This window comes from Choloepus didactylus, chromosome 22 (genome assembly GCF_015220235.1).
Source record: "Choloepus didactylus isolate mChoDid1 chromosome 22, mChoDid1.pri, whole genome shotgun sequence".
Lineage (NCBI taxonomy): Eukaryota > Metazoa > Chordata > Mammalia > Pilosa > Megalonychidae > Choloepus > Choloepus didactylus.
In genome coordinates this window covers 3,889,490-3,961,578 of record NC_051328.1, presented here as the reverse complement: position 1 = coordinate 3,961,578, position 72,089 = coordinate 3,889,490, and the positions used below count along the sequence as shown (strand labels likewise).

At 41.0% G+C, this 72,089-nt stretch overlaps 1 long non-coding RNA gene and 1 pseudogene across 1 annotated transcript; one reads left to right on the top strand and one right to left on the bottom strand.

The window, feature by feature from the left end:
• Positions 1 to 2,700: 2,700 nt before the first annotated feature.
• LOC119519056 lies at positions 2,701 to 3,744 on the bottom strand (annotated as a pseudogene).
• A 17,598-nt stretch (positions 3,745 to 21,342) lies between these two features.
• Positions 21,343 to 62,022, top strand: LOC119518701. The gene is made up of 4 exons (XR_005213819.1): positions 21,343 to 21,644; positions 22,801 to 22,968; positions 61,279 to 61,381; positions 61,978 to 62,022. It is a non-coding gene; the product is annotated as an uncharacterized LOC119518701 (long non-coding RNA).
• Positions 62,023 to 72,089: the final 10,067 nt, after the last annotated feature.

The following is a 72,089-nucleotide window of genomic DNA, read 5'->3' as shown; positions in this document are numbered from 1 at the left end:
ATAGCCAACAGTATCCAGAAAACCTCTGTTAGCTGGGAAGGCACGTGGCTGGCATCTGCTCCAAAGTTCTGGTTTCAAAATGGCTTTCTCCCAAGACGTTCCTCTCTAGGCTGCAGTTCCTCAAAAATGTCACTCTTAGTTGCTCTTGGGGTGTTTGTCCTCTCTTAGTTCCTCTGGAGCAAGAGTCTGCTTTCAACGGCCGTCTTCAAAATATCTCTCATCTGCAGCTCGTGTGCTTTCTTCAAAGTGTCCCTCTTGGCTATAGCAAGCTCGCTCCTTCTGTCTGATCTTATATAGTGCTCCAGTAATTTAATTCAGACCCACCCAATGGGCGGGCCAACTCCTCCATGGAAATTATCCAGAGTCATCACCCACAGTTGGGTGGGGTGCATCTCCATGGAAACACTCAAAGAATTATAATCTAATTAACACTGATAGATCTGCCCACACAAGATTACATCAAAGATAATGGCATTTGGGGGGACATAATAAATTCAAACTGGCACAGTACATCATAGAAAAACTGCTGAAAATCAAAGACAAAGAAAACTCTTAAAAGCAGTCAGAGCAAAACAAGACACATTCTCTTTAAAAGAAGAACAATAAGAGTGACAGTTTTTCAACAGAAATTGTGAAAGCCTAGAGGACAATCCAGTAGAATCTTTATGGAGCTTAAAAGAAAATAACTTCCAAACTGCAATTCTATTCTCAATGAAAATATCTTTCAAAAATGAATGTAAAATAAAAATATGTTCCATCAAACAAAAATTGAGGGAATGCATTTCTAGCAGATGGGAGCAAAAGACATCCTGAAAGGGGTTCTTCAACAGAAGAAAAATTTTATTAAATATGGAGGTAAAATAATGCAAAAGGAATGAATAATGTTTACACAGGTAAACATATAGCGAAATCTAAATGAAAACTGCATACAATAATAATATATTTAAAATATACATAGAATTAAAATACAGGATAGAGAGAAGCATTTCCAGAATAGTGGAGTAAGGACCTTTTTAAAAATCCACTCCTCCATAAAAGCAATGAGGACACTGGCAAAAATTGGAAAAATCAACTTCTACAGAACTCTGGAAATTAACCAAAAACCTGTGACAATCCAAGGAGCTCTTACTTAAGAACAATGGCTGAATCTCAGAAAGAAGAGCATTTTAACTTGTCCTATTTCCATACCATCTCCCTAAGGTAGGCCTGAAAACAAGGTTTGCAATCAGGGTAACCATTTCAATCAAGAGACTGGCAATCATTGGAGGGATCAGAATGGATTTGGAGCTCACAAAAAGAGCCCATCCCCAGAGATTTGTCACTCTTTGACCTGTCTGACAACTCCCTGAAAGAGTCCCATTCTCAGGGCTGGTCTTTATATATTTGACCTGACTCAGAGCTCACTCAGTGAGAAAAAACCTATCCCCAAGGCATTTGTGGAAAGCGATCAGCATCATTTAAAAAAAAAACATTTGCATATGTATAATTACAATTTATATTACTCCAACAGAGCAGTCCCATTGCTCTATTCTAATTCTTAGCCCTTGAGTCCTACAGAAATAAACCCAAGCTTTTACAGCAACTCAATCAATATATAGCTAAAACCTTTATAGCTATTTCAAACCAGGTGCTAATATTCAACAAAATACCCTATCAGAGGAATGCATGCTTATACTAAATGTCTAATCCATTTATTCATGCAACAAATTTATATTCCCCATCTTCCCTCCACCCCCACCTTTAAAACAAAAACAGAAGAACTATTTACAATTGAGAGAAAATATGCTCTCCGTCAATTGACCTTGCAAAAAAAGACTGGCTCATTTTCAAAGGAGATAAGAACACACAAGAATCTTCTGCCAAGGCCCAACACTGAACTGACTGACCCAAGTCAGAGGCTGGCAGGGACAGGGCAGGTGGGCCAGGGGAATGCCAAAGGGGGGCTTGTCTTGGGCTTTCCCCCTAACCTCCTATGGATGCAGGGCTGTGTGAGTGCCAGCTAAGAAGCTAGTGTTCAAGGCCCCTTCCTGTCCCAGGAGCCCCCCATTCCTCCCCCTACCCTTTACCAGCCCCCAACCTTGACAACTCCATTCTAGATGTCAGGGTACTCTGGTTCATGTACACCATGTAATCCATGCGATGCCCCACTTCCCCTGCCCTAGGCTCACCCACCCCCTCACTCCCACCCTTTGCAGGCCCTGGCTCCTGAGACACCACCCTTGGCAGTGGAGGTGCCAGACCAGGAGCACCAAGGGCCAGAAAAGTTACGGAGATGGACTTGGCTGCTACGTTTGCCAAATGAGATTTGGCTCCTCTCTAAAGTCAAAGCTGTCATAAAAAAAAAAAAAAAAAAGAAAAGTGATGAAGTGAGGGTCAAGCTTTCACTACAGAAACCTTTCCTCAAAATATTAAAACCTTAGAATTAAGCTGTGTGCAATAAAAAGGAAAAATAGACAAAGACACCTCAAAGAGGTAGTTACCCATGAATACTTCCCCAAAATACAAGTGGTCCTAAGTAAGACCACGTCCAACTTCAGTTAAGTCCAAAACATAAATAATATGGGAATTTTCCAAACTAAGTAAACAGTGACCCATTTCTCCCCACGATAAGTGCAGCTTTTCCATGTGTCCTTATATACACAGTTTCGGGTCTATGCAGCTGCAGTAGGAGCCTTCGGTTACCCCAACACCCCGCCAATCCTAGCTCTGTGGACACTGGGTTCTGACCGGCTGTACCCTCTCGAAATCCACCCTGGAAACTATGGCATGAAGAAACCTTCCTGACACCACAAAGATCTCCATATTGAGCTTCCCCTCTTCAGCCCACATGGTGTACCTGCATTGATCTTGAGTTCAGAAGAGATGTTGCCAAAGATGACTTGGATTTATCATAGTAGCAGTTGGAACTCAGAAGGTCTCCCTTGGCAGGGGTCTCATCATTCTGGGTCTCTACCCCTGGGGCTTTCTTTTCCTCTTTCTCAGCTTTGTAATCTTTAAAATTCAATTTCTTCTGAAATTCTTCATCAAGTTCCTCTTGATTGAACTGCACATTTGCACTCACAAAATCAAAGTCACCTTCAAACTTGATGGTGTTTTCCTTAAGCTTAGTCAGGTGGTTTTGCTCAGTGGAGCATTCCTAGTTTACCTGTTCCTTTATCTCCTCCTTTGAGATCTTCTGTTCTCATCATTCACCTGCCCTTGACTTTGCACAGCTGCGGGCTGAACCATATCACTGGCAGTCTTGCTGCTCTGCCGGAACTGCAGTACCCTTGCCAGGAAACAGCTTTTTGGTGTTCAGGTGATCAATAGGACCAGTCTGGGCAGCCTGCTCCACCGTAGGGGTCTTGCTGACTGTGATGAATAGAAGACCAGCTCCATGGAAGTGAACTGATGTGGCTCTGAAGACATGTTGAGCTCTGAAATGAGTTGTGGAAATGGAGTAAATCTAGGGCTGGAAGGAGCAGCTAAATCTGGACGGCTTCCCAGCTTCTCCAGACCTAAGGAAATGGCCTACTGCTGGCTAAGCAGAGAGTTGGCTGCCAGTTGGCTGTAGGGTGGCATCCCTCTGAAAGGGTTATAACACACATGTGGCTGCAAGGATGATGCAAAGGGACAGCCCAGGGAAGATTGAATAGTAGCAAGATCCTGAAAGAGTGAGTGTTGAGCCTTTGGAGATTCATACACAGTAGTATCTTTGATATCACTTCCCTGGAAAATGATGTACTCATAAGACACCCCTCTCATGGGGGTCCAAAGGGCCTCACTTTGGTGCGCTGTCTGTGGAGCTGTCTGTGTCAAATCAGCATCAATTTTAACCTCATAGTTGCCTGAGGTGGTGATATCAGTTGGGACAAACAAGAGGCTGGCCAAAAAACTTAAAGATACATCTGGGGAATGAGATGTTAATAGGATGCTGTTCCAGTTTGCTAATGCTGCCATTATGCAAAATACCAGAAATAGATTGGCTTTTATAAAGGGAGTTTATTTGATTACAAAGTTACAGTCTGAAGGTCATGAAAATGTCCAAATGAAGGCACCAACACAAGTATACCTTCACCAAAGGAAGGCCAATGGCATCTGTAAAACCTCTGTTGTCTGGGAAGTCATGTGGCTGGTGTGTTCTTCCTTTGCTCCCAGGTTGTGTTTCAAAATGGCTTTCTCCCAGAATGTTTCTCTCTAGGTGTCTGGGGGTATTCTCTTAGTTTCTCCCAGGCAAACTCTGTAGTAGCAAAAATCTACTTTCAATGGCCGTCTTCAAAATGTCTCTCTCGGCTGCTTGCCATTCACAGTTGCCTTGAGTTCCTTCTATCTGTTTACTCTTTATAAGACTCTTTATAAGACTCTTTATAAGGCTTCAGTAATTTAATGAGGCTCACCCTGAATGGGTGGGGTGGCACCTCCATGGAAATTAGCCAATCAAAGTTCTCGCCCACAGTTGATTGAGTCACATCTCCATGGAAACAATCATTAGGTTCCAACCTAATCAACACTAGTACATCTGCCCCCACAAGATTGCATCAAAGAACATGATGTTTTGGGGGCCATAATACATCCAAACTGGCACAGGTGACTTGAAAATTCCTAACATATTTCTGGGGATCTAGAAGGCCACACATATGGGCAGGGATCTTCAAATTACCAAGAATAACCTCAAAAGGACCTAATCTCTCATCTCTAGTTGACCTTGAAGCTCTGGCTGAGTGTAGAACGTGTACTCCCTACACATACAAAGAATCTCTCTGCAAAGACTGGGAGATTTTTTGGTTCCAAGCATTTAAGGAAATCTCTGTCCAATCATTAACTGACCACTAAGCTAATGAAACAGAGACTTCAATAGCCAAACATAAAAAGAATACAGGTTATACAGAATTACCTCAGAAGTCACTAAACAATCAAACATTAGAAAGATATTAGAAGAATATTATGGACAATGATATGGCAATGAATTTGAAAATTTAGAAAAAATGGAAAAATTCTTAGACAAACACAACTTGCCAAAATTGACACAAGAAAAATAGAAGATACAAATACTCCTATATTTACTAAAGAAATTGAATCTGTAGTTAAAGAGAGCTTCCCAAAATGAAAATTCCAGGGCCAGTTGGCTTCACTGGTGAATCTCTCAAACATTTAAAGAAGAAATAGCACCAATACAACATAAACTCTTCCAGAAAATAGATGAAGGAACATTTTCCAGCTTGCTTTATGAGATCATGTAACCTTGATTCAAAAATCTGACAAGAACATTACAAGAAAGAAAAATTACTCCCCTATCTCTCTCAGGAACCTAGATGAAAAAATACTGAGAAAGAAAATAGCAAATAAAATCCAGCAACATATAAAATGGATAACATATCAAGACCAAGTTGGGTATTCTGGGAATGAAAAGTTAGGTAACAGTTAAAAATAAATCACTAAAGGAAAAACATCACATGATAATTTCAATAGCTATAGGAAAAGCATTTGCTAAAATTCAATCCCATTCACAGTAAAACATTGCAAACTAGGGATAGTTTAACATAAAGAAAAGTTGCAAAAATAGTGAGGAGTGTTTCTGTATACTCTTCACCCAACTTCCTGTAATATTACCATTTCAAAACCATTGTTCAATTATTGAAACTGGAAAACTAACATTGATACAATATTATTAAGTAATCTATAGACCTTATTCAATTTTCACTGGTTTTCCCACTAATATCTTTTCTGACCCAGGATCCAATTCAGGATCCCACCTTGGATTTAGTTGTCATGTCTCCTTGCTTTACTCCAATCTGGGAGAGTGCCTCAGTCTTCCTTTGTCTTTCATGACCTTGACACTTTTGAAGAGTACTTCATTTTGTAAAATGTTCCTCAGTGTGGTTTTGTCTGATATTTTCCCATCATTAAATTGGGTTTTTGCTGTTTTGTCAAGAATATTACAAAGTGATATTGTGCCAGAAGGGAACTTTCTTAATCTGATAAAGAGTATGTTCAAAATATGTCCAACAAACATCATACTTATGGTGATATATTGACAGCTTTCCAACAGAGTGAAAGAAGTTCATTAGCACCACTTCTATTAAACATTGTGGGTGGAGATTTTAGCCAGTCAACAGTTAAAAAAAAAAAAGAATAAATAAAATATATAAGGATCTGAAAGGAAGAAAAAAACTGTCATAATTCACAAGTGATACAACTGTATGCCTAGAAAATCTAAAAACATTGCAAATAAACCATACTAAAATTGATAAATGAAATTTAACAGGCTCATTAAATACAAAGACAAAATGTTTAAAAGTCCATTGAATTCTATCCAGCTACAAAACATAATTAGAAATTGAAAGTTTTTAAATATTATATACAGTACTATCAAAACCATAAATATATATCAATAAATTTAATAAAACTGTTCAGAACCTCTACACAGAAAATTACAAGGTTTTATTGAGGAATATGAAAAAGCACCTTCATAAATGAAAGGATATACTGTGTTCATGGATTGAATACTAAATATTATTAAGATGTTAGTTCTCCCTATTTGATCTACAGGTTTAATGCAACACAATTAAAATCCAAGAAGTGGAGAGAAGGGTTGAAATTGGTAAGACAATTCTATATTTATATCAAAATACAAAAGGTCAAGAATTGCAAAGAGATCCTTGAAGAATAAGAGCAAAATCAAAGGACTTAGACTACATACTAATAGGTCAATATCTTAGTTGGCTAGGGCTGTCAAAACATAGTACCAGAAACTGAGTGACTTCAAACAACAGATATTTATTGTCTCACAGTTCTGGAGGCTGGAAATCTGAAATCAAAGTGTAAGTAGGGGCATGCTTTCTCTGAAATCTGTAGGAGTTTCCATGTTTGTCTGTTCTAGCTTTTGGTGGCTCGCTGGCAATCCATGGCATGCTCTGCCTCTATCATCTCATGTCATTCTCCCCTTGTCTGTCTGTCTATGTCTAATTCTCTCCTCCTTATAAGAACACCACTCATATCAGATTAGAGTTCATCCTAATCCAGTTTGGCCTCATCTTTCAATCTTCAGAGAACCTATTTCCAAAGAAAGCCTCATTCACAGGACCAGAGGTTATGACTTGGTCATGTCTTTTCTGGGGACACAATTCAACCCATAGCAAATGGAGATCCCAGAAACAGACTCATATGAAAACAATTACAACAAAAGGTGACACTGCAGTACAGCAGGAAAAGATGAGTCTCTTCAATAAATGGTGCTGGGTCAACTAAAAGATCTTGGCTCCCACCTCACTCCATTTGGAAAACCAAACACAGATAGATTGTAGATCTAAGTATGAAATGGAAAACAATAAGGATTTTATAACTAGCATAGGAAAATATATTCATGTCCTTGAATCAAGGAAAATTTCTTAAACAGGACACAAAAAAAAGCCATAGAAGAAAAATAGATAAAACAGCCATTATTTAATTTAAGAACTTCTGTTTATCAAATGACACCATTAAGAGAGCAAAATGGCAAGCAACAGTGGGAGATTTTTGCAATACATATAACTGACTAAGGTCTAATACCCAAAAAACATACTGAACTGCTAATTCATAAGAAAAAGATGGACAAATGGAAAAAAGGGCAAAAGACTAGGATACTAAAGAGGATATCCAAATGACCAGTAAATTTATAAAAAAGTGCCCATCCTCATTAGCCATGAAGGAAACACAAATTAAACCACAATGAAGTACTGCTAACATATCTACCAGAATACCTAGAATTGACAAGACTTGCATTACCACTTGTTTGGTAATATGTGGTGGAACTGAGACTCTCAAACACTGTTGTTAGGGGTGAAAATTGGTACAACCACTTTGGAAAATAGTTTGGCATTCTCTATTAAAGCTAAACACAGGTATACCCTACATAACCAGTGTTTCAGTTTGCTAAAGCTGCTGAAATGCAATATACCAGAAATGGGTTGGCTTTTAACAATGGGGATTTATTAAATTACAAGTTACAATTCTAGGGCCACGAAAATGTCCAAATTAAGGCATCAACAAGAGGATACCTTCTCTGAAGAAAGGCTACTGGCATCAGAGAGCAAAGCACATGGCTGATGTCTGCTTGTCCCTCACTCCCAAGGTTTCATTGCTTTTAGCTGCTGATTCCAGAGGCTTTCTTTTTGAGCATCTGTGGGTTCTCTTGTAGCATCTCCAGGACATTTCTCTCTCTCCAAGCTCTCTCAGCTTTTCTGTCTTTTATCTTCCCATAAAGGACTCCAGTAATGGATTAAGACGCACCTTGAATTGGATGGGCCACATCTTAACTGAAGCAAACAAACCAAAAGGTCCCACCCATAATAGGTCTGCACCCACAAAAATAGGTCTGCACATGGCCTCTTCTGGGGTACATAACAGCTCCAAACTACCACAACCAGCTAAATAAATACCAATTAAATGGGCACATATGCGCATCAAAACTCATCTGAGAGCATATTCATAGCAGCATGAACTGAAAACAATACAAATATTCATAAACAGGAGAATGGCTAAACAATTGCTATATATTCACACAAAGGAATACTATTCAGCAATAAAAATGAATGAGCTGGGAACTTCTAGGGAAGATGACAGGGTAGGGAGCACTAGGACTCAGTCCTTCCACCAAAGCAACTATTAAACAGTCAGGAACTGTCTCAAACAACTACTTGGAAACTCCAGAGACCAGAAGAACACTGTCCAGCATCAGGGAAGAAGGAGAGGAAGGGACTAAGAACTGTAAATTGCTCTCTCCACGGGGCAGCAACCAGTGCCCATCCCCCGCTCTCCCAGCAGGCCACCTGTCCCTGCTGAGCTCACTGGTGACAGAAAGGGAAATAAAATCCTCATCCCCAAGACCAGGGGTGGCCATGACTGATCACTAGTCATAGCTTTTGATTACTGAATTCAGATCTCCAGGGACCTGCCTCTGAGGGCAGTTATTGTTTCAAATCTCCCCCAGACAGTGGGGGAGGCAGTGGAGATTTAAAGATGCACCAATTCCTCAGGGCTGTGGGGGAGAGTTAGCTGAAGGACTGCATTCGCTGGGCAGGCCAGGAAAGCTCAGCTGTGGTGATCTGTTGGAGAAGTTTTGGCACCCTTCCTGATCTCCTCCCTAGGGGACTTTGGAGCTGGTCTGTGCCCATTTCATGGGTTCCTGGCCCTGTTTTGGTTGGGAAAGACTGACTTGGGAAAGTCCTCTCCAGGGGCACCTAGAAACAATGAAAGGAGGGTTAAAACTAAAGCTGTACAACCAGATGCATCCCCCTTCACCATAATGTTGACACCCCTTCAATATGAACAAGTTAGAGAGGTCACTGCCCAGATATCCCTGAAGAATGAGACAGTGATAAGACAAGAGGGAGGTGTAGCAACAGACAAATATTATGAATACTGAATCTTTACATAAATATATATTTTTAGTCTCTGGGTATTAGAACAGCTAGAAAAAAAATAGCTGAAATGGTGAACTGTAACCAATAACATTCTTTGAAATCTGCTTTATAACTACTTGTTAAATCGTAACTTGAAATTATCACTTTTCTATATATATATTATATTTCACAATAAAAACTGTTTAAAACAAGCTGTAGATACAGACGGCATGGGACAAAGTCCTGTTCGCTTCAAACACCTGGGAGAGGGAGGCCGGTCTCCTGGGAAACAGAGGGGACAACCAAACTCTGTAAACAGGGGAACTCCAAAACAGCTAATGAGCGAAAGTCAGGACAAGACACAGGTCCAGAAAGACAGAGCAAACCCTGCACACTGCATTTGCCTTGGGCAGACTTCCTGACACGAAGGCTGAAGCTCGAGAAAATCTCTGCCTTATCACAAACTGGTTGCAAAACCAAGAAACAGATATACCAGGAAGTAAATCCCAGAGTTAACATTTTTAAATATTAAAATGTCCAGTGTGCAACAAAAAAGTACAAAACAAGCAAAGAAACAGGAAATGATGGTACATCCAAAGTAAGGGTAGGGAACTCAAGGGCTCAGTCCTTCCACCAAGTGAAGAAGACAAGAATGTGGACACACTGAACAAAGTCTTTTAAAAAAATCTTAAAAATGCTCAAGGAGATGAAGAAAATTTCAGAGAAAGGACTAAAGGATATCAGGAAAACAAAGAATGAGCAATATGAAAGTCTAAGTGAAGAGACAGAAATTTTAAAAAGGAAATAAACAGAACTACTGTAGTTGAAGAGCACAAAAACTGAAGCAAAAAATGCCCAGAAGGTTTCAAGAGCAGACTGGAACTGGAGGAAGACAGAATCAGTGAACTTGAAGACAAGACACTTGAAATAAGTCAGGCTAAGGAGCAGAAAGGAAAAAAGAAATATAAAAGCAAAAATAGCCTAAGAAAGCTGTGGGATACATTCAAGCACACCAGTATTTGCATTATGGGAGTCTGAAAAGAAGAAAGGGGCAGAAGAAAGAGTTAAAGAAATAATGAAAAAAAAAAAAAAAAAAAAAAGACATAGAACTTCCCAAACTTAGAAAAAGAAGTAAATATGCAAATCCAAGAAGCTCAGAGAACACAAAACAGGATAGATGTGTAGAAAAATATACCACGTCATATATTGATTACACTATGGAATGCAAAGGACAAGGAGAGAGTTCTGAAAGCTGCAAGAGAAAAGCAATGTGTTACATACAAGGAGCCCCACATAGATTGAGTGCTGATTTCTCATTAGAAACCATGGAGGCAAGAAGACAGTGGGTTGAAATACTTAAAGTGCTGAAATAAAACAACGTCCGGCCAATAATTCTATATCCAGCGAGACTCTCTTTCAAAAATACAGGAGAAAGTAAGACATTCTCAGATAAATAAAACTAAGAAATGCTAAAGAGAGTTCTTCAGGATGAAGGGGAAGGACACTAGACAGTCGCTCAAGGCAGCATAAAAAAATAAAGACCTCTGGTAAAGGTAACCATTTGGGTAATTATAAATGCCAGTATTATTGTATTGTATTGTATTATTTGATATATAACTCCACTTCTTACTTCCTACAGGTGTTAAAATGCAAACATAAAAATTAATGATAAATCTCTGTTTTTGGACACGTAATGTATAAAGACATAAGTGGTAAAAAGTACAAAAAATGGTGAGGGGGGCAGGGGTATAGGAAAAGTACATGTGCACGCTATTGAAGTTAAATTGATATCAAACCATTTATGGTTGTTACATATTTAGGATGGTAAATTTTAACCTCAGGGTAACAAGGAAAATAGATTTAAAAATATATATCAATAGAAATGAGAGGCACTCACTATGGTACAACACAAAAAAGCAAATAAATATTAAAATAGGCATTAACATAATTGAGGGAGGAAGAAAAGGCATAAGACTTATAAAGGTTAAATGCCAAAATGGCAGAAGAAAGTCCTGTATTATCAGTACTGACTTTAAATGTAAATGGATTAAATTCTCCAGTCAAAAGGTTGAGATAGGCAGAGTGGATGAAAACATGATCCAACTAAATGCTGTCTGTAAGAGTCTCATCTTAAACTCAAAGATACAAGTGGACTGAGGGTAAACAGATGGAAAAAAAATACCATGCAAGTAGTAACAAAAGAGAGCTGGGGTGGCTATACTAATAGTAGATAAAATAGACTTTGTCAAAAACAGTTATATGGGACAAAGATGGTCATTATGTGCTCATAAAGGGACAATTCAACAGGAAGATGAAACAATTATAAATACATATGCACTTAACAGCAGAGCCCCAAAATATGTGAAGCAAATACTGACAGATTTAAAGGGAGAAACTGACCATTCTACATCAATAGTAGGAGACTAATAGTAGGAGACCATCTCAATAATGCATAGAACATCTAGTCAGAAGATCAATAAGAAAGTACAGGACTTGAATTATACACCAAGCCAAACAGAACTAACAGACATATATAGAACACTGCACCCAACAAAAACAGAGTACACATTCTTCTCAAGTGTACATGGATCATTCTCCAACATAAACCATCTGCTTGGTCACAAAACAGGTCTCAGTCAATTCAAAACTATTGAAATCATACAATGTATATTCTCTAAGCACAATGGAATGAAGCTAGAAATTAATAACAGTGAGAGAAATGGAAAATTCACAAATATGTGGAAATTAAACAACATACGCTTAAACAACCAATGGATTAAAAAGGAAATCACAAGCAAAATTAGGATATATCTTGAGGTGAATGAAAATGAACATAAAACAAACTAAAACTTATGAGATCACAAAAAAGGCAGTGCTGAGAGGGAAAAGTGTAGCTATATATGCTTATATTAAAAAATAAGAAAGACTTCAAATCAGAGATGTAACTCAAATTGGAAGAATTAGAAAAAGAAGAGCAACCTAAACCCAAAGCAAGCACAAAGAAAGAAATAACAAAGATTAGAGTGAATCTAAATGAAATAGAAAACAAAAAAAATCAAGAGAGAGAATCAACAAAACCAAAGTTGAGTCTTTGAAGAGATCAATAAAATTGACAAACCTTTACCTAAACTGATGAAGAAAAAGAGAGAGGATACAAATAAAAAAAATCAAAAATGAAAAGTGGGACATTACTACCAACACTGCTGAAATAAAATGGACTATAAGAGGATACTATGAACAATAAATTAGATAATCCTAGATGAAATGGGCATATTCTTAGAAACACAAAAACTACTTGCATTGACTCCAGAAGAAATCAAAGATCTCAAAAAACCAATTACTAGTAAAGAGATTGAATCAGTCATCAAAAACCTACCAACAAAGAAAAGCCCAGGACCAGATGGCTTCATAGGGGAGTTCTACCAAACATTCCATGAAGACTTAACCCCAATTCTGCTCAAACTCCTCCAAAAAAATTGAAGAGGAGGAAACACTCCAGAACTCATTCTACAAGGTCCACATCACCCTCAAACGAAAGCCAGATAATACTACCACCAGAAAAGAAAACTATAGAACAATGTATTTTATGAATATAGATGCAAAAATCCTCAGCAAAATACTAGCAAATCAAATCCAACAGCACATTAAAAGAATTGTATACCATGATCAAGTGGGATTTATCCCTGGTATGCATGGTTGGTTCAACATAAGAAAATCAATTAATGTAATACATCACGTTAACAGAATGAAGGGGAAAATGATCATCTCAATTGCTGCAGAAAAGGCATTTCACAAAATACCTCACCCTTTCTTGATTAAAAAAACACTTAGAACACTAGGAAAGAAGGAAACTTCATCAATATGATAAGGGGCATATATGAAAAGCCCACACTGAACATCCTACTTAATGGTGAAAGTCTGAAGGCTTTCCCTCTAAGATCGGGAACAAGACAGGATGCCCACTGTCACCACTGGTATTCAGCATTATACAGGAAGTTCTTGCCAGAGCAATTAGGCAAGAAAAAGAAATAAAATGCATCCAAATTAGAAAGGAAGAAGTAAAAACTTTTCCTGTTTGCAGATGTATGGCCCAATATACAGAAAATCCTGAAAAATCCACAACAAAGCTCCTAGAGCAAATAAATGAATTCAGCAAAGTAGCAGGATACAAGATCAACACCTAAAAATCAGAAGCATTTCTAGCCACAAGCAATGAATAATCAGAAGAAGAAACCAATAAAAAAATTACATTCATAATAGCAACTAAAAGAATCTAAAATCTTGGAATAAATCTAACCAAAGATGCAAAGGATTTGTACATAGACAACTGCTAAGCATTCCTAAAAGAAATTAAAGAAGACCCAAATAAATAGAAGAGACTTGCATGTTCATAGACTGGAAGACAAAATATCATCAAGATGTCAATACTACCCAAAACAATTTATAGATTCAATGCAATCCCAATCAAAATTCCAAAAACCTTTTTTGCTGAAATGGAAAAACCAATCATCAAATTGATGTGGAAGGGTAAGGAACCCCAAACAGCTAAAGCTATCTTGAAAAAGAATGAAGTGGAAGTTTCATATTTCCCAATCTTAAAAATTATTACAAAGCCACAGTAACCAAAATAGCATGGTATTGGCAAAAGGGCGGACATATAGACCAATGGAATAGAATTGAAAGTTCATAAATTAACTCTCATATTTATGGTATACTAATTTTTAACAAGGCAGCAAAGACCACTCAATTGGGAAAGAATTGACTCTTCAACAAATGGTGCTGGGAAAACTGGATCTCCATTTGCAAAAGAAAGAGAAGGAGGAGCCCTATCTCACACCATATATAAAAATCAACTCAAAATGGATCAAAGACCTTAATAGAAGAAATAGAACTATCAAACTCCTAGAAGAAAATGTAGGGAAGCATCTTCAGGTCCTTGTGGTAGGTAATGGTTTATTAGACTTTATACCCAAAATGGAAGCAACAAAAGGAAAAATAGATAAATGGGACCTTATCAAAATTAAAAACTTTTGTTCCTCACAGGTCTTTATCATAAAAGTTAAATGACAACTTACACAATGGGAGAAAATATTTGGAAATCACATATTCAATAAAAGACTTTATATATCCAGAATATATAAAGAAATCCTTCAACTTAACAACAAAGACAACCCCGTTTAAAAATGAGCAAGAGACTTGAACAGACATCTCTCCAAAGAGGATATACAAATGGCCAGAAAGCTCATGAAAAGATGCTCAACATCATCAGCCATCAGGGAAATTCAAATCCAAACCACAATGAGATAATGTCTCATACCCATTAAATGGCTGCTAGTAAAAAATGGAAATTAAGAAGTGTTGGAGAGGATGCAGAGAAATAGGAACATTCATTCATTGCTGATGGCAATGTCAAATGGTACAGCCACTGTGAAAGACAGTTTGGTGGTTCCTCAGAAAGTTAAGTACAGAACCCAGCAAATCCCACTACTAGGTATATATCCAAAAGAATTGAAAGCAGAGACTTGAACAGGTATTTGGACACCGATGTTCATGGCAGCATTATTCACAATTGCCAAAAATGGAAGCAACCCAAGTGCCCATCAACCTATGAATGGATAAACAAAATGTGGAATATATATATATATATATATATATATATATATATATACAATGGAATATTATTCAGCCTTAAGAAGGAATGAAGTCCTGATACATGTGACAACGTGGATGAACCTGGAAGATGTCATATTGAGTGAAATAAGCCAGACACAAAATGGACAAATATTTTATGATCTCACTGATTTGAAACAATTAGAATAAGTAAACTCATAGGTTCAGAATCTAGAATACAGGTTACCAGGGGATGGGGTGAGATAGAAAGTTAAGGCTTAAAGTGTACAGGGTTCCTATTTGAGTGATGGAAGTGTTTTGGTAATATATAGTGGTGATGGTAGCACCACATTGTGACTGGAATTAATAGCACTGAAATATATATCTGAATATGATTAAAAGGCAAAATATTAGATTGTATATATGGTAACAGAATAAAAATTTTTTTAAAAAATATATGGAACTACACTATGCAAACAGTGACTCCATGTGCTATCATCAATTGTAACAAAAGTTCCACACCAATGCAAGTTGTAGTTGGTGAGTGGTACATGGGAATCCTGTATTTCATGCATGACTGTTCAGTAAACTCCCAACTTCTCTAATACAGAAAAAAAATGAATGTACTGCTAGTGCACCCAACAGCCTGGATGGATTTTACAAATTTGGGTGAAAGAAGCCAAACATAATAGAGTACACATCTTAGGATTTCATTTACATAAAGTTAAACACAGACCAAACTTATCTCTGACGTTAGAAGCCATAAGAGTGGTCCTCTGAAGAGAGGAAAGTGACTGGGAGAGGACATGAGGGAAGTTTCGGGGTTCTGGTAATTTATTTAACTGATGGCAATTACATGAGTATGCTCAGTTCGTGAAAATTCATCAAGTTGTACATCTTCTATGTTTATGTTATATACGTCAATAAATAAGTTTAGTTTAAAAAATAAATGTAGCTTATAGTACCAGTTTTTACTTAGCATATATATATATATGCATAAATAAACCAAAAATCTGTTCTGTTCCTTAACTTGCACAGGCTGAGTGCCACTTTGAATATATTGTGTCCCCCAGAAAAGGCCATGTTCTTTGATGCCATCTTGTGGGGGCAGACATATTAGTGTTGATTGGATTGGAATCCCTTGAGTGTTTCCATGGAGATGTGACCCACCCAACTGTAGGTGATAATTCTGATTGGATAATTTCCATGGAGGCGTGGCCCTGCCCATTCAGGGTGGGCGTTGATTAGTTTACTAGAGCACTATATAAGCTCAGACAGAAGGAGTGAGCTTGCTACAGCCAAGAGGGACACTTTGAAGAACGCACAGGAGCTGAGAGAGGAGCTGCAGATGAGAGATAGTCTGAAGACTGCCGTTGGAAGCTGATGCAGACATTTTGGAGAACACCATTTTGAAACACAACCTGGGAGCAAGCAGACACCAGCCACATGCCTTCCCAGCTAACAGAGGTTTTCCAGACACCATTGGCCATCCTCCAGTGAAGGTACCCAAGTGTCGATGCGTTACGGTGGGCACTTTATGGCCTTAAGACTGTAACTGTGTAACCAAATAAACCCCCTTTTATAAAAGCCAATCCATTTCTATTGTTTTGTATTCCAGCAGCATTAGCAAACTGGAACAGGCTGTGACTCTACCATCTTCCAAACTCTTTCTTGGAGTCTTCAAAGGAAAGCCTCATATATATTCACAAAATAGTCTATCAAACATTTCAACTTACGCAAATACCAGAAAACCATTTCTATAAAGATTCAAAATCAGAATCCAAGTTAGGACTTATCCAGGAGACCTTGTTACTCAAAAATCATATATTGCAACTTTGTTTTTGAAGGAATATGGACTTTTATCCTTTTCAGCTTATATAAATCATTCCTTTTAACACCTGTATAGTAACTGATTCAATAGCTTTACATTATTTTACATGACTCATCCCCTTGTAAGGCCCATTTATGTTGTTTCCAACTTTTCCCTTTTATGAGAAATATTCCAGTTAATATCCTAGCACATATATCTTTCTCATTTGACTATTCTTTCATTAGAATAAATTATTTGAAGTTAAAACATTAGGCAAGCATTGAGGGATTGAGGATGCCTTTTTGACCAAAAGGGGGAAAAGAAAGGTAACAAATTAAGTTTCAGTGGCTGAGATTTCAAATAGAGTTGAGAGGCTTTCCTGGAGGTTACTCTTATGCAAGCTCCAGCTTGGCCCACAGTATACCAAGCCATAAACAACAGTAGTCCCCAAAATACTAAAGAATACTGTGATGGTTAGGTTCATGTGTCAAGTGATGGTACCCAGGTGTCTGGTCAAGCAAGCAGTGGCCTAACCGTTGCTGTGAGGATGTTTGTGGCTGTTTAATAAACCAACAGGCTGGTTTATTAAATCATCAGTCAATTGGCTGCAGCTGTGACTGATGACGTCAAGGAAGGGTGTGTCTTCCACAATGAGTGAATGCAATTGGCTGGATTTAATCCAGTCAGCGAGACAGATAGAGGACCTTCACTTCTTCAGCTGACCAGCGAAGCATTTGCTGAGGAGTTCGCTGAAGTTGCCAGTTCATTTCCTGAGGAGTTCATTGAACATCTTCACTGGAGTTGCCAGTTTCCTGCCTGCCCTACGGAATTTGGACTCGTGCATACCCACAGTTACATGAGATGCTTTTATAAATCTTATATTTACAGATATCTCTCATTGTTTCTGTTTCCTTAGAGAACCCTAAGTAATACAAATACCTAGGTCCCTATCTGAGACTCTATAAAAGTTTCACGCACTAAGTTTAATTTTCAGAAACGTAAAGCCCCAGAGGGTTCCTACACCAGATAAGTCCCAAAACTGAGAGGCAACAGCCTCTCCAAGAACATCAACCAGGTACATCCCTTTTCCCCATAATGTCAACACCCCTTTTCAATATGAACAATTTTGGTTGGTCACCGCCCAGATATCCTAAAGATTGACGTGGTAATTAAATGAGAGAGAGGGGTAGCAGCTGACAATATAGGATTTAACAAAGGAAGGAAATAACAGACATGGTGGAACTGTTAACATATAACATGCTTTGAAATTTGCTTTATAGCTACTTGTTAAATCATACTTGGAAAGTTATCACCTTTCTGTATGTATGTTATACTTCACAATAAGGAAATAACTGAAACAGTGGAACTGTTATCCATAACATTCTTTGAAATTTGCTAACTACTTGTTAAATCATACTCTGAAAGTTAACACTTTTCTGAATATGTTATATTTCATAATTTTTTAAAAATGTAAAAAAATATATATATATTAGGTCAAGAGGGTTGCATGTGGATAAGGCTTGTGGATACATGTTACCAACTTGTTCCCCAGAAAGTCTGTAACCATTTACAAGCCCACCAACAGTAGAGGAAAAAGTCTTTGACCCCCACACCTCTGCCACAATGGTTAGCAGTCTCTTTAATCTTTGCCAAATTGGATGTAAGAAAATGACACCTTGTTAGTTTTAGGTTTACAGAGAAATTGCACAGGAAGTACAGAGAGTTCCTATATCCACCCCCTCCCAACCCCAAACACACACACACAGTCCCCTGATTTCAATGTGTTCTTTAAAAATGGTAGAGTTTAACTCTATCACATAGGAAGCAACAAGTTTTTTTTTTCTGTTTTCCATTTGACTTTGCATTTTATTTTTGCTTTATTATGTCACACAAGCTCTTAATTGTCATGTTACATCTGTCCATTTTTCCCTTTGTTTTCTTTCTTTGGTATCAATTCTAAGAAAGACCTTCCCTAGCTCAAGACTATAAAAATATTTTCATCTGCTTTCTAGGCCAAGGTCACAGTGCCCCTAAACAGTGAAAATGAAATTTGAACACACTTTAGAGCTTGTGTGTGTCACTCCTCACTATCCTGTTAGCAGTAGCAGTGGTTCTCTCTGGATGTTAGAAGTATAGCTTATCTTTAACTGGTTATTTTTACTTACCTGTATTTCCAAACATATTTTTCTTAAGGCAATACAGTATGGTGATTAAGAGTGGGGAATCAAGTCAGACTGCCTGGGCTTATAACCCAACTCTGTTACTTCTTTGCTGTGTGACCTCAGGCAAATTATTTAACCTCTCTGTGCCTCAGTTTACTTATCTATAAACTGGGGAAAATAAATTATAAAATTATTGTGGGATTTAATGAGTTAAGATATGTGTTAGAACAGTAGCTGGTATCTAATAAGTTTAATACAAGCTTTTGTTTTCACAAACATACATTAATTCCATATTAAAAAAACAAACTTTTTTTTTTTTAATGAGAATATACTGTTAATAGAAGGGACAAGAATTGAAAAGCCAATTAAGCCTAGTCCTCCCAGGAGAGGTCTAGGGTGAACCGTTCATTGCCCAGGCCTCACTCCCAGCTGAGGCAGATCCAACCCCAGGAAGACACAACAGCTGCAACATTCCCAGGCCCTACTGCTTGTTTCCAAGCATCAGATGATCCCAACCAGCTTTCTAGGTAAAGAACAAATATTTAGAAGGCAAAAAACTGAGCACCAGTTATGTGTGATCCCCCCGGGCCGGGCAACTACTGCTAGTTATGAGGAACTATTGTGCCCTGATCACTTAATTAGACATCATCTCTTGAAAACCTCACCATCACCCTATGAGGCAGACACAACTGTATCCCCATTTCACAGAAGAGGAGACCGAAGTTCAGAGAGTTAAGTGACTTGACCCAAATCCCCAAAGCTGGAGAGTAGCAGGGCTGGACTTGTCCAGAGGTGGTTTGATCCCTGCCACTTTCTGTTGACTTGACTGAGCAGCACTATCTCCCAAAAGTTAGCTGAGCCTCAGAGCCTGCTGGGTTGGAAGGCAGTCATTTGAAGGATTTTCTTCAAAGGAGGGAGGTGGGTGTGCTCCTACTCTCTAGCACACACACCCTCCCACTTCCTGACCTCCTCGGCAAAGTAATGTTCTTTGGGAAGAAACTGGGGCCTTGGAGAAAGCCCCTCCCGCCGCCAGCTTCTCTTCAGCGCCGGGCAGAGCACCCACACGTACCTGCGGGGAAGGAAAGGGCTTCTGAGCCGCCGCTTGCCTGGGCCGGATTCCCCACCCCATCCGGTCCCGCAGGGGGCATTGCACTTGCAGCGTCCTCTGCCGCTCTCGGATCTCACACCTCTGGGCACCACGTGGCGCTGTTTGCCGCGCTGGGCTTTTGCTTGTGGCAACTGTGGAGACTCGGAAAGGTCTTCAAAGTTCCCAGACAGAGCCCCTCCCGCCCTCATTCCTCCTCCGGGAAGCCCGCCCACTCCCCCGGCCCACAGGCAGCCCCGGGGCACTAGCAGCTGGCCTCGCCTGCGCCCCCGCACGGTCCGCACCGTGGGTCTCTCTCTGCTCAGAGCTGTCTTATTCTGACGCAGGAACTAGGCTTTCTTCACCTCTGGATCCTCACAGCCTTCAGCCAAGAGCTGGGCTGGTAGAGAGTACTTCAGAAATGTTGGTGATGAATGAATTTTAGAAAGAGCCCACAGGAACTGGCTGGGAGTGGGCAGTTTTGGATCATGATGGAAAGCGCAAAGGTTTCAAAACTGGGACATGCGCTTTGAAGACAGAGCCCTGCCCTGCCCAGCTTTGGCCCACGGCTTTGCACAGTCGTGGGTATCCTTTCCGAGCCTGGGTTTCCTCGGCTCTAAAATATGGGCCTGGCAGAACAGTCCTTCCTCCTCACGGGCACAGCGGAAAGCAAGGAGGGGAGGCCGGGGAGGGCGGGGTAAGTGGGATGAGCCGCCCTGATTTCCGTCTCATACACGGTGAGGTTCAGTGACAGACGCGGGGGAGAGCCAGCGGCCTCCTTTTCCTCCACTGGCCCAGGAGGAAAGCGGTGTGTTCAGGCGACAGACGAGAGACCTTCCTGCTGGTGGCAAGCGCCTGCCGAGAGGCCTTTCAGTGCGGCAGTGGCCTGCCAGCCGCCTCCAAAGCGCTGAGGTCACTTCCCCGTATACCGGGAACCTGGTGCCCCAGATCTGACGCCTCGCGCCCTGGCGCCTGGCAGGAGGCCTGGGAGGGACAGACGGCCCTCTGCAGCCCAGAGCCCCCTCCCTGTCCCAGGGGCAGGGACCCCCAGCCGGGGAGAGGAGGCGGGCGCAGCCCCTGCCCTGCAGCCTGCAGGGCTGACCTCGGGGCTCTGGGCACCCCATCCGCCAGGGGAGTAGCGGACCCCTACTCAAGGATCTGAAACCGGATCCAGCCTCCCTCGCGCAGCCCGTGATTGCTGACGCCACCAACAGTTGCTAAGAAATGAAGCCGGCATTGCCGGCGCGGGCAGGGAAGCGCCCCCGTGCGCTGCGCTGAGCCGGGCCCCCGCGGCCGCCGGCCCGCAGCCTAGACCCCGGCGGCTTCGCGGGGATCACCCGCCGGCAGCGGGCTGGCGGCGCCCGGACGGACGCGCGGGTCGGGGGAGCGGCGAGAACGCGCGGTTCAGGCTTCCAGCTGGGTGCGATCTCGGCCGTCTGCGAGCTGGGCAAGTCGGTCACCTCTCTGAACTTGAGTTCCCTCCTCTGTAAAATGCGGATAATTAGATAACATCGACCTCCCGGAGTGGTTGTAAGGAACTGGGCTCCCGGCTCCGGGACAGGAAAAGACACGGCCACCCTCCACTTGGGGAAAACCAGGTTTACTCAGCAGCATCTAAAGTAGGTTCTTGTCCCATTGCGTTATGAATATATAAATGTATATATTAAGAAAGATGCTACTGAAATTTAAAAGAATATTTTAAGATGTTCTGCATTTTATAGGACATGCTCTCTGTAAATATATAAAAAAAATTTAAATTTATTGTCCCTTATACGGTCTGGAAGGTTATTTACAATCTGTTAATAATTATCTCTGGATGGTGGGATTATGGGTGGTTTTAATTCTTTTTTGCTGATCTGAATTTTTTATCTTTTGTGCGCTGAGTGGACTGCTTGAGTGATTTTCATAAACAAACAGTGGATTCCGGCCTGGGGCTCTACAGAGGGGCCTGCTTCAACGAGGGGGGGGGGGGGGCTTACCTGGGGGCAGGAAGATCCATCTAGTCCAAACTTCCCCAACCCAGTGGCTCCAGGCCTTGCCTAGGTGGCCTCCCCGGGCTGCTGTTTTACAGCAGAACACTTTTTTTCTAGAAATCTCACAGGGAAGCAGGGGACCTGGAGGCAGCCTAGCGCAGTAGAAAAACTCAAAAGGCCTGGGGCCGTGCCGCCTTAGAGAACACCTTAGACTCGGTGAAGCGGGGCTCAAGATACTTGTCCCATAGCGCTGTTGTGAGAATTCAGTGTGATCCCTCTATAAACAGCGCCTTGGTACACAGCAAATGTCCCCAAACTGTTAGCAATATTAAATTTTTTAAACAAAACCAAAGCAAAGCTGCTCTGGTTAAAAGATCATGGAGCTTCCCTGACCCTCTGCACTAGCCCTGAAGGGGTGTCCAGGGAGCCTGGAGCTGCAAAGAGCAGAGTCTGAAAGCCTCTGGTAGAGGTGGGAGCTTGGATTTAGGAGGAAGTGTATGGGGTCAGTCTGGGCGGCTGACAGGCTGTGTGGCCTTGGTGGTGGGGTGGGGGGAGAGGGGATGTCAATCTGCCTCTGTTCCCCGGCTTCATCTGCAGACCATAGATGATTGTTCTCCATGGGAGGTTGGGAAAACTTTTGCTGGGGGGAGGCAGATTTTGATTTCTCACAATGATTGTTGAATGGTCCCTCCTCTGGCCATACTTTCAACTGTGCCTCCAAGCATCCTTGTGGATGAAACAGCTGTTAATAATTCTCTGCATAATGATCCATTTTGCACATAAATACCAAATGCTTTTGCAGTTTTAATAGATGCTGTATTTTCGAGGAACGCGACTTCTATGTAAACCAAGGAAAGATGCATTGTTTTGTTCAGTACTTTCCAGAGATTTCAGAAAATCAAACAACAGGCAGGTGACACAGCTCCAGGCATTTGAGTCACCAAAGCATCACATCCATCAGCCTGCACTGGTAAGCTGTTATATTTATAATGATTGCAAACCTAAATTCAAGCATCTATTTAATTAATGCTACTAGGGTAGATGGGCCAGGGCATATACATGTTTTTAACATGTATTATTTTATTTTAAATTACATTATTATAAATTACATTTATATATAATGGATGAAGGTCAGTTATGTTATCTATACCTTTTATTTCAGAACAGTAAAGAAAGGTTTTACAAAATATTTGTTGTAAAAAGAGATGTTGACAGTTAACATCAAATTGTAGGGGCTAAAAAAGGAGGGTGCTTTGAGACTTTGACTTGAGAACCTCAGAAAATAGCAACCTAACAGAACTCAGACAATAATTCCTGCCCCGTCTGCCAGCCCTGGATGTTGAGCAGAGTTCAAGAGACCTCCTGCAAGACAGAGCTTGTGTTGGGGCTGAAGAAGAAGACTTAGATCCAGCAGGCTCTGCCCTGGAGCCACTCATGGTCTGAGTCTCCAAATCCAAATGGGATTTACCAGTTATGAAAATTCCTTGTTAAACTTAAGTCAACACACCAGGCTGGGAGTCTTATGATGATACTATCAGCATCGATGGCTTCTGGTCTACCTCATCAACTCACACTGAAGCAAGAAGGGAAGGGGCTTCAGGCAGCATCTGAAGTGCATCCTTGGGGTTCTGGTTGCCATGGAAACTGCAGCAGCTGGGCTGTGAGCTCACAGGCTGCCAGGCATCCCCACTAGAGCGCAAGTTCTGGTAAAAAAGGTCTCAAAATTGGCCCCCATCCAGTGGCCTAAGGACAAATGAGAACCAGAAAGCCAACACATGTGTTTATAAATGTAGACGTTGCCAAGACTCCTTTCCATGAAGGACCATCCTTAATTCAGAGGTCATGACTTTATTATTATTATTATTTTTTGTACTAACATGTCCTTGCTTTTATGAAATAATGGAGATGGTAGAAGAGCTGGGGTTTGATTCATTTTTTTTTTTTTCATAAATACCCTTTCACATGGCAAAATAGTAAAGGTCTTTGATGACCTCTCCTCCATTTCTCCCCCTACCCCCCTCTCTTAGCCTTAACCAATCCTGAAACCCAAAAGTCTTGGAATGGAAAGAAAAAGACAAGAAAGCTGATGTGTTCACTGAAGGGTACAGGAGTCATGGTAGCCATCAGTGCCTGGTCCGGTGAAGTCACAGAGGGGGTGTGATTAGCTTTCCCTGGGAAAGCTTCACAAAGAGGTGACTGATGTTTGAGCAAGTCTTGACCTAGCAGGTGCTGCTTGCCATGTGGATAGATGGATGGTGGAGGATGGAGAGCTGAGGGGTGGAGCTAGAGATGGGAGGGGAGAACATGCCAGCAAGTCATTTGGGATATTGTCATCAGAGAGTCTCCTCTGAGAGGCGCCAGGTCAGATGATGAAGATGGAGCTGTCGCAGAGACCAAGTCACGGGGGATCTCAGGTGGCCAGCTAAGACGTGAGGACCCCAATGGATAAACAATTGTCCTCAGCGTTGAATGTTTAAATTTAGGATTTGACATTCCAGATAGAACAGAGGGAGGAGGATGGGTCTGGGGATAACTTGCCCATTGGGCAGATACCTCTCTTGGGTGGCTCATTTGTGATGGATGTGGGAGGCCTTCTCCAGACTACAGGGGAATTCTGAGTCACTCGGTTTCCCCAAAGAGAGGAGAGGCTTGTTGTGTACAATGCTCCCCACAGACCTTCATGAAGATACAAAGCCAGAAAGTTTTGCTGAGAATGATGGTGTCTGCACCCTGTAGGAACAAAATGCAGTCTATGCATATTGCAGCAGACATGCTCTCAGTCTGCAAACTTGGTGCCAGAAAAGGGGATGACTTTGATTTTTTTAAAACCCAATTTCATTTTATTCTAAGCCCCTGTTTTGCTAGGTGGCAGAAATGTGTCTCAGGTAATTTGGAAAGCTTGCCCTTCTCCCTGGTCCACCTCTAATTTCTGGGGGACTTATGGGGACCTTGTACCACAGTCCCCTCTGTCCCCAGACTCACTGCAGAAACCCCACTGTCCTCAGTGATGGGGTGCCGAGCATCATTTTGCTGCTCCCCCTTGCAGGGGCACAGGAAACTCTTAGAAGCTGCCTGTGGCTCCTGCAGAGACATACCAGACAGCCCTTTCTTTTCTGTCTTGCTGCCCCCCAAGAGCCCTTCCCAGGAAACAGCACAGGGCACCTGATCCTTGGATCCACAATCTGGCTGGGAGCTTTGCCTCCAACCTGAAGCTTGGACAGGACTCAAGGTCCAAGACCCTTTTAATGGGGCCCATTGATGTTCTGCCTGGCTTCCGCTGACTCCCTCCCCTTCCCCCAACCCATAGAGTCCTACTGGGAGGGAGGGGTGAGAAGGGGAGTTGGTCTTACTCATTATGTCCATCACCTCCATCTTTATGTGATCAGTCCTTTCTACCCTTCACGATAGGCTTTTGAAACTCAAAACATCAGGACGAGAATATTTCCCCCTCCACTTTCATCACATCCTTTCCCTGAGGAATTCAACATTTCCATCCAAGTTCTGGCAACAGGAGCTGCCAAGAGTTTATAAGAGATTAGCTTCTGGTTTTGCCACTTAGGACCTGATAACTTTGGAGAGGTTATTTACGTGTGCTGTGCCTGGTTTTCTCATCTGTAAAGTGTGGGTAACATCAACAGCATTAGAGATATGCAAACCAAAACCACAATGACATCACTTCACTGCACTGAGTGGCTAGTATTTTTAAAAAATGAAAAATAACAAATGTCAGCAAGGATGCAGAGAAATAGGAACCCTCATATATTATTGGTGGGAATGTAAATTGGTAAAGCCACTGTGGCAAACAGATGGGTGGTTCTTCAGAAAGTCAAGTATAAAGTTACTATATGACCTGGAAATCCCACTTCTAGGTATACATCCAAAATAATTGACAGCAAGGACTTGAACAGATCTTTGCACACTGATGTTCATGGTGTCATTATTCACCATTGCCAAAAGGTAGAAGCAACACAAGTGTCCATCAATGAATGGGTAAACAAAATGTGGTCTATAGTATTATTCAGCCATAAAAAGGAATGAGGTTCTGATCTACACTACATCAGTGAACCTTGAAGACATCATGATGAACAAAATAAGCCAGACATGAAAGGACAGATATCGTACGATTCCACTTATATGAAATACCTAGAATATGCAAATTCAGAGAAACAAAATTATATTACAGGTTACCAGGAATGGGGCAGGTGCAGAATGGTGAGTTATCGGGCACAGAGTTTTTGTTTAGGTTGATGGAAAAGTTTTGGTAATGGATGGTGGTGATGGTAACATGACATTGGGAATGCAGTTAAACCCACTGAACTGTAAACTTGGAAGTGATTAAAGAGGGAAATTTTGTGTTATGTATGTTACCACAATAAAAAAATTTTTTAAGAAATGAAATAAAGTGAGGATAACAATTCCTACCTCAAACGGTTATTGTAAAGATTAGATGAGTTAATACATGTAAAGTGCTTAGATTTGTGACTATCACATAGTCAGCCCTCAATAAAGCTGGTTTGATCATGTGGCTGAATTGTTACTTCCCTATGGCCCTTGGGAATTTATGAGGAAACTATGGCATCAAGAAAGTCAAGATTTTGAACCAAAGGAAGACTACCCACAGGGAAGGGGTGGTAAAGGGAAATACTATAGATTTCAGGCCATGAGAATCAGGCAAAATGATAACATTTCAACTATAAATAGCAGCAGAGCTGGAGATTCCTCCATCATCCTGCAAAACTATGAGCGTCTTTCTTTATGTCACTTGAAAGATAGAGTTCCCATCCCCTTCTCCAACACACACGTAGAGCCACGTCCATCAACAGAGAGAGCTAGGAGGCCCCAGGGGTGGCTCTGGTCCAGCTGGAGTTGCTTTGCCTGCACAGTATAACCCAGAGACTGGCGGTTCCCCACAGCAAGTGCCAGGATGATCTCCAGTGGATAGACTTCCAGGCTGGGGCTCCCACCAGCTGTTGGGTCCCCTGCATTGCTCTGACAAGGAAGAAGTATAGAAATTCCTTCATCCACAGTTTTCAGAAGCACCCCTTAGGATTTCAGAGCTGGAAACATCTTCTGGAGCTCATTGGCTCCAGTGTCTGCCTTCAGGCTGCCAAGTTCCTTAGTCACTCATGTCTAATCTCCATCATCATCATCATCATCATCATCATCATCATCATCATCATCATCATCATCACAAATGTTTCTTTTGAGCATTTATTACACACCTGGCATTCTTCTGCACGCTAGTGCTTCCTCAAGCCAGTGCACTAAGGCCCTTTAGTCTTCCCTATCACTCTGCCTCAAAGTTCCCTCCTTCAGGAAACCTTCATTGCTCTGTGGAGAAGCTGGCAGAGGAAACCCAACACCAGTCACAGATATTTATTGGGCATCTACTATGCGCCTGCCCCTGTTCTAGACCTAGGGAAACAACAGTGAGCAAAACACACTGTGGCTAACATTGAACAACTGATTGCAAGTGTGGTGAGGGTGAGCAAAGGAGAAATACAGTGTGCCCTGTGGTGTGGGCAGCAAGTAGACTCAGCCTCCCCAGATGTCCCAAGAGCCAGAGCCAGGCTGTCGTGGAGCACCTTGCTGGTTGTCTGCCCCCTTTGCTTTCCCAGCCCTTCTTTTATGTTGATGTGTGTGCCTCTCAACCTCTCTGGCAGATGGATGGACGAGTGAATTCATGGTGACAGTGTTGGGAAGGGATTCTGGGTGTGTTCTACCTCCCATCTGCATCCTTAGTGGCCAATCCCAGACATTCAGAAATTAATGTGGAGTGAATTAATGCAGGAAGGGACAATTGAATAAATAAAGCCTTCATTGCCTCCTATAAGGCAAAATTATAGGGGACTGTGCCAGTTTGAATGTATTGTGTCCCCCAAACGCCATTATCTTTGATGTAGTCTTGTGGGGCAGACATTTTGGTGCTGATTAGATTTGCTTGGAATGTGCCCCACCCAGATGTGGGTGATGACTCTGATGAGATATTCCCATGGAGGCATGGCCCCACCCATTCAGGGTGGGCCTTGATCAGTGGAGCCATGTAAATGAGCTGGCTCAAAGAGAAGGAACTCAGTGCAGCTGTGAGTGATGTTTTGAAGAGGAGCAAGTTTGCTAGAGAGGAAGGTCCTGGGAGAAAGTCATTTTGAAACCAGAACTTTGGAGCAGATGCCAGCCACATGCCTTCCCAGCTAACAGAGGTTTTCCGGATGCCATTGGCCATCCTCCAGTGAAGGTACTTGATTACTGATGTGTTACCTTGGACACTTTATGGCCTTAAGACTGTAACTGTGTAGCCAAATAAACCCCTTTTTATAAAAGCCAGTCCATCTCTGGTGTTTTGCATTCTGCAACATTAGCAAACTAGAAAAGGGACCTTTAACTATTTCTCATTATTCCCTGTCCAGTGCCTCATTTAGTGCTTGGCTCAAAGTAGGAGTACGATAATATTCAACTAATATTATTCAACAAATACAGGTGAATAAGTATAACCCTGGTACCTATGATAGTACAGGCAGTGTAGTCCATTGTAGGTGCTCTGTAAATGTTTGATGAATTAATTAATGCAATTATTAAATGCATTCCTCTTAGAAAATGACCAAGATTTAAAAACTAAATTTTCCCAGTGCTCTACATTAATATTTACTTGCAGCAGATTTCTACAACTACATCATTTGTTTACTCCCTCTTCCTGAATTTCTTAGTTAGCAAATTAAAACACCAAAAACCCAAGAGGGGGAAAGAAAAACCAAGGGGTGGGGGAAGTAATTTGAGTCTAAATCTAAAAACAAACTATACCTGTGAGCATTCAAGTAGACCACTAGGCCACGAGGAATCTGGGGGTTGGCTCCTGCCAAAGCTGGGGCTGCTGCAGAGAGAGAGGCCAGCAGGGCTGCTCTGGGAGAATACAGCTATCTCAGCCATACTCTCTGGGGATTCACTCATTTTCCATTTTCAACATCGTTATCCAACTTCCATATACTTTTACAAGATGCAAAATAAATATTAGTACAGGTACTTCTTTGAGAAAAGAAGCCCATTTAATCTGATGAAATATGGCCCCTGATGATGGATGATGTTTGGACAAGCCAGCTTAATACAAAGTCAACATTTCACAAGACTCTCAGAGCAGGCTGCTTCATGAGCTTTATGTTGGCATCTTAGCCCCGGCTCAGCTTGATCTCCATCAAAGAGAGTCAAAGACTGTCATACATTGCCAGGGCTGCTATGACAGAATACCACACACTGTTTACTTAGGCAATGGGCATTTATTGACTCAGTTTTGCAGGCTAGAAGTCCAAAATCAAGGTGTTGGCAAAGCCATGCTTTCTGCAAAGTCTGTAGCATTCTGGTACTGGCTTTCTGGCAATCCCCTGTCACATGGTGAGCTGTCTCCTCCTCTGGTTTCTACTTCTGTGTCCAATTTCCTTTGCTTATACTAACTTCAGATATATTGGAGTAAGGCCTGCCCTAGTTCAGTTTGACCTCACCTTAGCTAATAACATTTTAAAGTGTTCTATTTACAAATGAGCTCACACTCACAGGACTGGATGTTAGGACTTGAGCATGTCTTCTATTGGGGACATAATTCAGTCCCCAACAAAGACATTGACAGGGGAGACAAAGAAAGACCCATCTTTAAAAACTTGGAGGCGGCAGTAAGAAGGAACGATCTGGTGAAACATATGACAACATGGATGAACCTTGAAGACATAATGCTGAGCGAAATAAGCCAGGCACAAAAAGAGAAATATTATATGCTACCACTAATGTGAACTTTGAAAAATGTAAAACAAATGGTTTATAATGTAGAATGTAGGGGAACTAGCAGTAGAGAGCAATTAAGGAAGGGGGAACAATAATCCAAGAAGAACAGATAAGCTATTTAACGTTCTGGGGATGCCCAGAAATGACTATGGTCTGTTAATTTCTGATGGATGTAGTAGGAACAAGTTCACTGAAATGTTGCTATATTATGTAACTTTCTTGGGGTAAAGTAGGAACATGTTGGAAGTTAAGCAGTTATCTTAGGTTAGTTGTCTTTTTCTTACTCCCTTGCTATGGTCTCTTTGAAATGTTCTTTTATTGTATGTTTGTTTTCTTTTTAACTTTTTTTTTCATACAGTTGATTTGAAAAAAGAAGGGAAAGTTAAAAAAAAAAAAGAAAAGAAAAAAGACAAACAAGGAAAAAAAAAAAAAAAAAAGATGTAGTGCCCCCTTGAGGAGCCTGTGGAGAATGCAGGGGTATTCGCCTACCCCACCTCCATGGTTGCTAACATGACCACAGACATAGGGGACTGGTGGTTTGATGGGTTGAGCCCTCTACCATAAGTTTTACCCTTGGGAAGACGGTTGCTGCAAAGGAGAGGCTAGGCCTCCCTGTATTTGTGCCTAAGAGTCTCCTCCTGAATGCCTCTTTGTTGCTCAGATGTGGCCCTCTCTCTCTGGCTAAGCCAACTTGAAAGGTGAAATCACTGCCCTCCCCCCTACGTGGGATCAGACACCCAGGGAAGTGAATCTCCCTGGCAACGTGGAATATGACTCCCGGGGAGGAATGTAGACCCGGCATCGTGGGATGGAGAACATCTTCTTGACCAAAAGGGGGATGTGAAAGGAAATGAAATAAGCTTCAGTGGCAGAGAGATTCCAAAACGAGCCGAGAGATCACTCTGGTGGGCACTCTTACGCACACTTTAGACAACCTTTTTTAGGTTCTAAAGAATTGGGGTAGCTGGTGGTGGATACCTGAAACTATTAAACTACAACCCAGAACCCATGAATCTCGAAGACAGTTGTATAAAAATGTAGCTTATGAGGGGTGACAGTGGGATTGGGAATGCCATAAGGACCAAACTCCACTTTGTCTAGTTTATGGATGGATGTGTAGAAAAGTAGGGGAAGCAAACAAACAGACAAAGGTACCTAGTGTTCTTTTTTACTTCAATTGCTCTTTTTCACTCTAATTATTATTCTTGTTATTTTTGTGTGTGTGCTAATGAAGGTGTCAGGGATTGATTTAGGTGATGAATGTACAACTATGTAATGGTACTGTAAACAATCGAAAGTACAATTTGTTTTGTATGACTACGTAGTATGTGAATATATCTCAATAAAATGATGATTAAAAAAAAAAAAAAAAAAACTTGGAGGTTGGAGAACCAAGACTGAGAGAAGGAAGAGCCTCCCAGCTGAGTAACCCTTGAGGACTGTTCTGGTTTGATAATGCTGCCATTTTGCAAAACACCAGAAATGGATTGGCTTTTATGAAGGGGGTTTATTTGGTTACAAAGTTACAGTCTGAAGGCCATAAAGAGTCCTAGGTAAGGCATCAACAATATGGTACCTTCATTGAAGGAAGGCCATTGGCATCCAGAAAACCTCTGTTAGCTGGGAAGGCATGTGGCTGGCATCCACTTGCTCCCAGGTTGTGTTTCAAAATGGCTTTCTCCAAAATGTTACTCTTGGGGTGTTTTGTCCTCTCTTAGCTGCAGCTGTCTCCAGAATGTCACTGTTAGCTGCTCTGAGCTCCTTCTGTTTGTCATTTCATTTATATGTAATTTAATTCAGACCCACCCTGAATGGGTGGGTTAACACCTCCATGGAAATTATCCAATCAAAGTTCTTGCCAACAGTTGATTGAGTAACATCTCCATGGAAACACTCAAATAATAGGTTCCAACCTGATCAACACTGATACATTTGCTCCCACAAGACTGCATCAAAGAACATGGTGTTTTGGGGGCATACATACATCCAAACCAGCACAAGGACTTTCTCATCTGATTCTCTGCGGTGGCCACTCAGAGTTCATGTTGTTCATCAAGCACTAATCCCTGCTCTTGCTCTCCAGTTCACCTCAAGGTGTGAATGGAGAAAGAACTTTCTTTGTCCGCCCCTCCTCAATAACCCCTTCCTTCCTCCTACTTTCTCTCTTGCCTGGGATACTTGCTTTTAAGAAAGCTCTCAAAGGTCAGGGAAAGTTGATACGCAGAAGCAGAGCATCCTTGCCTTCAGTTCCATCTGTTCACAGAGCAATAAGGGTGAGGGGTCCAATGCTTCAGCCCATCACTCTCCCCCAGCCATTTGCATCCATCACAGGCATCAAGCCTGAGGGTTTGTTTCATGGAGACTTGTGCTAGTTTGGATGTATTATGTCCCCCAAAATGCCATGTTCTTTGATGCAATCTTGTGGGGGCAGACGTATTAGTGTTGATTAGGTTGGAATCCTTTGGGTGTTTCCATGGAGACATGATTCAATCAACTGTGGGTGAGACCTCTGATTCGATAATTTCCATGAAGGTGTTACACCACCCATTCAGGGTGGGTCTTAATTGAATCACAGGAGTCCTATGAAAATGTCCACAGAGAGAAGGAGGTATGCGGCTAAGAGAGACACTTTGAAGAACACACAGGAGCTGAGCATGGAGCTGGAACACAACCTGGGATCAGCAGATGCCAGCTAATAGAGGTTTTCCGGATGCCATTGACCTTCCATCAGTGAAGGTATACTTGTGTTGGTGCCTTCATTTGGACATTTTCATGGCCTTCAGACTGTAACTTTGTAACCAAATAACCCCCTTTTATAAAAGCCAATCCATTACTGGCATTTTGCAATTCGGCAGCATTAGCAAACTGGAACAAGCCTCCTTCTGCTCCTTGTGGAGCAGCAACCTCTGTGTGACTCCTGCCCACCAAGCCTGTACAATTACTAGGGAGTGACTCAGTGAAGACTTTGAAAACTCCCTTTGAAATACTGCCAGCCCTCAGCAATACACTTCAGCCCTTCTCCTTCCATCATCACAATATCTTGTATACCCACATGAAACCTGTACTATTTTTAAAATTAGTTTATTAAGCTATAATTTACTTACATTAAAATTCACCCACTTTAAGGTACAGTTTGATGAGCTTGGATAAATGAAAACAGAATGTAACCCCACCATAACCATGATATAGAACATTTCTATCACTCTAAAAAGTTCCCTTGTGCTCCTTTGCAGTCACTCCCTGGCCCCCACTGCTGACCCCTGACAACCACTGCTCTTCTTTCTGTCCCTATGGATTTGCCTTTTCAATGTTTCATATAAGTGGAATCACATAGTAAACAGTTTTAAAATGATAGCTTCTTAGTATAATGCTTTTGAGATTTATACAAGTTGTTGCCTATATCAGTATGTAGAAGGGGCACTTTCCAAATCTGGGTTTGTCACTCAGCACGGCCAATAGAAGTCACACCAAACCAGGCTGAGAAGGAAAAAGGTTTATTTACACGCGTGGGAGACAGGAGAAGCTTTCCCAAATCTGCCTCCCTGAAGTGCTTCTTCCATTGGTTTTTATGCAGGTTCAGAGACAGAGACAAAACCACTTAATTAACATGCAGCAAGAGTGATAGACAAAAGGCTTATCTATATCTAGGAGGTTTGGGGCAATTTCTTTAATTGACTAAACCCATTAGAGCTGGACAAAGAGTTAATCATTTTAGTTAACATGTAACAAAGGTTTGGAGAATATTAGTAATTTAGTTATTTCCTACTTCCTTTAGGAACTATGGTGACACCCGAAAGGTGCAAACTTTACATTTACATATTGTTGCAGACTTCACATCTTGCTCTTTTGTGAGACCAAAGGTTTTCACCCCCTGCCTACTTCCCATTTTAAGATTACATTTAAAAGCTGCTTTAGGCTACATTTTAAGGTTAATTTACAATTTCCTGCTTGCTTACAATTTTAAGATTATATTTAAAAAGTCACTGTTACATATAGTTCATTCCTTTTTATTGCTGAGAATGAATTTACCTTTTTTGGATATGTGGTTTCCAAATTTTAAAAAGAAGCAAACAAACAAAAAACAAAAAAAACTCCATGGTAGCTTTCCAGGACCCATCTGTGCACTGAATCTGCCTGGTTTGCCCATTTGTTATTGGCTCCAAGAAAAAGCATTTTAACGAAATCCCACAAGAGCTTCAATCCATTTCAATTTAGATTTAAAACAGCCATCAGTTTGGTTAGGGGAATAGAATTCTAAATGATCCCTTTCTCTTCTCCATTTTTCAAATTTTATATAGAGTCGTGATGTTTATTTAGTACAATTTAATTCATAAGCTTTCATTAAAAAATGAAAACAAGCTGATGTAAGCCTTGCAGTGGTTTGGAGGAGGAACAACTGCTGCTCACGTTCCAGGTCTTTGCTTCCCCAGGAAGCCTTTCCTGACCCCAGATCAGATGGGCTATTCTCCTCTAGGCCTCCTCTGGGGAGTTTGCTTTTATGTCTCCATGTCGTCCACGAGACTATTTGAAGGCAGGATGGGCTCTGTGTTGGTCAAGCCAGGCTGGGAGAGAGAGGACATTGGTGGGGCCAGGACCTCCTAGCTAGGGTGGGAGTGGGGCACTGACTGTGGCAGGGGTCCCCCTACCTGCAATTCCTGAAGAGCAGTGCATGAAGAGCACTCAGTGAGTGAGGTGACTCTGCCTCGCCCCACCCTCCCTTTTGTTTTTGCCTTTATAAATTTATTTATATTTACATTTTATATAATCATATAATATGTAGTACTTACATATTGTGTCTGGTTTATTTCACTCAACATAATGTCCTCAAGGTTTATCCATGTTGTCACATACATCAGGACTTCATTCGTTCTTATAGCTGAATAATATTCCATCATATGTATATACCACATTTTGTTTATCCATTTATTGGATGATGGACAGTTGGGTTGCTTCCATGTTTTGGCAATTGTGAATAACGCCACTAGGAACATCAGTGTGCAAATGTCTGTTTTAGTCCCTCCTTTCAGTTCTTCTGAGTATATACCTAGTAGCAGGATTTCAGGATCATTTGGTAATTCTAACTCAACTTTCTGAAAAAGCACCAAACTGTCTTAACAAAATGGCTTTATCATTTTACATTTGCCATGAGCAATGAATAAGTGTTCCTATTTCTTCACATCATCTCCAACACTTGAAGTTTTCTGTTTTTTTGTTAATGGCCATCCTAGGGGGTGTGAAATGATAACTCATTGTGGTTTGGATTTGCATTTCCCTGATAGCTACTGATGTTGAGCATCTTTTCACATGCTTTTCAGCCCTTCGTATTTTGCAATTGGAAAAATGTCTATTCAAGTCTTTTGCCCATTTTTTAATTGGTTATTCATCTTTTTATTGTTGACTTGTAGGATTTCTTTGTATATTCTGGATATTAACCCCTTTTTGGATATGTGGTTTTCCAAATATTTTTTTTTCCACTGAGCAGGTTGCCTTTTCACTTTCTTGACAAAGTCCTTTGAAGCACAAAAGTTTTTCATTTTGCAGAGGTCCCATTTATCTATTTCTTCTTTCATTGCTTATACTTTAGATATAAAGTCTAAAATACCATTGCCTACCACAAGATCTTGAAGATACTTTCCTACATCTTCTTCTGGGAGTTCAATAGTCCTGGTTCTTATATTTAGGTCTTTGATCCATTTTGAGTTAATTTTTATATAAAGTGTGAGATAGGATGCTCTTTCATTCTTTGGCATATGGATATCCAGTTCTTCCAGCACTGTTTGTTGAAAAGACTATTCTGTTCCAGTTGAGTGGACTTAGTAGCCTTATCAGTTATCAATTGGCCATAGGAGTGAGGGTCTATTTCTGATCTCTCAATTGGATTTCATTGGCCAATATATCTATCTTGATGCCAGTACCACGCTGTTTTGACCACTGTAGCTTTCTAATATTCTTTTTTTATTGTATTTTTTAAATTTGATTTTGAAATAAATTTAAAGTTACAGGAACAGTTGCAAAAACAATACAAACCCCATACACAGCATACCCTGACCCCCCTCCTCTGATACCCAGATCCACCAACTTTAACATCCTGTCACACTGCCATTTCTTTCTTTCCCTCCCTCCCTCCCTATCATCCATCATCTATTGCTCTGTCTTCTGAACATATGAGAGCAGGCTGCACACATCCCTGAACAAACACTATAATTCACATATGCAATTCCCATGAACAAGAACATTCTTTTATGCAATCCCATTAACTGCAGCTAAGAAGTTCAAGAAATTCAACATTGATACAAAGCTTACATTCTATATTTCCTTTTTTTTTTTTTCTCCTTATGTGCCATCTGTGTCCCTTTGAGCCTCCTCTCCTCCATCCTCAGATCCCATCCAGGATCATCCTTGGCATTCAATTGTCATTATCTATTTAGACTGTTTTTTTTTTTTTTCAATTGTGGAAACATATATACAGCCTAAATCTTCCCATTCCACCCCCTCCCTAGCATTCCATTATTGGGATTAATCACATTTAGAATGTTGTAATACCAACACCTTCCCACCATCCATTACTAGAAATTTCCCTTCACCTCAAACAGCAACCCTACACTCATTTGTTAACTCCCCATTACCCCTTCCCCCACTTCTTGTAACCCATACTCTACTTTTCATCTTTATGGTCATATTCTCTGATAATTTCTTTGTGTTTACTGTGGGGCTTAAATTTAACCTCTTAAATCCAAACCAATCTTGGTTTTCTTTGATACCAACTTAACTTCAATAGGACACATAAACTATGTTCCTATACTCCTCCATTCCCCCACCTTTATGTAGTTCTTGTCAAAAATTACATACTTTACATTGAGTCCAAAACCACTGATTTGTCATTAGAGTTTATGTATTTTATATCCTGTAGGAAGTAAATAGTGGAGTTACAAATCAAAAATTATTGACTTCTATTTGTATTCCATTGTGGTCAGAGAATGTGCTTTGAATATATTCAATTGTTTTTTTAAAAAAAAATTTGTTGAGGCTTGTTTTATGTCCCAGCATGTGGTCTATTCTGGAGAAAGATCTGTGATCACTAGAGAAAAATGTGTGTCCTGGTGATTTGGGATGTCAGGTTCTGTACATGTCTGTTAAAATTCTCTATATCTCTCTCTCCTTCGTTTTTCTGTAGGTAGAGCTCCCTTTAGTATCTGAAGTAGGGCAGGTCTTTTATTGGCAGACTCTCTCAGCATTTGTCTGTGAAAAATTTAAGCTCTCCCTCAAATCTGAAGGAGAGTTTTGCTGGATAAAGTATTCTTGGTTGGAAATTGTTCTCTCTCAGAATTTTAAATATGTCATGCCACTGCCTTCTCGCCTCCATGGTGGCCGCTGAGTAGTCACTACTTAGTCTTATGTTGTTTCCTTTGTATGTGGTGAATTGCTTTTCCCTTGTTGCTTTCAGGACTTGCTCCTTCTCTTCAGTATTTGACAGTCTAATTAGAATTTGTCTTGGAGTGGGTTTATTTGGATTTATTCTATTTGGAGTTCACTGGGCATTTATGCTTTGTGTATTTATATCGTGTAGAAGGTTTGGGAAGTTTTCCCCAACAATTTCTTTGAATACTCTTTCTAGACCTTTACCCTTCTCTTCCCCTTCTGGGACACCAATGAGTCTTAAATTTGGACATTTTATTTTATCTATCATATCCCTGAGGTCCATTTTGATTTTTTTTATTTTTTTTCCCATTCTTTCTTTTGTTCTTTCATTTTCTGTTCTGTGGTCCTCTAGGACACTCAGTCGTTGTTCAACTTCCTCTAATCTTGTATTATAAGTATCCAGAGTCTTTTTAATTTGGCCAACAATTTCTTTTATTTCCACAAGATCTTCTATTTTTTTTATGTACTCTTGCAATTTCTTCTTTATGCCCTTCTAGGGTCTTCCTTATGTCCTTTATATCCTGTGCCATGCTCTCATTGTTTGTCTGTAGTTCTTTGATTAATTGTGCCAAGTACTGTGTCTCTTCTGATATTTTGATTTGGGAGTTTGGAATTGGGTTCTCCATAGCACCTGGTTTTATCATATGCTTTAAGATTTTCTGTTGTTTTTGGCCTCTTGGCATTTGCTTTGCTTGATAGGGTTATTTCAAGTTATAAAAAATAACAGTCTAATTTTTCAGATCTACAACTTGGTTGTGTTCACTTTCTCTAACTAACCAGCAGATGGCATCTGCGAGTCACCTATTCCCCTCAAGTCAGTTCTCCTCAACTTTGTCTTTGTGGTTTGTGGGGAAATGATTCTTGTGGGGTTTAATTTGTGCACTCAGTTTGGGTGTGTTGTTGGTGCTGTCCTCCCTGAATGTGCAGCGTGTGTCTGGGTGGTTAGGGAGGCAGGGCACCTTTAATATTCAAACCTCCCAGGTGTTCCTGGAGATTCAAGGCAAGAGTCTAAGCCTTCATTTCAGTCTTGCCACAGATATTCTCTGCCGCTGACCCACAAGTCCCCAGCATTGATGTAGGGTCCCTGGGTTTTCCGAGTGGGACCCCTTTCTCAGCTGTGATCTTCCAGACCTCTGCTGAGGGAAGGCTGTGCTATGTCGCAAGTGTGCACCGTCGCTCAAGGGAAGCCCCGGGCTGTCGGGCCATGCAGGGGTGCTCCCAGCCTGATGCAAAAATGGCTGAATGGGGCGTCTCAAACCTCCCCCCCCGCTTTTTGCACAGCTCCGCCTTCCCAGCTCTGGGACAACTAGCTGTGAATGCACCCAAGGCCACTGTCCACAGTCGATATTGTGGTGTGTGCATGATGCCATGGGATACATTCCTCGTCACACTGGGTTTCCTGGCATGGCTCTGGGCTGTGGATATGGCCCCAGGCAGGAGTTTCGCCAGCACGCCAGGGAGCCAGCTGCAAGCGACGCATTTCTTTCTCCTTTTGGCTCTCCACTCTGCCCCCCTGGCCCTGAGGCAATCAGCAGCGGGCTATTCTCCATGCCAGACACTGAGAGGTTGGCACAGCCCGCTCCTGCTGTGCTTCACTGTGAGGTTCTCACCATCATAACTGCAGTCGCTCCTGAGTTTTTTTGGTTTTGTTTTGTTCTTAAAGAACTAGTCCATCTCCAAACACCAACCCCTGGTTTCCCCACACTGCAGCGTGGCCGCGGGACTTTCAGCTGGCTTACTCACTCATTTCAGAATGCAGACTCCTGGTTTCAACAAGTGTATGGTCCCTGTGGTTTTAGCAGACCTTGTCCAGCTGGTGCATTGCTGGAAGTGGTATTCTGGGTCACTTTCTGGTTTTTATCTAGTATTTTTCACAGAGGTGTTTTTTTTGCCCTGTCTCACCTAGCCACCATCTTAGGTTCTCCTTTCTAATATTCTTTAAAGTCAGGAAGTGAGAGTCCTCCAACTTTGTTTTTCTTTTTCAAGATTTTTTTCACTATGCAGGGCCCCTTACCTTTCTAAATAAATTTAATAATTGGCTTTTCCTTTTCTGCAAAGTGGGTTGTTGGAATTTTGATTGGGAATGCATTGAATCTATAAATCAATTTGAGTAGAATTGACATCTTAATGATATTCAGTCTTCCAATCCATGAACATGGATTGTTCTGCCATTTATTTAGTTCTTCTTTGATTTCTTTTAGCAATGTTTTGTAGTTTTCTGTGTATATGTCCTTTACATCCTTGGTTGAAATTATTCTCGGATATTCGATTCTTTTAGTTACTATTAGAATTTTTTTCCTGATTTCTTCCTCAGATTGCTCAGTTTCTAGTGTGTAGAAACAATAACAGTTTTTGCATGTTGATCTTGTATCCCACTACTTTGCTAAACTCATTTATTAACCATTGTTGTAGATTTTTGGGGAATTTCTATATATATAGAATAATGTCATCTGCAAGTAGTGAGAGTTTTATTTCTTCCTTTCTAATTTGGATGCCTTTTCTTTTTCTTGCCTAATTGCTCTAGCTAGAACTTCTAATACAATGTTGAATAACAGTGGTTACAGTGGGCATTCTTGTCTTGTTCCAGTACTTAGAGGGAAAGGTTTCAGTCTGTACCATTGAGTAAGATGTTAGCTGTGCCCTTTGTCATGTTGAGGAAGTTTCTCTATTCCTATCTTTCGAAATGTTTTTATCAAGAAAGCATGCTGGATTTTGTCAAATGACATTTCTGCATCTATCAAGATGGTTTATCCCCTTAGATTTGTTAATATGGTGTATTATATTAATTGATTTTCTTGTGTTGAACCACTCTTGCATACCTGAGATAAAATCTGGTTTATATAACAATTTAAATGAATTTAATAATTGAATGTTTTCTCACTACCATAAATGGAAAGTCTTTATAGCTTACTGTAGTCAACCAGGTAAAAATATAAAGAGGGTTAAAAAAATGTTACAAAATTCTAGCTAGATCCTGTTGCCTGATACCTTAGTTTCCTTAGAAGAAAAATCAGGAATGGGGATTTTTGTGCAAGTGATTTAGTGAGGGAGGACTCTTAGGTGAAGGGAGGAAGGGACATAGAAAGAAGCTCAGCAAAGGCATGGGTTCAGCTGCAATCCAGCCTCAGCCTGCTCCCATGGGGAGCTGTGGAACATAACTTGAGCCCCTTTGAGACAAGCAGGCTGAGCTTTTGTAACCCTGTATCAGTCAGTCAGTGCCTTTAGGGTGAAGGTTTAATCTCCTAGGTATTTGCAGGTGAGGCAAGACCTAAGCAAGGGTACAGGTGTGAGCTGTCAACAGTCAATACTCACAGCAGCTGAGAGCTGAGTGTATCCACTGGGTAAAGGGGATGTGGGCAGGGCCAACAGCATCTACTACACCTACCAAAGGCTTTGAACCCGAGGCCTGCTGTCTCTGGAAGCTGGAAAGAGAGACTAGCTGTTAGAGAGATGTTAAAGATCAAATGGAGATGTTCTCCTTAATGCTATCAGATGATTGGGAAGAGAATTGAAAAGGGACTAGCTTTCTCATTCACTAATAAACTGTTTATTGCCCTGCCTGTTCTGTTTGCCACCTTACTCAGCTCAGGTATCTCAGTCCTGTGTCCCACCCTTAGGGGAAATGCTGCTGTGAGGATTTACAAAGGGTCCAGCCACCACTCTGTCTGCTCAGCCCCTGCAGTAGATTGAATCATATAGCCCAATAAAAGACATGGTCTTAAACTTTATCTGCATTTCTGTGGGTGTGAACCCATTTGTAAAAAGGACCACTTGAAGATGTATTATCAGTTAAGGTGTGGCTGAACTGAATCAGGGTAGCCCTTCATCCACAAGATTGGAGGCCTTATGAAGAGGAGAAATTTGGATGCAGTCAGTCAGAGGAAGCCAGCAAATTAATAGAAGCCAGAAGTAAGAGCGTGAACCAAGAGGGAGAGGTTGCCATGTGATAGACAATGGCTCGAAAGCCATCACCGGAACATGAGAGACTTTGGAGAAAGTATGTCCCTGCCGACACCCTGGTTTAGGACTTCCAGCCTCCAAACTGTGAGCCTATAAATTCCAGTTGTTCAAACCAGCCAGTGTGTGGTATTTGTCAAAGTAGCTCTTGTAAACTAATCCCTTAGTTTTTTGTGCAGTGCTTTCTTATTTCTTAGCCATTGCATTGCTAGCAACCTGGGTCTATTAAAGACTCTGCCTGTTGTTTTGCTCTCATATCCATTCCTTGCCTTTCCATTGTGCTGCTTTACACTGGAAGAAGCTACATGTCCCAGGATCTCTTGCCAAGTGGCTGCCAAGTAGCTTTGTGCAAATGGGAGGAACTTGTGGAAGACTAGAGTGCAGGAGGAGGGGAGAATCAGGGATATTTCTTTGGTGGCACCTTCAGCAGTGACTGTCTGCTCTGTGGCTCCAACTCCTATAGGGCAGCCCTTATCTCCATGGGGCCAGCTCCCTCAAGCAGCCCCTGACATGGTTCTAGCTTCGGCCCACTAGCGTTGGCTCCTTGGACCTAACTCCTCAGCCCTGGGATAAGAGACCTCCTGCTGTTGCTAAGCTCTCTTCCCTCACGATCCCCTTGTTAGCTTTTCAACTCCTCCATAATTTGTGTAACCAGTTTCTTACATTAGATCCCCTCTGTAGTTTCTAGACACTGACTGATGCAGAGAAGATGCAAGATTGCAATGAGCTAACCAAGTACTAACAGGTCCTGTGGCAGTCACCAATGAGATGTTCTGCATCAATCAATCAGTTGTTAAGGTCCTTTGGCTGTGAAAGTCATTCAAGGTCAAGGCCTCAGCTTTACCTGTTTGAAAACCCAGATAGAAAACAGAAGGAGGAAGAGTAATCAACTATATGCATGCCTCCAGAAATCCAAATATGTGTCTCAAAAGTGCCCACGTTACCCCACTTCTTCCCCTTTCTGAGAACTGTGCAGTCAGGGGTTTCTCAGTCCCAGGGTTGACTTTCTAAAGGTCTGGCTTGATTCTTGACCAAAAGGGGGATGTGAAAGGAAATGAAATAAGCTTCAGTGTTAGAGAGATTCCAAAAGGAGCCGAGAGGTCACTCTGGTGGGCACTCTTACGCACAATATAGGCAACCCATTTTAGGTTCTAATGAATTGGAATAGCTAGCAGTAAATACCTGAAACCATCAAACTACAACCCAGAACCCATGAATCTTGAAGACAATTGTATAAAAATGTAGCTCATGAGAGGTGACAATGTGATTGGGAAAGCCATAAGGACCACACTCCCCTTTGTCTAGTTTACGGATAGATGAGTAGAAAAATGGGGGAAGGAAACAAACAATCAAACAAACAAACAAAGGCACCCAGTGTTCTTTTTTATTTTAACTGCTCTTTTTCACTTTAGTTATTATTCTTGTTATTTTTGTGTGTGTGGTAATGAAGGTGTCAGGGATTGATTTTGGTGATGAATGCACAACTATGTAATGGTACTGTGAACAATCGAATGTACACTTTGTTTTGTACTGCATGGTATGTGAATATATCTCAATAAAATGAATTTCAAAAAAAAGTAGATTAAAGAATGAAGACTAGTCTTTTCACAAAAACATTTATGATTGTTGAAAATTTGAGAAACATACATAAGCAAAATGTAGGGTGAGAAAATGTAACAGCACACCAGAAAAAAATAAATAAATAAAAAATAAACTCTGGCTTGATTAGTCAGTCAGATAAGTGCTTTCTGCTGACTCATCAAAGAAAATCTTTGTTTCCCATGGATCCATCGGGACCAGGATGTTAAGAATCAGGAGGGGGCAGGGGGAGGGAGAGAGAGGGAGAGAGAGAGAGAGAGATTACACAGTAACAGTGGGACTCAATTTACAGTCAAATAGATGCTTTTATGAGACCTAATTCCCTCTGTTATTTCTGAGAATTGCCACTGAGAATTTGAAAGCTTCCACCCCAGTTGTACTTTCAACTGCAGGCTGGAATTGCCCTCCAGTGGGAGCGTCAGAACAGGAAACAATCACTGGGAAGAGGTTAAGACCGCAGCCAGGGCTCCAACTCCCACCAGTTACTCTGTGATCATTTTTTCCTTGGAAATGTGCCATGATTAGAAGGGGCTAAAAAGGAGCTCTGGGGAGATGAGCTGAGGAGCAGATGAGCCTTGTGGATGCCTGGGAATGCTGCTTTTTGAGTGTCTTAAGACTTCCTCCATCTGCCTTGGATGGATGGGATTGACTTCAAGCCAGGCACAATGAAGAAGTCCCAAAAGAGGGATCTAATCCCTTGGAATCTTCCCCTTTATGACATATTTATCATCTCCTTAAAAAGAAAAAATAATAATACTTTGTGAGCTTTTGACTGTGTATGGATTTTACCCACAGTCTGGACAAAGATAACTCATCTTGTAGATTTAGAATCATGCCAGCAGCTCATCTTTTCTGGCTTCTGGTTTTCTGAAGGGCATGGCTGCTCAAAGATGGGTGATCTCAGAAGGATCTACTGGCAGGAGTAGCTGTAAAATAGCTCCAAGAGGGACTTACTGAACAGTGAAATGGAGAAAACATGTCCTAGTGTGGGCTTTGGCAACACAGAAACAAATGACTAAAGCCAGGTTTATTTTCTTTTCTTTCCATTTTTAAAAACAGCTTTGTTGAGATATAGTTCACATATCATATAATTCACCCATTTAAAGTGCACACTTCAGTGGTTTTTGGTATAGTCACAGATATGTGCAGCTATCACCACAATTTTACAATATTTTCATAACCACCAAAAGAAATCCCATATCCTTTAGCTGTCACTCCCCCATGACCCTGCCTTTCCCCCTCCCTAGGCAACCACTAACCTTTCTGTCTCTGTAGACGTTGCTATTCTGGACATTTCGTATGAATGGAATCACGCAACACTTGACCTTATGTGTCTGGTTTCTTTCATGTAGCATAATGTTTTCAAGGTTCATCCATGTTGCAGCATTTATCAGAACATCGTTCCTTTATACGGCTGAATGATATTCCATTGTATGGCAAGATTACATTTTGTTTATCCATTTATGTTTATGGACACTTGGGTTGCTTCCACATTTTCGCTATTGTGAGTAATGCTGCTGTGAATATTGGTATACAGATATCTGTTCGAGTCCCTTCTTTCAATTATTTTAGGTATTTATCTAGCAATAGATTTACCGGGTCTCACTTTGTGAGAAAAGCCACTGAGAATTTGAAAGCTTCCCCACTGGTTTTCGTATGTTGAACCATCCTTGCATTCCTGGAATGAATCCCACCTAGTCACAGTGTATAATCCTTTTAATACTGTATTTGGTTTGCCAGTATCTTGTTGAGGATTTTTGCATACATAATCGTAGGGGATATTGGTCTGTAATTTTCTTTTCTTGTCTTTATCTAGCTTTGGTATCAAGGCAATGCTGGCCTCATAGAATGAGTTAAGAAGGAATCCCTCCTCTTCTATTTTTTGGACATAGAATTGAAAAGGATTGGTTTGGTAGAATTTAACAGTGAAGCCATCCAGTCCTGGAGCTTTCTCTGTTGGAAGGTTTTTAATTACTGATTCAATCTCTTTACTTGTTGTAGGTCTGTTGAGATTTTCCATTTCTTCCTGCATCAGATTAGGTAATTTATATGTTACAAGGAATTTGTCTATTTCATCCAGGTTTTCTAATTGTCGGTATATAATTGTGCTTATCACCCTCCTGTAATCCTTTTTATTTCTGTAATATTAATAGTAATGGCCCCAATTTCATTCCTGACTTTAGGGATTTATGTCCTTTCTCTCTTTTTATTGGACAGTCTGGCTAAGGGTTTGTTAATTTCATTAATTTTTTTTTTTTAAAAAATTTGTTTTCATTCATTCTATTTCTCTATTCTCTAATTTATCTCTGCTCTAATCTGTATTATTTTCTTGTTTCTACTAACTTTGGGCTTATTTTGCACTCATTCTAGTTTCTTTAGGTGGGAAATTAGGTTATTGATTTGTGATCTTTCTTCTTTTTTAAAGAAGGCACTTAGAGTTATAAATTTCCTTCTGAACGCTGCCTTTGCTGCATCCCACAAGTTTTGATTTGTTGTATTTTTTTTTCATTTGCCTCAAAATATTTCTTAGTTTCCCTTTTAACTTCTTTGTTGATCCATTGGCTTGTTCAGAGTACATTGTTTAATTTCCACACACATGTGTGTTTTCTAGTTCTCCCTGTCATTCATTTCTAGCTTCATTCCATTGTGGTTGGAGAAGATACATGGTATGATTTCAACATTTTTGAATTTATTGAGACTTGTTTTGTGACCTGGCATATGGAATTATCCATGTTCACTGGAGAAGAATGTGTATTCTGCTGCTGTTGGGTGACTGTTAGGTCTAGCTGGTCTAGAGCATCATTCAAATTTTCTATTTCCTTACTGATCTTCTCTCCAGGTGTTCTATCCATTATTGAAAGTGGTATATTGGAATCTTCTACTATTAATGTAGACCCTTCTATTTCTCCCTTCAGATCTGTAATGTTTGCTTCAAATATTTTGGGGCCCTTTTGTTAGGTGCATAGATGTGTATAACTGTTATATCTTCTTGCTGGATTGAACTTTTTATCAATATAGTATATGCTTCTTTGTCTCATAATCTTTTTTGATTTAAAGTCTATTTTGTCTGACAATAATATAGCCACTCTGGCACACTTTTTATTACTGTTTTCATGGAATATCTTCTTTCCACCCTTTTACTTTAAACCTCTTTGTATCTTTGTACCTTGATGAATCTTCTGTAGATAGCATATAATTGTATCATGCTTTTTCATCCAATCTACAAATCTCTGCCTTTTAGTAGTGGAGTTTAACCCATTGACATTTAAGACAATAATTGAGAAGGAAAGATGTACTTCTTCATTTAGCTATTTGCTTTCTCTATATCTTGTATGTTGTTTGTTCCTCAGTTACTCTATTACTGCTCTTTTTTTGTATTTAGTTGCTTTTTTGTAGTGTACCATTTAGATTCCTTCTTCCTTCCTTTTCTGTATATTTTTTTAGTGATTACCTTTGTAATTACAATGTCTTGAACTAATAACAACCAAGTTCTATTAGTACCAACCTAGACCCATTAGTATATATATACTCTCTACTCCCATATAGCTCCATCCCTCCCCCTTTACGTTATTGGCTCAGATTACATCTTTATATGTTTTATGTTCCACTCCCATAGATTTTGAATGTTATTTTACACATTTGCCTGTTAAGTTATATGGGGGGAAGAGCACGTACAAACTGTTCTGGTTTGCTAATGCTGTCAGAATGCAAAACACCAGAAATGGATTGGCTTTTATAAAAGGGGTCTATTTGTTACACAGTCACAGTCCCAAGGCTGTAATGTTTCCAGGGTAACACATCAACAATCGAGTACCTTCACTGGAGGATGGCCAATGGCATCTGGAAAACTCCTGCCAGCTGGGAAGGCATGTGGGTGGCATCTGCTCTGGAGCCCTGGTTTCAAAATGGCTTTCTCCTGGGACGTTCCTCTCTAGGCTGCAGCTCCTTTTTAAAATGTCACTCTCAGTTGCTCTTGGGGCATTTGTCCTCTCCTAGCTTCTCTGGAGCCAAAGTCTGCTTTCAATGGCCATCCTCAAACTGTCTCTCATCTGCAGCTCCTGTGCTTTCTTCAAAGTGTCCCTCTTGGCTGTAGCAAGCCTGCTCCCCCTGTCTGAGCCTACACAGTGCTCCAGTAATTCAATTCAGACCCACCCTGAATGGATGGGACAACACCTCCAAGGAAATTATCCAACTAAAGTCATCACCCACAGATGGGTGGGGCACATCTGCATGGAAATACTCAAAGAACTACAATCTAATCAACACTGATACATCTGCCCACACAAGAGTACATCAAAGTTAATGGCATTTGGGGGGACATAATACATTCAAACTGGCACACAAACCAAAAGTACAATAATACAGGATTTTATATTTACTTATGTAGATAGCTTTACCAATATTCTTTTTTGTTTCTTATGGCTTTCAGTTACTGTCTAGTGTCTTTTCATTTCAGTCTGGAGGACTCCCTCTTGCATTTCTTGTAGGACAGAACTTCTGGTAATGAACTCTTTCAGCTTTTGTTTATCTATAAATATGTTAACTTCTCCTTCATTTTTGAAAGATAATTTTACCAGATATATAATTCATGGTTGACAGGTTTTTTGTTTCTTTTTTTTTTCTTTAAGGACTTTAAATATACCATCCCACTGTCTTCTGGCCTCCATGGTTTCTGATGAGAAATCCAATGTTAATCTTATTGGGGATCTCTTGTATGTGACAAGTTACTTCTCTTGCTGCTTTCAAAATCCTCTCTTTGTCTTTGGATTTTGACTATTTCCATATAATGTGTCTTGGTGTAGATCTCTTAGAGTATCCTTCTTGGAGTTTATGGAAATTCTTGGATATGTATATTCATGTCTTTCATCATATTGGGGAGTTTTTGGTCATTATATCTTCAAATACTTTTTCTGTCCCTTCCTCTCTCTATTTTATCCTTCTGTGACTCCAATTATGCATATGTTGGTACTCTTAATGTTGTCCCACAGGTCCCCAGGCTCTATTTATTTTTCTTCATTATTTTTTCTTTCTCCTCCTCACACTGGACAATTTCAATTGTCTTGTTTTCTGGTACTTTAATCTGCTTGATCAAATCTGCCGTTGACTCTCTCTTGTGAGTTTTTCATTTCAATTACTGTACTTTGCAGCTACAAAATTTCTGTTTGTATCCATTTTATAATTTCTGTCTCTTTATTTTGTTCAGACATTTTCCTAATTTCATTTAGTTCTTTGTATATGGATTCCTTTAGTTCACTGAACATTTTTAAGATATTTGATTGAAAGTCTTTCACTAATAGCTCCAATGCATGAACTTTCTCAGGGATGTTTTTTGGAAAATTCTTTTTTCCTTTGAATGAGCCAAACTTTCTTATTTCTTTGTATGTTTTGTAATACTTTGTTGAAAACTGAACATTCTGAGCATTATGTTGTTATAACTTTGGGAATCTAGTTCTCCCAATCCTCTGAATTTATAGTTTTTTGTTGGTTGTTGTTGTTGAGGGCTGGAGATATCAGTTTGCAACTTTTCCAAACTATTTATGCTTCCAAACAGGGAATGGAAAGAAAAAGAAAAAGAGAAAGAAAGAAAAATAAAAAGAAAAAAATAGGTATGCCTCTTTAAGACTCCTCTGCCACTTTTGTCTGAGGGGGAGGGGGGTTGGAACAATGGCAGCCCTCAGAGCTGGTCCCCCAGCTACCTGACATAGCTGATCAAAAGCTGTGTACCTTTAATTATTATTCTTGTTATTTTTGTGTGTATGGTAATGAAGGTGTCAGGGATTGATTTTGGTGATGAATGTACAACTATGTAATGGTACTGTGAACAATCGAATGTATGATTTGTTTTGTATGACTGCATGGTATGTGAATAAATCTCAATGAAATGAATATAAAAATTAAAAAAAAAAAAAAGCTGTGCACACTCCCCTCCCACACACACATGTGGGATGTGATTCCCAGGGGTGTGGATCTCCCTGGCAACTTGGGACATGACTCACAGTCATGAGCTTGGCCCTGGCATTGTTGGATTGAGAAACTTTTCTTGGACCAAAAGTGGGAAGAGAAATAAAAACAAAATAAAGTTTCAGTGGCTGAGAGATCTCAAATGGAGTTTCGGCCCTACGTGGGACCTGATTCCCAGGGCTGTAAAAATTCCTGGCAACACAGGATATGACTCCTGAGGATGAATCTGGACCCAGCATCGTGGGATTGAGAACATCTTTTTGACCAAAAGGGGGATGTGAAATGAAACAAAGTTTCAGCAGCTGAGAGATCTCAAATAGAGTTGAGAGGTCATTCTGGAGATTATTTTATGTGCTACATAGATATCCCTTTTTAGCTTTTACTGTATTGGAAAAGCTAGAAGGAAATACCTGAAACCGTTGGACTGAACCCAGCAGCCTTCATTCTTGAAGATGATTGTGTAACTATATAGCTTACACTATGTGACTGTGTGATTATGAAAACTTTGTGGCTCCCACTCCCTTTATACAGTATATGGACAGATGAAGAGAAAAATGAGGACAAAAAGTAAATGAATAATAGAGAGGGAGGGGGGATGGGATGTTTTGGGTGTTCTTTTCCACTTTAACTTTTATTCTTATTCTTTTTTGTGTATGGTGATGAAAATGTTCAAAAATTGAATGTGGTAATGAAAACACAACTATATAATAGTGCTGTGAACAACTGATTGTACACTGGGGTTGATTGTATGGTATGTGAATATATCTCAATAAAATTGAATTTGAAAAAGAAAAGCTGTGTGCAGCAATCAGACCACACACCTGGATTTGGAAGGGCTCGCTCCCTGTGGTCTACCCTGGCACCAGCAATCTGCAACAGGAGCCTGGGCTGCAGTCCCCACTACTGCCTGCCACACAGTTGGGTGATGGGGTGGTAGCTGCTGCATGGAGGGACGTGTACCACAATTTACAAGCCTGTTCCTGCAGCTCTTCTCGGGATGCTGCACAGTGTTTTACTAGACTCCAAATTGTCAAAACAGTTGATTCAGACAGTTCCTTTCAGTTCAATAATTATTCTGGTGAAGGGACTGATTCTTGGAGCTACGTGCTTTGCCATCTTCCCACAATCCCTATCCACTAGGTGCTATTTTTAATCGCTGTTCTACAGGTGAGGAGCACTAAGGCTGGAGTGGTAAAGTAACATGCCATAGTCACCCAGCTGCCTGTGGCTCATATTGCAAGAGGAATGCTGTGACTTCTCAACCTGGGAGTCAAAATAACCATCTAGTGTGTCAGGGGTCAGTGGCTGAAGAGGTAAAGGGGAGGGTCCCATTTGGGGGATGGTGGAAATACCCTATATTTGTATATGAAAGTTAAGCCAAAATATCAAAATGAGAAATTGGGAAAGGTGGGGACCGTCTGGGTGCTTGCTCTGTGAGATAGCTTGTTTGGGAGCAAGCTCTGTGTTTTCATTCCACCTGGCAGACTCTGCCTGGAGCTTGTCTTCCTTTTGAAGTTGTGTCGGGAAGCCCATATTTCTTGTTTACTACAGATATTATGGAGTACCTACTAGGTGCTGAGGCTTGCAAGTGCTGTGGGAGACACAGAAATCAACAAGATGGGCTCCCTGCCCCTGAGAAGGCCACAGGGTAGAGGTAAGAGGACATTGACCCAAATAGAAGCAACCAAACACTTCTAAAGAAAGGAATGAGCAAACCTAGAGACATAGAAAGGGGAGGTATCAGGGAAGACTTCTCAGAGGAGGTGGTCTTTGAGCTGGTCCCAGAAGATGGTCTGGGGTTACAATTGTTGGATTATTCATAGCTCAGGGTGATGAAATAACCTGAACACAAAGGTGCACTGGAGAAAAGGGCAGAGAACGTCCAGGAGAGTGAGGAGCTGGATGTGGTTGGAGTGTGAGCTGTTTGGGCTGGTGCAGCAGCAGATGAACCTAGAAAGGGAATTTGGGCCAGATTATAAAAGGTCTCGACTGAGAAGGAGACAGCTGCCCATTTCTGTACCAGATTATCATCCACATAAGAGACATGTATGATATTAACAAGAACTCACAATGCACTCAGCACTTTTACAACATTATCTCTTACCCTTACAACACTGCTCTGGGGCAGGGACTATGCTCCCCATTTTATACATGTGGAAACCAGGGATTGTAGCAATTCTTACTCTGTACATCCTTCCTCCTCTGCTGTAAGCTAGAGGCATTAGAGGGCCGCTCTGTTCCCCTGAAGACAGCCTAGTCCACCCATAAGGTCCTTGTGGCTGAAAATAAAATGATCCCCTCTTCCCTGAAATATCTGGATGAAAAAGTATTGGTAATAGATGGTGGTGATGGTAGCACAACATTAGGAATGTAATTAATGTCACTGAATTGTACACTTAAAAATGGTAAAAATGGGAAATTTTGTTACATATATGTTACCACGATAAAAATTTTAAAAATAAAAGGAGCCAACCTATAAGCATAAATAAATAAAATCACCATTTTCTCAAGAGAAATGCTGCTCAGAGAAGCATGAAGTGAGCACTGGATTGAGAGGCAGGACACCTGGGTTCTAGCCTGGACTCTGTCCCATGTGACATTGGGCAAGCTACTTCCTCTCTCTGGGTGTTAGTTTCCTCATATTTCAAATGAGGAACTGAGCTAAAGACCTACTAACCCTAGATTCTGTGAAACGGAGCCCAGACACACAGGGGGAAGGAGTGAAACAGCGTGCATTCATTTTTAGGCATTTATTGAGTGTCTGCTGGACACCATGCCTTAGGCCACGAATGGGGACAGAGGAATGAATAAGTTCAGGTCTCTAACCTCCTATGGAGAAAAAAACAAGTGAGACCAAAGGGTTAGAGTTGTTGAGAGTGAAGATTGCCCTGAAAACAGCAGGACCCGACATTAAGCTAGAAGGGGTCCAGGAGGGGCTCACAGAAGTAGTGAAGCCTGAACAGCCTTTTGGAGGAAGGGGGGATAGGCACTGCCAGGTGGACCGGACAGCAAGGGCTTTCCAGGCAGGAGTAACAGGGTGGACAAAGGCCAGGAGGGAGGTGGAGTGTGGGGTAAGGAGGACCAGGGGGGAGAGATTTGGCTGCAGAGGCAAACCAGACCTTGTGAGTCAGGGAGGAAGTTCTGACACGGGGGACATGCTCAGCTTTGCTTGCTAAAACCATCAGTCTGATTAATGACTGGTGCTAGAGGGATTATAGCTGGAAGTGGATCCCTGCACTTGTCCCCTGTGGCACAGGGTATTCACCATGGGCTGCTGCTTAATTGGGAGATGGAGGTGGAAAACAAGACTCTTGGGGGTTGGCACACCATTGGGAAGACTCAGATGTATGCTTTCCATCGGATGCAATTCTGCATTCTGCAGCCTGAGTGCCCACAGTATTAAAACCATTATCTGAGCCAAAAAGAATGAAAGATAGGGCAGTGTGCCTTCAGAACTCAGGGCCCTCTCCCAGGGCGCACGCCTCCAGACCAGGTGTATAGTGGGAGTACAATAAAGATTTTAACATTTTTATATGTTAATGCCCCATTCCCCCCAATAAGATTGACAGCTTCATAAGGACAAAGATGGTATCTTTCTCATCTTTTAGTCCCCTAAACCTTTGGGCTGCTGCTAATAATAAAACATATGAAGCTACACAGAACTGAGTTCTAATCCCAGCTGGGCTTCTTACTGCTGTGTGACCTTGACAAGTCATTCGCCCTCTCAGACTCTGGAGAATCAGGACATCTTATCAGGCCAGAGGGTTAGGGAGGGACTGTTGGGGTTGCATAGGCAGCATGACCCCACAGCCTATGCAGCTATCTTGAGTACTGTTATTGTGATCTGAGAATGAATGAGGAAGCCAAGTGGGCCTCGGGTAAATGGCCTCCCTTCTCTGAGTCTCCAGTTTTCTTCGTCTGTCAAACAAAGGAGCTCAACTGGTTCCCTTTCCTTCTACTTGGAACATCTCAATGACTAGTGCTTCCTGTAAGAGGAGTCCCCTGGCTCCTAGCTTCCCAAGAAACTCCCTCACTCTGAGACCTGTGGAAATGATCGGAACAAGGCAGTGCTAAGCTCTTAGACGCTAAGACTTACAGCAAGTTTGTGGATCCTTCCATGGATGGGCCTTATGGTGGTCTAGGTGCCTTCTAATTGGAATGAGAATATATTTCCTGAAGAGAAGGTCCATATGAATTGCCATTTTAATTAACAAAATCAGTCTATAAGGTCCTTGAGAACTCAGTCTCCAGTGCTCAGCATGGTGTAGATGTTTGTAGAGTGAAATAAACCAACATTTGTCGGTTGACATCATCCCCCTGCTGTGTGTTTGTCCCAAGGAAGGAAACACATCTGAATTTAAGGTGACTATGTTCCATTCCATGGCAAATCCCAATAATTTTGTGATTACATTTTATTGTTTATCTAATTTTATGCAAGTTCCCACAATTTCTCCAAATTTCCCATATCCCATAGTTGCTACAAATGCTTATGGGTACAGACTGCTTTTTCTTTTTTTTTTTTTTTTTGACTGGTTGTAGGTTTACAGAAAAATCATGTAGAAAGTGTCCTTACTGACAGTATCATACAATTTAGCACTTACTTGTGTATGGTCTTGTATTGTTTTTAAGTTTTATATTATTAAAATTATAGATGCACATGGTAATAAATAAAATAGCCCAGAATTACTGATGACAACAGTCTTCTACCCCACTCTTTCGCACCTCAGAAGCAATCTCTTTAGGAAGTTAGGAGGGCATCTATTGACTCACCCTGGGAAACAGAGGTTCTCACTCACTTTACTCCCACAGAAGTCCTCTCAAAGTTCCCTAGTTCTAGTATTTCTTTTACTTTTTCTATTGGCTATCTTTGTAAATTTAAATATTCAAAACTTTATGTCCCATCCATCAATCTGACACTCTCTCCTGACTCGTCATTTTGTAAGATAAAGACATCGGAACACTACTATTTTCTCCACTCCCCTTCCTCCACCTTCCATACTTCAACTTTTTCTTTTAGTGTAATATAAGCACAGAAAAGTACACATATCGTAAGTGTACAGCTTGATGAATTTTGGTAAGCTGAACACACCCAGAAAACCAGCATCCAGATCAAGAAACAAACCAGTGTGAGCTTCCAGAAGCCTCTTTCTGCTCCCTTCAGTAACTGCTTTCCCAAGTTTTACTATTGTCTGTCAGTGGTACTTTTATGTTGTCAAGGTTGTTAACACTTAAATTCTGTTTTTTCAGCTGCAACCAAGTCTTTTATGCTTTGTCCATAAATTGACTGTAATAGTTGAAACCCAGTAGGTTGACATTAACATGGCTGCATAACTATTTTTCCATCCCCCTGAGTCTTGTTCCTAGCAACAAGGCAAAATGAATTCTCTTCTTTGCTTCTGATTTGGGCCATAGTTTTCTTGTACAACCATTATTTTTCCTGAAGTATCTAATTGACTTAGTATGTGTACCCTTTGCTTTAGATGGCTTTATAATAGTCTTACTTTCTTTTTTAACATCTCATCCTAAGTCCCTCGTTTTTCCAGATGCCTCTGCCCTAAACTCTTCCATCTTTCTGCTCTGAGCTGAACTGGTTTCCTTCTTGTCAACAACATGTCTTTCTTTCACTGCTCTCCTGAGTTGGCTATATTGTGTTTTTCAGGATCCCATTTCTTCCTGTATATTGGTTTGCACATCCTCAAGTAGCTTCATATGAGAGGGAGATCTTGCCTGTTTGAGAAAAGTCTTTTATTTTGCGCTCTCACCTGATAGATGTTTAGCTGGGTATAGAATTCCAGTTTTAAAAGCATATTTTTTTTGGTCATAACAGTGAAAGTATTCTTCTACTGTGTCTAAAGCTGCTACTAAGAAGTGTGAACGCTTATTTCTTTTTAGCTGACTTGTTTTTTCCTCTCTGAAAATGTCTGGAATTTTCTATTTCCTTGATGTTCTAATATTTCACTAGCATAAGTCTTTCTTCATTTATTGTAGTCTCTTTCAACTTAAAAATTTGGATTTTTCTTCAGCTCTGGGAAAATCTCCCCTTCCTCCTGCTTTATAATTTTCTTCTCAAATTTTTTTGTTCTGTTTTATATTTTTCTTATTTCTTTTTTATTATTTTCTCTCATTTTGGGGACTTTTCCTTGACTTTACTTTCCATCCTTTAATAATTTATTTTGGCAATCATTTTTTTTAACCCTTAAAAGTCTTTTCTTGTTCTCTACTCACTCTTTTTTCATAGTATCCTCTTCTTTTTTATTGATGTAATCTTGTCTTGAATCTCTCTGAGCCTGTAACCTACAGAGAGGTAGAAGTGAGAGAGAGCTATGTCTGGTCCAGCCTAGTAGCTAGAGTCCAGAGAAATAACTTGAAAGTTCCTTTAATATATACCTCTTTCCCCTCCCCAAAATGGTGCCTTAGCATAGAGAGTCACTGAGAGACCTGACGATGACAAGAGGGTCATTCCATCCAGACAGCACCCTTTGGCTGCTCACTGGTTTCTGTAGCAGAGTAGCTGCTCTGTTCAGCCTCTTAGACTGGTGACCCCTGAAATGGGACTGTCCATCTGTCCTCCATTGTGAATGGTGTCCTTTTCATCAGACCTGGGCCTCTGCTGGTCCACAGACCCTCTCAGACTCTCTGCATTTCCTCACAGGGACATGGGGGACCTCTGGGTCCCCGAATGCCACACCCTGGAGAGCCAAGATGTTTCTTTGGCACCACATCATCACCATCTCTCCCACGTCATGGTGCCAAAGTAGAGAATAGAGCCATTCCGGGGCCAGCAGCCTTTTCTAGACTATGCCCAGAGAACTAGATCATGAGCCTCAGTGATCATACGCCTCCCCATACCCAGGTGGAAGAGCCTGAATCCCTCACTTCTTCACCTGAGGCACAGTCCTCAGGGAGCAGGGAACACAAAGAACCCAGCCATCTTGCTCTAACTCAATATCCCTTCTTCTTCCCACAGTCCTTTGAAGAGGAAGGAACAAGCTTTTCATGTTTTCCTCCTGTCAGACTGGAACGCCCCCTGAGTCATACCCTCCTCTTTCCTGACTCCAGTTTCATAGCTTAAATGCATTTGTAGACAGGGTCTCTGCAAGGAAAGAAATGAATCCACCAATATGGGAAGATAAATGTTATTTCCAAGTATCATATTGGCACAGAGTTAACCAGTATAAGTACAAAATCAACACGCAAAGGAGAACTATGTATTGTAAGGACACAGGTATCTCACATGGACCCAAAAGCAGCGAGTAAAGCCGAAATGGCAGGATATACTGCCTCAAACCCCGACAGGAACTTACAGAATGTTTCTCAGCCTCAATTCCAGATTCTCAGGAGATAAACCAATTGCCCAGCTTGGGTGATAACAGGGAATTGGATCATGACGAGGGTCACTCATATGGGAGGTGATTCTATGGAAGGAGTTTTTGCAGAAGGCACAATGGTTTATGGGCTGGGTTAACACCTCTCAAATTGTCTGCTCTGATGGCGATCCAAATAATGTATAGAAATGAACTTAGAGAGACTCTCAGATAAGCATAAACATCCCTCATTAAATAATAGCATTCTCATTTGAAAAATGTTATTTTTAGCCAACTATATTCAGAGTGAATACTTGCCCTTCCAAATATTTTCTTTATGGGAAGATAGTCGTTGACCTGCCACTTCTTATGCCATAGTTAATTATTTTGTGGGAAATTTATATGTTCTGCCCCTCTTGCATAAGTCATGAGGATATTGGGTAAGAATTCTCAGCAATATTGGCACAGAGCTGCACTTTACCCCCAAGTGCAGGAGCAAGGCTTGCAGAATGTACTGTATCATTAGCTGGGCTCCCTTCCCTCATGATAAACAAACAAGGGGAAGGCAAAGAGGACATGGTTATCAGGCTTCTCTCTCATCTTGATTTGAAAATAGAAATATCATACTGTAATGATCATAAATTAAAAGTTATGGGGGAATGACTGCGTGGCAATGTTCTCCTTTAAGGAGACATGTTAATGCTATTGAATATTTCTCTCTGGTTAAAAATGATAGCTGCAAATGAATACACAACTATACGATGGTACTGTGAACACCTGATTGTACACTTTGGATGACTGTGTGGTATGTGAATATATCTCAATAAAATTGAATTTAAAAAGGCAAAAAAAATAATAAAAATAAAATGATAGCTGCAGCCACATATTATGTGGTTAAGCAAAGTCTTCTTTCACCATATGTATATCTATATCTAAGGATGTGGTTATTTGGGTGGTTGAGCTCCCTGGCTGGAAGGAAATTCACCATATGACAACTGGAGTCAATAGACCCTGAGATCTATTTCTGCTGAGTGTCTAAACCAATACCATTACTATGATCTTATAAAATGATTGTTTGACTCAGCAATTACAATCCTAGATATCCAAGAGAATTAAAAACATATGTCCACGAATGTTCATAGCAGCTTTATTCATAATAACCAAAAAGTAGAAATAAACCAAATGTCCATCAACTGATGAATGGACTAATATAATGTGGTGTAACCATACAATGGAATGTGCAGCCTTAGAAAGGAATGAATAAACCTACAACTTCTCTAATAAAAGAAATTTTAGAATTTAAAACATGGTAAGCGAAAGACAGCAGTCACAAAAGACCACATATTGTATGCTTCCACTGATAAAAATGTCCAGAACCAGAGAAATCTACAGAGACAAAAAGTAGAGTAGTCTCATTTTATAAATGAGGAAGTGGCGCACAGAGAGGTTAAGTGATTTGCCTCAGGTCACACAGCTGCTAAGTGGTAGAATTGGGATCTGAACCCAAGTTTGAATTCTGACTTGACTTAAGAAAGCATAAGCATTTAACCAATATGTTCTCTCTTTTGGGGGGTAGGGGTAGACAGTGATTTAAGTTTTTAAAAATTTTTTTAGAGAAGTTGTAGGTTTAACAGAAAAGTCATGTAGAAAATACAGAGTTCCCATATACCCCTCCCCCCATTATCAACACCTTGCATGAGTATGGCACATTTGTTAAAATTGATGAAAGAATATTATTATAATTGTACTATAAATTATAGTCCATGGCTTACATTAGGATTCATTCTGTTGAAGAGTCCTACGATTTAAAAATTTTTTTCTTTAGAATAAAACTAACCAATATGCTCTTAACTTCTTGCAAATATAATTTCTTTTATTTTTTCAACAGGCCATCCTTCATCTGTAAGTCTTTGCACTTTCATTTCCCTCTTCCTAATACACTATCCACCTTGCCTAACTCCTACTCATTGTTTTCAGCTAAATCTCAGCTAAAATATCACCTCCTCCAGGAAGCCTTCTTTGATTCTCTGGTCCACTGGTACTCAGCTATGCTTCCCCTCCATAGCACTTGTCACTCTACAATGACAGTGCTGTGTACTGGCTGTCTCTCCAACTAGACTGTAGGCTCTGTGAGGCAGGGAACATGCTTGTCAAGCTCCTGTGAACTGTGATCCCAAGCTAGGCTCTTAATAAATATTTGTGGAACAAAGAAATTTGGCAGGGAACTTCTCTGCAAAACCTCTACTATGGTCATCTTGGAAGGCAAAACTCAAATCAGGTTTTCATGCTATTTGTTGTAAGATCCACATGTGTGTGGAGAAAGAGGAAGGAGGAAATGTAGCAGAAGTGACTGTTGTTGCCTTCTCTTTCCTCCACTCCGACAAATCACCAAGAATTAGTCGTATTAAATTTGTATGATTTTAGCAGTGAACTAAACCACCCCAACAATTCCAAGAGCCATTTGCCCAGGCTTTCAGTCAACACCACTGTCACCAGAGTCACTAAGTAGCCAAGGTACTCACTGACATTTAGGCTACCAGGAGGAAGATTGAGCAAGAAGGGCTTTTTACTTGACTGCATGTGGGGTTAAGAGATATAGGACAACCTGAGAAAAAAGGACGAGGGGTGCGATATACACAAATAGCTTGTGTTTCCAGAAAGAAATAGGGCACTTGCTAATAGTGATTGTCTGGGAGACAGCGGGACAGGGATGGGAAGGAGATCTTTTAACTTTGGAACTAGTAGAATTTTATTTTCTACCATATGCATGTAATAGCTATTAAAAAATAATTTGAATATTGATTTTAAAAAAAGAAAGTAAGCAATCTGAACACAGATGTCCTAACTCACTCGGGGTTCTGCCTCCAGTGGGCCCCCTGCATTTCAGTGGGTTGGCTAATTGGGCTGGGCCAGGTTGTGGGCTTCTCCCGCCTGACTCTGCAGTTCCCTGCTCTGTCTTGAAATTTCAGGCCAGCTCAGCTTTCCCCCAGTGACTCATGGAGGGGAGTTTCCAGCACAACACTGTTTGCCTGCAATCCCCGAGCACTGTCAGGGAAGGATGCACCACTTTGGGATCCCAGATCTGGCCAGTTATATCTCCTTGCAAATATGGGTGTGGGAGATTGGGAGTGACTCTTGTTTTCTGTTTCTGTACATTTCTGTATTGTTTGCTTTTTTTTTTTTTTACAGTGTGTACATGTATTACTTTTGCAAGCAGAAAATTTAAAAATTGTAACAGTGCCTGAAATACTCCCAGGTACAACCAGTCTGCCAAGGGCCAATTCTGTGTTCTGTGGAAGAGGCCCAGCCCTCCAGAAAAGCAGAAGGCAGCATGCATCAAAGCTCAGCCAGGCTACAACCAGTGCTTTGGGCAAAGGGGAGCCAAAGAGCATTTTAGCTGGTCAGTGCAAGTGTCTGATTGGCAGTGAGCATGGTGAGCATGGAGTGCTTGAATTTTTCTCCATAAATTATGTCTTGGGCTTGCCCCTCAGATGTATTGTAAGTTCCCTGTAAACTTCTTAAACGTCCCAGTGTAAGCTTTGATTTTTCCCACTCCATCCTGAGCATACTTCCGTCTACCTTCCCAGTCTTTACCATCTCAATAAATGGCATTCACTCATGCTCAAGCCAGACACTTGCGCAAGCTTGATTATTCCCTGTCCCACCTCCCATTCCCAGAACATATCTCCAGTTTACCCTCTTCTCTCTTTGGCCACACCTCACCTGGATCACTTCTACAGACTCTGACTGGGCTCCCTGACTCCACTCCTGCCCCTCTCCAGTCTATCGTGGACATAGCAGCCAAATCTGGGGGCTTTAAAATCTCCAATGGCTCCCCAATACCCATAAGACAAAAGAGAAATTCTGTGATACGACCCATGAGGCTGTGCCCGGCTCACCTCCTACCTTTTCCCCACATGCATTCCACTCTCCACGTGATTGTTTTGGCAACTTGCCTTTGATCGATGTCTTTGCATGAGCTTGTTCCTCTGGTATCTAGGTTTCTTCACCAGAATCAGCTCTTTCCTGTTCCCCTACCTTCTGCCAAAATTGCATCCACTTAACTCTCCACACTCACTAGCAGAAAAAGTAAGATTTCACGTCCTCACCAAACCTACCCCTCCTCATTGACCAATTGATATGTTCCACCTAAAGTTCATCTGGCTGATTTTTGTAAAAAAAAGCAAAAATTAACAAACAAACAAAAAAATCAAACAAACAAAAACACTCACTCAAATTATTGGGGGATATCATCTGACAGCTCTTAAAGGAATTCAGGAAACAGTGGCATGCAGAGTGGGGTAATTTGGCAAAGCTCTAGAGTATTCCTCAGGATGGCAGTTAGAATCCACAGCACAGGTGGCTGCACAAAGCCCTTACCTTCACTATCCGAGCCTATGACCCCCAAACCACCATCGTGAGGTGTCCCCTGTGGTGCAGTACCAGGAGATGCCTTCTAGAGCCATTTACTCACTGTGGTCCAGGGCCCCTTGTGATTAGGAGAAGTGTGTACGGTTAGGTAAATAGGAATGTCAGCTAACTAACCCGCAGAGCACGGCAGCCACCGCACCTTCTCTGACCAGCTAATGTTGTCAGCTGCAGATATATTTTTGAGCTCTTTATTCCCTAACCCAATTCTTGCATTAAATTGTTTTCAACAATACATGCCTCGCTCCATACTAACGAACCCACATTTGAGGACAGGTGGGCAAGGTCAGTGGTCTTGGAGGGGGTTTCAACTGCAGTTTAGGGGTAGTAATTTTCCAAGCCAGGCCAAATTGCTTTGTTTTCTAAGTAGCAATTCGTTTCCAGCGGGAAAATTGGTTGCCACAAGGACAGTGGAATTGCTCCCCGCAGCCCCCGACCTTTAGGAAAGGGATTTCCATCAGCAGTGGCCACTGAGCGGCTTGCGGGGACGGTCGCTGCGCAAACCCCTGTCTGTGGCGAGTTTTAGAGGCACGGAGGGATGTCACATAATTTTTGCTGGAGGAGACTCCTGCCCGCCCTGAAAGCTCAAGGACAGAACCACTGCCTGGGTGTCCGGATGCCCCCGGGGGGCGGGGGAGGCGGGGACCTCCCAGGAGTGCGGACACAGGGCAGGACTGAGCGAGGAGCGAGCGTGCGCTCAGCATCTCCGCGGCCTGAGCGCCAAGCGTCACCCAAGTGTGCGCACCGAGGCCCGAGGCCTGTTTCTGATGTGCTGACACAAGCTGCGTGATTAGTGCGTGGCGCCTGGACTCACCCGGGAGACTGATAAGCCTCTCTTTTTGCAGTGAAGTGCGGGAGGCTGGGATTTGAGTCCGCTCTGGGAAGAACGGTGTGTAAGATCAGTTGAGAGGATTTCAGGCCCTCTCAAGTGTCTCTTCTGGCAAACAGGTTTGTCTGTTTTAGTAAAAATAATTAAATAAATATTCTAATTTTTCCTGTCTAGGATTATAAAAATTATTGTTACCCAATCTTAAAGGATCTCAAATTCATTTTTTAAAGATTATGTATTAAATAAGGAGATCAGATCTGATAGAACACAGAAGTCCCTCCAGCTCTCACATGTTTAAATTACATGAATCTTAGAGATTTGTGTCACTTAATGTGCTCAGTAAAGTGCATATGAAGCCAACATGCCAGAAACATGTCTTTAGGATTCTTTAAAATTAAAAATTCAAAGCTGTAACTTTGCTGAATTGATGTTCTGAAATAGGCAAATGAGTAAAAGTCTTCTACTTATCCCTCCTTCTCTAAGCCCTCGTGCCTTACGAATCTCTTTCAGACCAGGGAGAAGTAGGGTGGGTTTTCTGCCCAACCTGGGTCTTTTCTTCTTTATATTTCACTTTTCCTTCCTCAGGACTTGCAGCCCTCCAAATTTCCCCATTCTTCCATTTGTTACCTTTTTATGACCTTCCTTCTCTGTTTAGTGACTTGAGCTCGCACACCTACGTATACACTCAATGACCAACGTTGTCCAAATTTGTCAGGCATTCAAGATGGCTCCCCAACCTGACCCCAAGCTGTGTGCCCTCCTCAGCGTGAACCCACTTGCCCAGCACCGGTTCCTCAACAAGCTCTGGACTCCCTCCTGCAGGACCTGCTCTCCACCCCTCAGCTTCCTCCCATCTCCTTGTGTCCAGGTCAGTGCTACTTCTTTTGAGATGGGCCCCCTCCTCTGAATTCCCATCTCTTCTACAGCATGCCTCCTCTCTGCTTTTATTCAAATTATTTGTGTTCAAGTCACTCCCCTTATGAGATGATCAATCCCTTAAAGGTAGGGAAAAGATTCATACATGTTTCAATTCCCCACTGAGCTTAGCATAGGTAGGAGCATAGCATTTTTCTTTAAATCAGTGAATGGTGGAATGTTTAAAGAACTTCTTTCTGCTCTTTTTTGTTTGGCCCAACTATTGATTCCCCACCCCTATTAAAAAATAATCTATTTATAAAACAGGAGGAGGATGGGAGAAACTAATATCTGAAATGTTTATCTGGTCCTGAAATTTTCTTCTTCCGTTTCATTTGATATTAGAATTTATTTTTGCCATTATAATGATTGAGTTTTATTTTTAGTATTTAAAAATCTTTTTATTTTAAAGGCATAACTGCTAATTCTATACAATTACAAAAACACACAAATATGCAATGTAGAAAGAGTCGCTTCTCCCGCCACCCACCTCCACCCCCCCAGGTAGCTCCATCAGGATATGGAAAGGAAACCCACAGTGCTGCCCAGTGACCTGGAGGAGGGCAGTGAAATTGGACAACACAGATGCGCAGAAAGAGAGGGCAAGGTGCCAGATAAGCCTCACCCGTTTTCTGCTTTTTTCTGAGGATGATGCAAAATTTATAACATTTTTGTACTGCAAAGCTTATAAACATTGCAATGCTAATGAGGTTCTCTTTTGTGCCACCTTATGGTGTTGTGACAGCTTCTAAATAAACTCCCCGGTAATTTTGTAGCCCAGAAATAGCACAGACTCCAGGATGCTGTAACCCTGTGCTGTTCACTGGATACTGGGAGCATGAGTGAAGCAAAATTGTGTCACCTGAAGCAAGCTTGGAGCTTGTACCCAATGTAAAGGGTGGAATTTTACCTCACTTGCAAGCTAACTAGTTAGTCTGCCAAGGTTTCATGGATGCTGGCAGAAGACATGAGATGTCTGGGCCAGAGACAAAAGACTTGATTACTTCAGTAATTGCAGGAGCCAGAGTGTTAGCATTTTTGTGTTAGTTCCCCGAGTCCCAATCCCCACAAGATGACGTGAAGAGGACCAGGTAACACTGCATTCTCAGTGGATTGCAGTACAGAAGAGGAACCCTGAGCTTAGGGAGCCCAAATCTTTTATATTGGGCAGTAAGTATGCCTGCCCTTTGCTCTGGAGAAAGATACCCCCTCTATCTTCCAAAGCTGTACACAACCCTGCCCTTTGCTCTGGAGGGAGGTAATATTTCTGTCTTCAAACTCTGATCACTATCCAAGCATCCTTGAAAAGACAATCCAGAACAAAGGCAGTCAGTGCCTCTGTTCTATGCAAGAGACCCCTGGAGAATTGTCTCCCAAAGTTGGGGTTCTACTTTTGCTCATGAGGTCATCAACAAGAATCAGAATAACTAAACAGCAGCAAATTCAAGTAAAGCCAGTATTTACTGTTTGCTTCTTGGTTGGAGAGGGCGGGATGGTCAGAAAATAAATTAATGTGCAAACTGAAAGGCCTCTCTTAAGGGGTGACGAATAAGCTTACACTGGAGTTTTTTAATCATGTGTAGATGGAGGGTAAGAGGTATGCAAGGGTATAAGGTATAAGTCAGGTTCAAGAGTTTAGATTTTATTCTAGTCAGTGAAAATTCATTGGAAGGTTTACACAGGGTTCTGGGTTACATGACAGAAATGGAAATACAGCTATTCAGAGGGACACCTCCTTGTTCCAGTGTCCAAAGTTCAGATGTTCAAGGATCATCCAGGTGAGTGAAGGGAACATTGAGCTAAAGTCAGTTCCTGGTCAATAAGCACATGAACAGGTGCTCAGCATTATTCCCATTAGGGAAACGCACATCAAAGCCACAGTGAGATACCATTTCACACCCACTAGAATAGATATTGTTTTAAAATCAGAAAATAACAAGGACTGGCAAGAACGTGGAGAAACTGGAACCCATGTGCGGTGCTGGTGGGAATGTGAAATGGTGTAGAAACCATTTTGGCAGTACCTCAAAAAGTTAAACATAGAATTGCTATAGGACCAGTAAGTTCTACTCCTAGAACTTTGATGAAAGAAAGGGTCATTCCCCTAAGGACTGTGGAGACTCCAGTCCTCCACAAATTTAATTCCAAAAAATTGAAAACAGAGACTAAACAGATACTTGTCCACCAATGCTCACAGTAACGTTACTCATAATAGCCAAAAGGTGGAAACAAACTAAGTGTCCATCGACAGATGAATGGATAAATGAAATGTGGTTATACATACAGTGGAATATTATACAGCCATACATAAAAGGAATGAACTTCTGATCTATGCTACAAAATAGATGAAACTTGAAAACATTATGCTAAGTGAAAGAAGCCAGACACAAAAGGATAATTATTGTATGATTCTACTTATATGAAATAGCTAGAACAGGCCAATTCATAGATATAGAAAGTAAATCGGAGGTTACCAGTGTTTGGGAAGAGGAGGGGGGAATGGGGAGTTATTGATTAATGGGCACAGAGTTTCTGTTTTGGATGATGAAAAAGTTTTAGTAATGGAAGTTGGTGATGGTAGCACACCACGGTGAAAGTAATGTCACTGCATTACACACTTAAAAATGGTTAAAATGGAAAATTTATATGGTATATATGCTACAATAAACAAAACAAAACAAAAAAAACCTGGTTTCTAGTGAGCCCTTTGGCTCTGTCTGAAAGCAGATGATGCTACAACAGAATGGGCGGTCAGAAAACAACCGTGGAGCTGGATGAGTCGGATCCACATTCTCAGCTACTGGAGTATGGGTTGTGGGTAACAGCTGATCCTGTTTGGCTTCTGGAGCCTCCACAGTGCTTAGGGGAATGACCCTTTCTTTCATCAAAGGGCAGCAGTGGAGCTTAACATGGGAGAGGGTCTGCGTTCCTATCACAGCTGAGCTGTGCAGCCTGAGCGCCCTCACTTTGCTGGGTCTGTTTTGCCCCCTGTAAAACAATGGTGACAATGGGATCTAGCTCATAGATCTGTAATGGGGGTCAGAGGGGCATGTAAGAGCCCAGCACAGTGCCTGGTCCAAATAAGGGTTCAACACATGTTTGCCGTCCACTTAAGAGACCAAGTGGCCCAGAGAACAAGGCTGTAGGAAAGCAAAGACTGTGAAATGTACCTTCAAAACTCAGACACTGAAGGCCTCGCAGGGAGGGCAGAACGGCTTCATCTGTCATATCCAGCAGGTCTGTCAGGGTTGATGACTCGTGACAAAAGGTGGTAAACAAATAAGAGGTGATAGAAATGGACTTTGCACCAGAGAGACCTCGGTAAGTCTGGCTATAGGACTGCCCAACCGTAATTACCTCAGTTAGGCGAGTTACAGTTCCTGAACTTCATTTCCTCATTTTAAAACTGGGGAAAACAGCATACCTGAGAATTAAATGAGTTAATGTAAAGTGCCTGCACAAAGTAGATTTTCAATAAATGCTAAGTCTTCCCAGAGCTTTTATGCTTTTTAAAAATTTGCCTATACACACAGAATTAGAGCTGGAAGAGTTTCTAGGCCAACACTTGCACTTCACAGATGGGGAAACTCAGAAAGAAGGTACTTGACTTTGTGAGCTTCCAGGGTGCAGGGCTTGGAGTTCTTTTCCAGTCCCCAGACTTTGCACTGCCATTGGGAGGCTTTCGTGGCCCTGCTTTGCTGAGACACAAGGGAGGAGATGTGAGATATCCTCTGAGATATCTCCATCAAGGGAAAGAGTTAGAGAAACCTAACCCTGCTGAGTTTTGTCAGCTCCCCAGCAGGGCCTCTGTCAATTAATTTAATGGACTCTTTAGTGCAGTCCCAGCCAGGGAGCAAGAAGGGACAGTGTTTATTTGCTTTTTCCTCTCACAACCTGAGTTTCACAAATGCACATCCTTATATTGACTTTGAGGGCCTCAGTGTCACAAAATCTATGCTTGCCCATCCCCGTTGCCATAACAACAAAGCCCTGAAGGGTGTCAGATGCACAATGTCTTGCATTGTTCCTGAATATCCAGAAAAAATGTAATCACTTAGATCTTATATCTTTCCAAGAAAAAAAAAATTAACATAGTTAAAAAAATTTTTTTAATCACAAAAAATTATTTGAAAGCTGTCGAGTCAAAGACTTGCTTAACAAGATGTCTACTCACCTTGGGCTTTTGCATCATGTCTCAGCCCAGACACTCTCTCTCATTGCCTTCGGTTCTGGCAATACTTACCCGGCTGGTGGAAGGACATCTAGAAACCTGACATGCCTACACACCTACCAAGTGTTCAGGTTCCGTGGCAAGGGCTCAACTCTTCACTATTTGAATATCTCATTTTCCTAGGCCAAAAATTTGGTATCCAACTGTGGATTTTCACAAAATACCCTGTGCTTTTCTATTAAATCTTATTATATCAGGTGGAGGAGGACAGGAAAAATTTGTGCCATTAATTAGAGAAAGGAAATACTTCAACTGGGCAAAGAAACCCAGTATTTTTCCTCTTTGTGTTTAGAAAATCATTTTGGTTGGCATATTTCACCAGCAAAAGAGAGGGAATCAAGGAATTGCCTACAGATTGGAGCCTTTTTAATTCTAGAATTTCTTAATGAGTTCGCTATCAAATTGACCTCTTGCTTTTCCATTTCTAGTTTGTTTTCATCCCAAAAGCCTCCTTCAAAGAACCTAGAAAGTGTGAACTCCACGAAACAAGAAATGGTCACATATTTTAAGAGAGTTGCCCAAGATAGAATGGAGAGGAAAGAAATTTTCTTCAAAAGGTATGTTTGAAGGTGCTAGAGAATAGTTGTACCTGCACAGCCCTGGCCACAGATGATTCTACACAGCCATGCTTTAATCCCGGAAACATCCCAGAAAAAAACAGACATTTTGCACATTAGTCTGGAATTACCTTTAGGAGTCTGGAATTAAGTCCTGTGCTCCTCCTATTCTCCACCATAACCAACTAACCTCCCTCCCTCCCTCCCTCCCTTCCTTCCTTCCATGTGTATTTCTCTACATCCTCTCCAACACTTGTAATTTTCTGTTTTTTAAATAATATCTGTTCAGATTTGCTAATGTTGCCATTATGCAAAATACTCAAAATGGCTTTTATAAAGGGGATTTATTAGGCTAAAAACAACCTAAGTTCTATGGCCATAAAAGTGTCCAAACTAAGGCATCTACAAGAGGATACCTTCATTGAAGGAAGGCCAGTGGCGTCTGGAATACCTCTGTCAGCTGGGAAGGCACATGGCCAGCATCTCATGGTCCTTTGCTCCTGGGTTGTGTTTCAAAAAGGCTTTCTCCAAAATGTCTCTGGGCCTTGGTCTCTCTTAGCTTCTCCCTCACAGCCTCTGTGCATCCTTTCTTGGGCCTCTGTCTCTCTTAGCTTCTCTCAGCTCTCTTCTTGGTTCCCTTGCAGTGTTTCTCTCTAAGCATCTGGGAGTCTTCTCTTAGCTTTTCCAGGGCAAACTCTGGCCTTCATCTCTTAGCTTAGCGTCTCCAGACGTCTTTCTATCTGCATCTCCAAGCGTTTCCAAGCATCAGCTCTTGGGCTCTCTTAAGTACTCCAGTGAATTAATCAAGACCTACCTTGACTGGGCGGGGCCACACCTCCATGGAAGTAATCTAATCAAAAGTTTCACCTACAGTTGGGTGGATCACATTTCCATGGAAACAACCTAATCAAGTGTCCCACCCTAATCAAAAAACTAACAAGTCTGCCCACACAAGATTATATTAAAGGACATGGCTATGTGGGGTACATAATAGATTCAAATGAGCACAATATCCATCCTAGGGAGTATGAAATAGTATCTCATTGTGGTTTTGATTTGCATTCCCTTAATGGCTAATGATTTTGAGCACCTTTTCATGAGTTTATTGGCCATTTGTATATCTTTTTTGGAGAAATTTCTATTTGAGTATTTTGTCTGGTTTTTATTATTTAACATTTTTGTTGTTGAGTTGTAAGATTTCATTATATATTCTGGATAGTAAATGCTTATTGGATATGTAGTTTCTGAAATTTTGATCAAATTCTGTAGGTTGTCTTTGAGGACAAAATTTTTTAATTTTGATGAAGTCTCATTTGTGTATCTTTGTTGTTGTTGTTGTTGTTGTTACTTGTGCTTTTGGTGTAAAACCTAAGAAACCATTGCATAACATAAGACTCTGAAAGTGCTTCCCTATGTTTTCTTCTAGGAGTTTTATGGTTTTGGTACTTATATATATAGGTCTTTGATCCATTTTAATTTCCTTTTTATATATGGTGTGAGGTAGGGCTCTACTTTCATTCATTGCCTATGGATATCTAGTTTTCCCAGAACCATTTGTTGCATTTGTTGAAGAGACTATTCTTTCCCCATTGTGGAGACTGTCCCTGTGCTGGTTTGAATCTGTTGTGTACCCCACAAAAGACTATGTTCTTTTAATCCACTCTTGCAGGGGCAGACCTATTGTGGGTGGGAACTTTTGATTAGATTATTTCCATGGAGATGTGACCTCACCATTCAAGGTGGGTCTTAATCCTTTATTGGAGTCCTTTAAGAGAGTTAATGGAGAGAGAGAGAGAGCTCAGAGAAACTGAGAGAGACATTTTGGAGAGAAGCTAAGATATGTAATCCAGAGTTTGCCCCTGGGAGAAGCTAAGAGAGAACCTACGAGAGAATATCTAGAGTTTGCCCCAGGAGAAGCAAGAAGGACCCACAAGAGAAGCTAAGACAGAATCCCAGAGACATTTTGGGGAAAGCTATGGAAACCAGAAACTAAACCTGGGAGAGGACCAACAGTCTCCAGCCATGTGCCTTCCCATGTGACAGAGGAAACCAAGATGCCATCAACCTTTCCTCATAGAAGGTATCATCCTCCTGATGCCTTAATTGGGACATTTTCATGGCCTTACAACTGTAAATTTATGAACTAATAAACCCCTATTGTAAAAGACAATCCATTTCTGGTATATTGCATTTTGGCAGCTTTAGTGAACTGAAACAGCCCCCGGGACCATAGATGTGAGGGTTTATTTCTGAACTCCCAGTTTGATTCCATTGGTCTATATGTCTGTCCTTGTGGCAATACCAGGTTGTTTTGATTACTGTAGCTTTGAAATAAATTTTGCATCTATATCATAACAGATATAGGTCTGTAATTTTCTTTTCTTGTGGTGTCTTTATCTACCTTTGGTATTAGGGTGATTTTGGCCTCATAGAATGCATTAGGAAGTGTTCCCTCAATTTTTTGTGAAAGCTTGAGAAGGATTGGTGTTAATTCTTCTTTTAATGTCAGTAATATTCACCAGTAAAGCTCTTTGGACCTGAGCTTCTCTTGGTTAGGAGGCTTTAGATTACTGATCCAATCTTTTTACTTCTTATTGGTCTATTGAGATCTCATTTCTTCTTGAGTCAGTGTAGGTATTTTGTATGATTCTAGGAACTTGTCCATTTCATCTAGGTTATTTAATTTGTTGGCATACATTTGTTCTTAATATCCTCTTAGAATCCTTTTTATTTCTGAAGAATCAGTAGTAATGGCCCCCCTTTAATTGCTAATTCCAGTTATTTGCTGTTCTATTTTGCTAATGCTGCCAGAATGCAAAACACCAGAAATGGATTGGCTTTTATAAAAGGGGGTTTCTTTGGTTACAAAGTTACATCTTAAGGCCATAAAGTGTCCATCAACAAAGGCTACCTTCACTGGAGGATGGCCAATGGTGTCTGGAAAATCTCTGTTATCTGGGAAGGCGCATGGCTGGTGTCTGCTCGAAAGTTCTGATTTCAAAATGGCTTTCTCCTAGGATGTTCCTCTCTAGGCTTCGGCTCCTCAAAAATGTCACTCTTAGTTGCTCTTGGGGTGTTTTGTCCTCTGTTAGCTTCTCCAGAGTAAGAGTCTGCTTTCAACGGCCATCTTCAAACTGTCTCTCATCTGCAGCTACTCTCTCGGCTTCTGTGTGTTCTTTAAAGTGTCCCTCTTGGCTGTAGGTCCTCTTCAAAATGTCACTCTCAGTTGCTCTTCAAGATGTCACTCACAGCTACACTGAGTTCCTTCTGTTTGTGAGCTCATTTATGTGGCTCCAGTGATTTAATTTAGATCCACCCTGAATGGTTGGGGTAACACCTCCATGGAAATTATCCAGTCAGAATCATCACCCACAGTTGGGTGGGGTGCATCTCCACAGAAACACTCAAAGAATTCCGATCTAATCAACCCTGATACTTCTGCCCACACAAGATTACGTCAAAGAAAATGGTGTTTTGGGAACATAATACATTCAAACCAGCACATTTGCATACTCTCGCTTTGTATTTTTGTCAGTCTAGCTAAAGATTTGTAGATTTTATTGATTTTTCAAAGAACCAACATTAGCTTCATTGATTCTATCATTTTTAATTCCTTGTTTCATTTATCTCCATTCTAATTTTTGTTATTTCCTTCCTTCTGCTCTCTTTGAATTTAGTTTGCTCTTTTACTACATCCTCCAGCTGTGAGGTTAGGTCTCTGATTTGAGATTTGTCTTCTTTTTTAATGTAAGCATTTAGAGCTATAAATTTCTCTCTCAACACTGCCTTTGCAGCATCCCATAAATTTTGGTATGTTATGTATTCATTTTCATTTGCCTCAAGATATATCCTAATTTGCCTTGTAATTTCTTCTTTTATCCATTGGTTGTTTAAGGGTGCATTGTTTAATTTCCACATATTTGTGAATCTTCCAGTTCTGTCTCTCTGTTATTGATTTCTAGCTTCATTCCATCATATGATACATTGTGTGATTTCAGTTTTTTTTTAATTTATTGAGACTTGTTTTGTGACCCAATATGTGGTCTGTCTTGGAGACTGATCCATGTGCACTAAAGAATGTGCATTCTGCTGCTGTTGAGTAAAATGCTCTGTTTATGTCTGCTAGGTCTAGTTGGTTTTGGGTATTATTCAACTCTTCTATTCTCTTATTGATCTTCTGTCTAGATGTTCTATCCATTTTTGAAAGTGGTGTATTAAAGTCTCTGTGACACTTTGAATGTATTATGTCCCCCAAAATGCCATTATCTTTGATGCAATCTTGTGTGGGCAGACATAGTGTTGATTAGATTGTAATTCTTTGAGTGTCTCCATGGATATGCGACCCACCCAACTGTGGGTGATAACTCTGATGAGATAATTTCCATGGAGGTGTGGCCCTGCCCATTCAGCGTGGGCCTTGATTAGTTTACTAGAGCACTGTATAAGCTCAGACAGAAGGAGCAAGCTTGCTGCAGCCAAGAGGGACACTGAAGAATGCACAGGAGCTGAGAGAGGAGCTGCAGCCTAGAGAGGAACATCCTGGGAGAAAGCCATTTTGAAACCAGAACTCTGGAGCAGATACCAGCCATGTGCCTTCCCAACTAACAGAGGTTTTCTGGATGCCATTGGCCATCCTCCAGTGAAGGGACCCAATCATTGATGACTTACCTTGGACACTTTATGGCCTTTCTGGTGTTTTGCAAAAAGGCAGCATTAGCAAACTGGAACAGTCTCCTACTGTTAATGTAGAACTGTCAAATTCCCCTTTTAAATCTGTCACTATTTCTTTCATATAATTCAGGGATATATCATTAGATGCATACATATTTATAATTGTTATGTCTTCTTGTTGAACTGACCCCTTTATCAGTATACAGTTGCTTTCTTTTGTCCCTTGTAACAGTTTTGTTTACTTAAAGTCTATTTTATTGGATATTAGTTTAGGTATCCTAGCTCTCTTTTGTTTACTCTTTCTATGGTATATTTTTTTCCAATCATTTCACTTTCAACTTACTTGTGCCTTTGAATTAAGGTATATCTTTTGTAAACAGCATATAGTTGGTTAGGCATTTTTATCCATTCTACCAGCTCTGCCTTTTGACTAGAGAGTTTAGTCCATTTACA